Source organism: Anopheles coluzzii, chromosome X (assembly GCF_943734685.1).
Source record: "Anopheles coluzzii chromosome X, AcolN3, whole genome shotgun sequence".
NCBI classification, from domain to species: domain Eukaryota; kingdom Metazoa; phylum Arthropoda; class Insecta; order Diptera; family Culicidae; genus Anopheles; species Anopheles coluzzii.
Window position 1 is genome coordinate 23,205,622 of NC_064669.1, and position 72,089 is coordinate 23,277,710.

General features: G+C 40.7%; 2 protein-coding genes and 1 long non-coding RNA gene across 10 annotated transcripts in view; 1 reads left to right on the top strand and 2 right to left on the bottom strand.

Moving 5' to 3' along the window:
* Window positions 1-6,973: 6,973 nt before the first annotated feature.
* On the bottom strand, window positions 6,974-30,728 carry LOC120960931 (ubiquitin-conjugating enzyme E2 H). 7 transcript variants are annotated; one of them, XM_049607052.1, is made up of 5 exons: window positions 30,598-30,728; window positions 30,409-30,509; window positions 23,031-23,315; window positions 8,313-8,383; window positions 7,749-7,782 (listed from the first exon to the last, which is right to left on the bottom strand). In XM_049607052.1, exons 3-5 carry the CDS (start codon window positions 23,279-23,281, stop codon window positions 7,772-7,774), a joined length of 333 nt encoding a protein of 110 aa, XP_049463009.1. In that variant the 5' UTR covers window positions 23,282-23,315; window positions 30,409-30,509; window positions 30,598-30,728; the 3' UTR covers window positions 7,749-7,771. The 7 variants fall into 7 exon arrangements, 4 of the variants coding, with proteins under 4 accessions (XP_040240364.1, XP_049463003.1, XP_040240365.1 ...); XR_007452090.1 differs by lacking the exon at window positions 23,031-23,315 and having other exon boundaries at window positions 7,743-7,782; XR_007452089.1 differs by lacking the exons at window positions 7,749-7,782; window positions 8,313-8,383 and adding an exon at window positions 19,519-19,537.
* On the top strand, window positions 8,403-10,782 carry LOC125906788 (uncharacterized). 2 transcript variants are annotated; one of them, XR_007452132.1, is made up of 3 exons: window positions 8,403-10,406; window positions 10,496-10,592; window positions 10,671-10,782. It is a non-coding gene; the product is annotated as an uncharacterized LOC125906788 (long non-coding RNA). The 2 variants fall into 2 exon arrangements; XR_007452131.1 differs by having other exon boundaries at window positions 8,405-10,406; window positions 10,490-10,592.
* A 36,661-nt stretch (window positions 30,729-67,389) lies between the features above and the next one.
* LOC120951900 (surfeit locus protein 4 homolog) overlaps window positions 67,390-72,089 on the bottom strand; it is a 38,826-nt gene continuing 34,126 nt past the window's right edge. Inside the window, exon 4 of the mRNA XM_040370905.2 lies at window positions 67,390-69,968. Coding sequence (XP_040226839.1) covers window positions 69,207-69,968 — 762 coding nt within the window. The 3' untranslated portion in view covers window positions 67,390-69,206. The remainder of the gene's footprint in view (window positions 69,969-72,089) is intronic.

Genomic DNA, 72,089 nt, shown 5'->3' on the forward strand with positions numbered 1-72,089 from the left:
TCTCCTAGATGCTACGCTCTGCACACTCACAGTTACCACTTGTGCAACATTCCCTTCCTGTTCCTCATATCCGAGGCCATACTCAGGATGCCTAAATTTCCTTCGATTTTTGTTGCAATGACTAGCTTTGTGGCCTATCCGCCTACACTTAAAACATTCTTTAGTACGATATGGGCAATCACGTTGCCAGTGGTTATCCCCACATGCCCAGCAGGGCTTACTCTGCGTCGTACGCTGATCTAGCTGCGATCTTTTGACTTGTAAGTGTCTTTCCGACTGTACAGCCAACACATTCTCCTGTGCTGGGGACTCGATCATGGCACTATCCTTCTTTAAGTTCACTATCCTGCCGCACTCCGCCGATAACTGCTGCAGCGTAATATCTGCTTTATCTTCTATTCGCGCAAGCAGCCTCGTACGGAAGTCAACATCGTGCTCTGACTTCAAACCGCACACAAACAATAAACACTTAAATTGTTCCTCTGTAAGCTTTCCAAGCTCAAATCCGACGCACGCCTTGTTCAACCTACACGCATATGACATATGGTCTTCATTCTTATTTTTCGCTATTTGCAAGCACTTCAACCTTTTGCTAAGCAACGACTCTCGCGTGTCAAACAACTCGGTCAACCTCTGGACCGTTTCCGCAAACGAAAAATCTCCCGCTTTCCGGGGCAATATAAACGACGTGTACCTGTCGTGCTCGACCGGACCTAACTTCCTCATCAACAGCCTGATTTTCGCGGCTTCATCTATACGCTCCGCATCCTTCCTAAACAGCTCCTCATATCTCGCAAACCACCCACCGAACGTTACACCTCCTTCCTCATCATAACGAAATTCCGTTATATTTCTCGCTAGCGTGTCAATGATCTGCTCGGGGTGTACCGCGGTGTTGTGTACAACGGGGATGGGAATGTGACACTTCACGGCCAAGGTATATGTTTACCTTACAGTGTGGGAACCTTGGGAAGAAAAGGGGGTTCCGGAAGAAGAACTGTCAGAGGGAAAACAAAAAGGGAAGCCTACGAGCTAGGAAGCAATTACGAGGCAGAATAAATAATACAGTGAACTACGATAAATAACTGTTCCTTAATTACAAAGATACAACAGTTTTGGCGACGAGGATGGTTGATCAAGCAAGTAACGCGGGCAACGTGCCATCTACGAGTTCTTCAATTATACCGAACGCAGCTGCCGCTGCTGGTACAGTTCCACCTCCGAATTTTGCTATGGAACCATTTGACAAACGCAAATCAAAATGGATGCGGTGGGTGGATCGACTGGAAACTGCCTTCGACATCTACAGAGTGACCGAAGAGCGGGATAAGAAGAACTACTTGCTACATTACATGGGAACCGAAACTTACGACGTCATTTGCGACAAGGTTGCCCCGGCTGCACCTCGTGATTGTACCTTCCAGCAAATTGTGGATACGCTGAAAGATTATTTCAGCCCGCAACCCTTAGAAATTGCAGAAAACTACAAGTTTAACAGTCGCCGCCAGGGTGACAAGGATGCAGTTACAGCCGATGAGTCGGTAGATGAATATTTGGTAGCGCTACGCAGGTTGGCCGCATCTTGTAACTTCGGTGATTACTTAGAGAAGGCGTTGCGTAACCAGCTGGTTTTCGGGATAAAAAGAGGAGACATTCGCGATCGACTTCTAGAAAAGCGAACGTTGACGTTGCAGGAGGCTCGGGACATTGCAGTCAGCATGGAATTGTCCCGGAAAGGTAGAACCGAGATCGAAGGTTGCTCAGCGAAACAAGAAATGCATGCGGTGTACCAGTCTAAAGGTAAAGGTTGGAAGCCAAATAAGGGTGTGGACAAACCCAGCACGAGTACGGAGAAATCTAATTGCTACCGTTGCGGAGACAAATCACATTTGGCAAATGCATGTAAGTACAAAAACATAATTTGTTCGTTTTGTAAAACAAAGGGACATTTGGCGAAAGTGTGTTTTAAAAAGAAGAAAAATGAAGCACATTCGACAGGCAGCGCGGCGGCTCAAACAAATTACGTGGAACAGCAAGGCAATGACGCAACAATAGAAAGCCCAAACATACGGGATGTGTGTACAGTTGGTTCATCTACACATTGCAAGAAACTGTGGTTAGATATGAAGGTGAACAAAAAGACAATTAAATTCGAAATAGATACAGGTTCACCAGTTACGATCATTAGTGAAGAAGATCAAAAAAGGCTTTTTCCTGACGCACAGCTACGTGCGTGCACAACCAACCTTGTAAGCTATTGTAACACTCCGATCGACGTATGTGGCATACTTGACGTAGATGTACAGTTAGCAAGACATACATTAAAGCTGCCGCTGTATGTAGCGAAAACTACGAAACATCCCTTGGTAGGCCGTGAATGGTTGTCAGAAATACCACTAGACTGGAACAAGGTTGTGGCGGATTCGAAATCGGTTAACAAGATTGAATCGGATTCTATGTGCAGTGTCGCAGATTGCAACGCATTGCTTGAGCGATATCCAAGAGTTTTTGAAGCTTCAATCGGTCGCATCTCCAATGTGCAGGCTAACTTGCGACTAAAGGAAAATGCACGACCAGTTTTCATCAAGGCACGGAAACTGCCATTTAACATGATAAAAGTGGTAGAAAATGAATTGGACAAGTTGGTTCAGGAAGGTGTACTGGTAAAAGTAGATTCAAGTGATTGGGCAACACCAATCGTACCGATAAAGAAATCACAGAATCGGGTGAGAATTTGTGGCGATTATAAACAGACCGTTAATCCGAATCTGATTGTAGACAGACACCCCCTACCGTCAGTAGATGAACTTTTTGCATCACTTGCAGGAGGAAAGAAATTTAGTAAGATTGATCTGGTACAAGCATATTTACAGCTGGAAGTGGCACCGGCAGATCGGGAAATACTGACATTATCTACACATCGTGGTCTGTATCGACCTAATAGATTGATGTATGGCATTGCATCAGCTCCGGCAATCTGGCAAAGACAAATCGAATCAATTTTACAAGGTATTGAAGGAGTCAGTGTCTTTCTAGATGACATCAAAATCACAGGGGAAACCGATGAAATACACCTTTTTAGACTCGAAGAAGTGCTACGTCGACTCAATGAACGGGAAATACGCGTCAACAAAGAAAAGTGTGAATTCTTCGTTGATCAAATAGAGTACTGTGGCTACGTAATTGATGCGAAGGGCATACATAAAATTCAGAAAAAAGTCGACGCCATACAAGAAATGCCGAAACCACGAAACAAGGACGAGGTACGCTCGTTTGTCGGGTTAGTAAATTATTATGGTAGATTCTTGCAGAATCTGAGTACCATACTTTATCCATTGAACAATCTACTCAAAACCGACGTGCCATTTCAATGGAATAAACAATGTGAAGATTCCTTCAAGAAGGTAAAGGAACAAATGCAGTCAGATAATTGCTTAGTACACTACTCTACGGAGCTACCGTTGCTACTGGCCACTGATGCTTCTCCCTACGGGGTCGGAGCAGTACTGAGTCACATTTACCCCGATGGTTCCGAGCGTCCCATACAGTTTGCTTCACAAACATTAAATCGAGTACAGCAGAAATACATGCAAGTTGACAAAGAGGCCTATGCCATCGTCTTTGGTGTTAGGAAATTTTTCCAATACCTTTACGGGCGCACATTCACTTTACTTACGGACAACCAATCTATATCGAAAATATTTGGAGAGCACAAAGGGTTGCCGGTGATGTCTGCATTACGGATGCAACATTACGCTACGTACTTGCAGAGTTTCGATTACAAGATCCGATTTAGGAAGTCTACCGACCATGCAAACGCCGATGCCATGTCACGCATTCCGTTACATATTACTGATCCGGATAACGAGATTGAAGAATCGGATTCGATTGAGCTAAGTCAAATTGAAACGTTACCGTTGACAGCTGTTGAATTAGAGCAAGCGGTTGCTAAAGATCAACAGGTTCAAAAACTGATTCAAGGAATCAAACATGGCCGGGTAGTAGAAGCGAAAGATCGTTTTGGAGTTGATCAGCAAGAATTTGCCATTCAAAAAGGATGTTTGCTACGGGGTATCCGAGTCTATGTGCCAGAAATCTTACGCAGAAAAGTGTTGGACGAATTACATTCAGCACATTTTGGAATTACTCGAACTAAATCGCTTGCAAGAGGTTACTGTTGGTGGCCGGGAATGGACCAGGATATAGAACGAATGGTAGCAAACTGTACTGAATGCCAATTGATTCGAGCGGAACCAGCTAAAATGAAGTTACATTGTTGGGAGACACCAAGTGCTCCATTTCAACGAGTACACGTTGATTTCGCCGGTCCATATAAGGACTTATATTTTTTCATCTTCGTCGATGCTTATAGCAAATGGCCGATGGTAAAGGTTTGCAAATCAATAACGGCAGAACAAACCGTAAACATGTGTCGCGAGTTGTTTAGCACATTCGGAATTCCATCAGTACTGGTAAGCGACCATGGCGTACAATTTACTTCTACGCTGTTCCAACAATTTCTTAAAATGAATGGCGTGGTGCATAAGATGGGTGCACCTTATCACCCTGCTACGAATGGCCAGGCGGAGCGATATGTGCAAACAATTAAGAACAAGCTGAAAGCATTAAAATGCTCCACATCGAAGATCAATCTGGAATTGTGCAACATTTTACTTACCTACCGAAAAACAGTACACCCAGCGACGGGAAAATCACCATCCATGCTTGTTTTCGGGAGGCAAATTCGATCTCGGTTAGACCTATTGATTCCTACGCAAGAGTCATCAAGGAAGGCAGAGATACCAGTACGTAGTTTCCAGATCGGAGCAAGAGTGCGAGTACGAGATTTCCTGTCCCACGATAAATGGAAATTTGGAAAAATTTCTGCGCGAGTTGGAAAGCTGCGATACGAAGTGAAACTAGATGACGGTCGTGTCTGGGAACGTCACATCGATCACATTGCGGAGGTGGGTGCTGATCTACGAGGTACTTCGGCGGTCAACCAGGAGAGCGATTTACGGGAACAAGGCGATACAACGTACTTTGAAGAGGTACTTCCTTCCACTTCGAATGCGAATACGGCGGTTACTACCAGCGACAGTGAGATAACCGTGGAAAATACACCAGGGTCTTCTGATCGAGATGCCGATAGACCTGTAGAACGGAATAACGATCCGGGCATGGAACGGGATCTGACACCAGCGCCTGTCCGACCGATCAACTTGGAAGAGGAGTCGGTCCTACGCCGTTCTACTCGTGCTAGAAAACCTCCCCAAAGATTGAATTTGTAAATGGAACGATTTTTTTTTCAATTACGAAGGGGAGAAGTGTTGTGTACAACGGGGATGGGAATGTGACACTTCACGGCCAAGGTATATGTTTACCTTACAGTGTGGGAACCTTGGGAAGAAAAGGGGGTTCCGGAAGAAGAACTGTCAGAGGGAAAACAAAAAGGGAAGCCTACGAGCTAGGAAGCAATTACGAGGCAGAATAAATAATACAGTGAACTACGATAAATAACTGTTCCTTAATTACAAAGATACAACACGCGGCCATGGACACACCTAAGTTATTTAAACGCTGGCATAATAATTCACTAATCAGCTGCTGCTGCTGTGCCATCTACTGTTGTAGCTACTGTAGCGTTTGCATCATCGTATTATTACTTCCACTCAAATACGGACCTGTACTTTGGTGCTGCGGTGCGGGTGCCGACTGCGATGGCGCTGTTGGAGCTGACAGCAATGGCGCCTGACCACCGTGGAACAGTGGCAATGGCCCGGATTGCGATGGCGGTTGCGCACGTATCTGCAACGGCGCGGCATCTTCACTTCGCTGCATACCACCGAGAATGCGCTGGTCGCCCAAAAGATGCACGTTGGGTTGCAGCATCGCACCGTTCTGCGGAATTAGCCCTCCGCTCGCGCTAGCTAGCCCTAGCGATGAACGACGCATCTCCTCGTCCATGGCACCAGTCTCCTCAGAGGACATCCTTCGCCGCTTGGGTCGCGGAATTTTCACTCGGATAAATAAACGAAACAACAAACAATTAGAAACTCGTCGCCACTTTTGTGGTTCGGACTGGTGCACAATTGACGATATTAAGGACACACGCGGCTCTTCTGTATCAACCACTTATATTCTAATATAAATAACATATATGCTACAAGACCATTTCACTGTTTTCAGTACACTGATGTACACAAAGGTTATTCGTGTAAAAAAATATTCGACCGCATGTCCTCGGCGCGAACCAGTGTGTTTCGAGAAATGTGCCGCAGATTCAGCATTGCATCCGATGAATTCAGGTATCATCAACGTTTTCAGGTATCATCAACGAGTTCAAGCATCATACCGCAATCTTGGCTTTGGCTAAGACAGATTCGGGAAGGGGTCCCGCGGTCTAGAGATAAAGTGTGAAACCCTGTAAGGCCGTTCCACATTGAGCGCGATTGCAAACGCGATTGCATCTGCAAGGCTACCACTGCTGCCAGTTTGTCGCAAAACTGTCCAAGTCGGCGCAATCGAAGCGCAACCGTGTGGTAAAATATAAAACCAACTTTTTTTGTTACGCATAATTTGATGATAAATTAATTGAAACAATTTCATCCTTTTTTTAATTTAACGCATTATTTTTAATTTGATTTTTTTTTATTTTTCACCAAGAATATTTCAATTGCAAATAGTGGTTAAAACTATTGCACCCAAATTGAGCGCAATTGCACCTATCTAAATGGGTGTCGAATCGTGTTTGCAGTCGCAATTGTGCTTTGATCGTGCTCAATTTGAAACGGCTTTTAGTACTGTTCATGAGTGCGTCTTGATGACGGATTGGAGAATATTTCTTTCATAGAAAACAGCTGGAATGTAGTGCGATAAAGCCGGTTAGAAATATACTCTTTTTACTATTTTTAATTAAGTATTTCACACACGTAACTACATTTAAGAACTAATGAACGCTACTATGAAAGAATAGTTTTGAAATTTTATTTCTAATCTTCACAGAAAAATTATTATGATCGAGAAAATAATAACCTTGCTAATATGTAATGTACCTCACATAGCTAACAAGTGACAGATTCCAAAAACATGAATAATAGTTGATTTTTAGGGAAAATTACATTACTAACACTTCTACTAGCTCTGTGTAATGATAGCCGACGTTATAACTCCATATCCTGTGCCTCGTCTTCGCTGAAGTCAGACATGCTGCTTTCACTATCAGAACTTTCTGTTGGATCTTGTTCCCGCAGAGCTTCTTCAGTAGCGTATCTTCTGACATAATCAGCTACTTTCTTGCGATATTCTTCAGGTTTATGCAGGTACATTGCAGCTGCATCACCGTTCAGAGGGTCTACTGGATTAGGATACGTAAGTAGTTGGGGTAAGAACGACTCAAAAATATTGGACAAATCATATAATGCTGTCCAAGCTTGATTGATAACGTCCAGACAAACTGTTCCTGATACTTCGTCAATATTTGGGTGGTAGATTTTGTTGATAAATCCGATGCTTGGTGATTTAAACGGGTAATGTTCCGGTAAATGAACACGTACTTTCCATACACCTCCTTCGTATGGCGTGCCTCGTGGACCAAAAAATTTTACACAAAATTCATTCAAACCACCAAGAATAGTGACTTCGTGTTTACTTTCTATTAATTTGATGACATCTGTGTCCATACGGCGTTTGCCTGCACTTGGAGAAGACATGTTGAGTGACGCAGGGTAATGTTTGGTTTCCAATAACGTTGTTCTATTTAGCACGAATGCTAATATATCCCTGGAAAAAATAGAGAAAACACAAATATATATTAGTAAAATAATGTTAAAATTATTTAAGATAATCTAAAAACACATGTCATGTTTAACGAATGAAACGAATGCCCATATATCCCTGAAAACAATACATGAAGAAAACACGAAGATAAAATACTATATTATTGTTGCTGCTCAAGCTTAAGCTGTCGGGAACGCGGAAATTTAACCACACAGATTATTTAAGCCATGGTCTACGTGTGTACAGGCGGTCCCCGAGATACACGGTACCTCTTATACGCGGATTCGGAGATACGCGGTTTTCCAAATTTGACTTTTTTTTAGCAAATTGTACTGATTTAACATATCCATTGTAAATTGCCGAATAATTTCCGTTTTGATCGAATGTTAAAAACTATTTCAAAAGGTTTAAAACTGTTATATTAGGTCAGAATCATATCAAAATATAGATAAAGTGACTAAAACCACACCCTTCTTGCAAAATTACACGAAAATTATAGATATTTTAACTAGAAATCACGAGATTCGACTTACGCGGAAATTCGAGATACGTAGTATCTTGCGGCCGTTTTCGGTCCCCATTAACCGTGTATCTCGGTGACCGCCTGTAATTAAGTTTAACATAAGGTTATCAACACTCTCATCACTCTTATTTACTCCATTTTCAACTAAATGATGGAAAAAATTATTTTAAAGAAGTGTTAAATCCGTTTGTTTACACTCACTCCGACCGCCGGTAGCTTCGTCCAACTGTCGAACACACAGATACTAGAACAAAAATGTCACGAAACCTTCATCGATTCGAATGGCGAAAACGATACCATTGTTTCTCCCGCTCGACTCGAGTGCTTCCGACGGAATCAAATGTCATTCGAGTAAAATAATAGGCCTGTTTGTCTTTCTGCGTTATACGTATCGATAACGCATGTGGTGTTAGTGTTCCGATCGTGTGCGATACCAATGCTGTTGTGGGCAACCGTGCCGACCCCTGGACTTGTCGTGGCAGTTGCGCTGCCACCGGTCAACGTCCAAGAGAACGACAGGGTGTCACGCACACTGTCGCACACACTAAGCAGCGCAAGGCTTACTGTGTGCCGAGCGCCGCACGATTAGAGTGTGTTAGCGAGCCGATCGAGCAGGAGCTCTCGGCAGGGACGCTAGACTTGTAAATTTTAAAGTGTTTAGTGTTTACTGTGTGTGTCAATTATGTTTTATTTATTATTGTACGTCTCATTAGTGTGGCGCTAAAGTATTAAGTGACCTTAAGACCTTAAGACACAACAAATGCGTAACCTTAACGGCCAAGCTACACGTACCGGACGACATCGGACGATGCCATAAAACGTAGGACCGCAGACAAGAGATTCGCGTTGGGCCGGGCCGTGTCGGATCACAGCGGGCCGATTTTGTATGGGATTTGACAGTTGGCGTTAACGGATTTATTGCATCGTCCGATGTCGTCCGGTACGTGTAGCTTGGCCGTAAGACACAACAAATGAGTACGAAAACGGCGCTGTGTCCCGGTCGGTCGTTCCCCGCCATGCAATTGACAGCGATTTGCGAGGGCGTGCGAGGGCTCGCACGCTATACAAGTTCACAGCCCCAGAGCCCTCGCATTAAAGAGCATGCGAGCCTAGGAAGTTTTTTTCGCCCCTTGTTTTGGCAGTTATAATTATAGCACCCCGAGAGCAGGTATAACAGTGTGACTTTTAGCAAACAGAACACCAAAATTTTGACATATTATTTTGCAAAAATCCACAAAAATTGATTGAAGTGATCTTTTCGACGAACAACACCGCAAATAAAAATATATTAATAAAAAATAAACATTAGCTGGCATCGCGAAAGAATTGGTTTAAAATTAACAGTCGTTAAAAATTGCTAGAATTTGGCATCGCGAACGCATTGACTTCATTTGTTAATTTTAACGACTGGTCCTATGCCGCCGTTAAACAAACGACTGTCAAGAGCGTAAGCGATACAAATCAACAGTCGTTTAATTATACCGCTCGATTTTTTTCTCAGTGTTTGCCTATATGCGATATCGAGCAGTCGTTAACTGTTTTGACGATCGTTTATTTTAACAGTAATTAACAACAAATGAACTCAGTTAAACCAAAATGAACTTTAAACGACTGTTAAAAAGAGTTCATTTATTCACGATGCTGGCTATTGTTTTCAAATACCATAAGATTTCGAGCAGATCCCAAGTAGCAACCGAAGCTTTTTTCTCCCAGTTTCAACCCCCTCATGTCCACAAACTGCCTTCGCTTACTATTCCTATCTCATTTCTACATTCCACAACGTTTGTTGCGTTCTCGCTCATCAGGGTGTTAGTCAATTCTCTCTTGCCACACGAAGAGAATTCTCCTGCACACTTCGTGTGTTGGATTCTACCCATCCCTGATGAACACACGTCATTTTATTCCATCGCACTCATCAGGGTGTTTGCTCTTTTCCATCCAAGCCAAAGAGCGACTTCAGTGTGCTCTGAACCGTGGATGTGAGAGTGTGTGTTTGTGTGCTGCGTGAACTATTTTTCCTGCGTGAAACACTTTCCATACTGCGCCATCCGCGGTGTTCTTTCTGCTTCATCGGAGGACGAATTTTTATCATCTAATTGTTTGGGTAAGTGTCCTTTTCTAAGTGTCTAGTGCTATGTGACATTTATTCTAATTCTAATATTATTCTAATATTTTGCACATTACAAGTTTCAGATGTGTGCTGCTACCGCTAGCTGTTCCTCAAACTACTTAAAAAGTGTGACACTGTGTGCACAGGCGTTCAAGTTTCAATTGATCCTCAAGCACAAAGGTAAGTTTGTCACATCTTTAAATGAAGTTTAATCTTTTTAACAAAGTGTGTCTATTAATTGTGTATTTTCATCAACAGCCTTCATACAACACCGCGGTTGAGGTGCACCAAATCTGATGACATCTTTCCTGAACCAAGCAGGCTGAACACGCGCACCACCACGGGCTCCAGCGCGGTGTGAAGAGGGAAGAAGAAAAGACAGAATTGGAAACAGCCGCACCAGGCTTCCCACCACCGTGTGTGTGTATGTAAGTATGTGAGAACACATGTGTGAATCCTCTTGTGGGAACTGCAAAAAGAAGAAAATAAAGAGTGTGAAGCAGCTAGACTGCCGCAACCAAATCAAAAGAGTGAATTCTCATTTCAACCCGAAAAACTGGGAGAGAGTGATGGCATGCGAGAGAGAATAAAACTAGAAACACGAGAGAGGACACGAAGCGCTTTCGGGTTTTTTTCGCCTTCGCGCAAATTTTGCTTTATGCGCGCGAAAAAGTGAGCCTTGGTCAGCGCGATGGCTCCCATACAAAGGCCTTCGGCTTTGCTATCTGGGATGATACCACTCGCAACCCTCGCAATGTTTAACCGTAGAGTTGGCAACCAGATTTACACACGTAACCCGGCGCTCTAGCACCAAACGAACACGACATCGAACAAGAAAAATGTATGGGATTTGACATGTTTGCCTTGTTTGTTTGTTTGTGTCTGATAGTGCACCACCATATGATTATATGGGTTTGTTCGAGTCGGATGTCGTGTTCGATTGGTGCCAGAGCGCCGCCTAAGTTGGCAACCGGCATACCCGGGTATTCCACTCGTTTTGATGCAAAAAATTAACGATTTTCATAGGTAAACAATGCTTTATATATTTTAATGCTGTAAGCAAGTAGTGCCGACCATATATTCTCTTCTATTTCATTTATTCATTAAGTTTTTTTTCATTTTATTTTAAAAATAACGGTCAAATTGAAATTTGGAATCGCTTGAATTTGACTCGAAAATTGGCACAATACGAAAAGAAGAAGAAGAGAAACGTCATTCTCCATACAGAATGTATGGAATACCCGGGTATGCTGGTTGCCAACTTACGTGGTAAAGTTAAAAAAAATTCAAAATATAATACTTACAGGCTGTTTAAAATTACAACTTATGCACCAAAAAATCATAAATTAAAAGTTGATGGGCTACGGAAAATTTCAGGCCAATAAAAGCAGTGAATAAAAAGTTATTGCAGTTTAAAGTTGAAAAAAAATACCCGGGTATCCGGTTGCCAACTTAAAGGTTAACGGGTCGTTTAAGTTTGTACCCAGCTGCCAAAAGCCGAATATTTTACAATGACCTTTCGCTTTTTGTATCTGTCTCTCGCTTTAATTTGAGTGATTCTCCCTTCGTGAGTATCCACAGCCCCCTCGTGTGGTTATTGTTGTTGGAAGTTGAAACCGAAACCCCTTCGTGTGCTGCCAAAATCAGACGAAGAACGAAATCGAGTGGCACAATCGAAAGATTGCAAAAATGTTGAAAGAATGTGCTGTGACAATAACACACACGCACGCACTTGGCGACACACGAAATCTGGTACGATACCGGACTTTAGTAGAGCAAGTACACACATGCACACATTTGGCCATACCAGCGCTCTGTTCTACACACTTAAAAATATTTCACGAACTCGGTTAAAAATACTGCCGAAATCCGTCAGCTCTTTCGATTCTTGCTGATATGCTGATTCAGAAATAAAATCTGCGAAAAGGGGGAGGGGGCTCTTAAAACGAAGGTTCGTGCCGACTTCCGTTCGGGCTCGCTTCGGCTTCGGATTACTTCGGGTGCTGAATTATTTCGCCAACGCAGTTTGCAAATCAGCTTCTAACACAGCGGATCTCTTAGTGCTGGTGACCGTTGGGAAGTGTTTTTTTACTCGTCAAGTGTGTATACAGGTAAGCGAAACCCTTGTCCTTACAAACCGTTGTTTTTGGAGCTCTCGCATGATAGAGATAGACAGGTGACACCCTAAGAGACATTTGCTTGAAACTGTTTTCCCATATCTGCTCGATTAGTACTCGATACGCTTGAAATTGTGGATTTGTGTATGATCAAGTGTGTTGAAAGCGCCAAGAATGAGCGAGCTCATTTTTCACTAACAGCACTGGGTTTTTGATGAAAAACAAAAGCTAATTTTGTGTGACGTTATTCTGTAAAAATGGATATTATTTAAGTATAAAATGGGAACATGACCAACTGTTACGATAGAAAACATCGTTTCCGAGCGAATCTAGAAGAAAGTAACGAAAAAGCCGAATCACAGTTGATTTTAAAGGACTTTTTCTGAATTCCCTTAAACTGGTGCAGTTTAAGGGAAGTTTAAGGCTCCAGTTTAAGGGGATTTGCTCGAATTCCCGATTATTCGTGCTCGAAAATGTCAATTGGGACATGACCGTCCACAGCCTGTTCAAAACACACGAAGCTCAACCGAAGTCATACAAAAATTGAGAAATGCCTGGACGTGCTGTGGGCACGTCCTCCACGTCCAGATAACGTTTTTGACAGAGATTCTCGTTTATCAAAGTTACCACGTTGTAAATATCTTATTAGTATTTGTATAGGTTATTAGATATAGCGTTAAGTAGTATTGCGTTGATAGTGTTAGATCTAATTAGAAGTATGCGTGAAACACATATGTAATGAATATTTTTGGTAGAATAAACTCAGTCTGTAAGCAACCTCCGAAGAGAAGCGACTCGACTCGATAACTGGCACCCGAATTAAAAGAAAAAAAATAGTAAACGTATAAGCTCCTAGTACTGGAGTGAAGCTACCTATAGCTGTCTTTGTTCAACCAGAGAATACGACATCCAGCCTTAGAGCTGTTGCCTTCCATCTGGTGATTTGCGGTGTTGTAGCGCGAATAGGTGCAATAATTTATTCATCGTGAAAGACCGTTCGATCATTTTTTTTTTGTAATCTACGTCTACCTAGTTAGAATCTAGTTAGAAAAAAGATGGAACAACGCCAAGAAGAAATGAAATTCTTCATATAAATGGGACAGGTCCCTGACATCCTTAAAATGTTGCCGGAATTTGACGGTAACCCGAAACATCTCAACACCTCGGCTGAGGATGTCGACGGAATATACAACTACTATTCCGCATTTGCAAATTGCCCGACGCAATTTGGAATAATAGAACGTACAGTGCGTAGAAAAATAATTGGTGCGGCATCGGACGCTTTACATGCCAGTAATGTAGGATTTGATTGGTCAGCAATCAAAGAAGTGTTGGTGAAGAAGTTCAGTGATCGTCGTGATTTGATGTGTTTCGATTACGAACTTACTACAATTAAGGGTAAGAACTATGAAAATATCGAATTATACTTCGGTAGAGTGAACGAACTTCTTACATTTATTACAAACCACATTCAAAATAATGTTAAGTATAATTCTCCTAACCATGCGTTTTTAGATTATTTTAAAGATAAAGCCGTAGATAGTTTTATAAGGGGATTAAATAGTGGCTTAGGAATATTAGTTAAAACAGCTGCGCCAGATAGCTTGAATAAGGCATATGAACTTTGTGTAGAGCTCGAAAAAATACGAAAAGGTACATCGGCACAAGGTTTCCTACCAACACAAAAGTTCCCTCCGAAACAAAAACCGCACGTACCAATACCGAGCGAAACGCACACGCGTCAAGAGCCGATGGAAGTAGATCGTACCATGCGTACACATTTGCATTATCAAAACCGGCCGGCTCAAGCTTACGCTCACCAAGAGAATGATAGCACGGTAGCTCAGTGTACCCCAACTTTTTTTGGGACAGGCTCCAATACCAACAGCCTGCCAAGGTAAAAAACAGTGGGTTAGTGTTGCCGTTTAAGAAAAGTGCCTACAGACCATGGTTTTATTAAACTCCTAGTCGATAGTGGTGCAAATATAAACATTATTTCGGAGAAGTGGGCAAATGTGATAGGGAGTGAAACAGTTAGAAGTAAAACAAAACAGTTTAAAAGTGTTGCCGGGATAGGAAGTGCTTCGCAAGTAGTTTTTCTTGAAATTTTCTCTCCAGTGCTAGAAACAAAATATAAATTTGTGGTGTACAACTTTCACGACTTTTTTGATGGCATAATTGGGACTGAAATAGTATTTGCACACAATATCAATTTAATTACACGTGCCCGAGAGATCGAACTCACAAAGCCGGACAATAGCAAGTATAAAATACCACTGCATTTCTATTATCCGAAAAAAATGTGGCGTGAGTATAGTAGTGTGACAGTCGATCAGATACTTGACGTAGAATCTAACACACACATCGCACACCTAACAGAAGAAGAGCGAGAATCTCTCGTTACAGTTCTTAACCAACACAGTCATGCTTTTCACGATACAGACTCAAAGCTGACATGTACCACTAATGTCGAATGTCGAATAAGAACCACAGATGATGCGCCGGTGTACCAAAAAAGCTATCCCTACCCCGTCGCTTATAAAAACGAAGTGGAACAGTAAATTTCAAAGATGTTAGTGGACGGTATTATTCGTCCTTCACGATCCGCCTGGAACTCGCCACTTTGGGTCGTTCAAAAAAAAGGAAACAGTGAATGTTCTGACGGAGAGAAAAAGTTACGATTAGTGATCGATTATAGGTGTCTTAATCAGAAAACCATCTCCGAAAAATACCCTATCCCAGACATACAAAATATTCTTGACCAGTTAGGTGGGAATAAATATTTCACTACACTCGACCTTGCTTCTAGTTTCCATCAAACTAAGGTCAATGATCTCGACATAGAAAAAACAGCATTCTCTGCTAATAGCGGAAAGTATGAGTTTTTACGAATGCCATTTGGCTTGAAAAATGCGCCAGCCATTTTCCAACGTGCAATAGACGATGTGTTTCGTGAACACATAGGCAAAATTTGCTATGTCTACATAGACGATCTTGTGGTTTTTGGACGCAATTTAACCGAACATATCCACAACTTAAAAGTAATTTTGTCCACTTTGGAAGAAGCGAATCTTAAAATTCAGCTACGAAAATCAAAATTTCTTTGTCAAAGTGTGGAATATCTCGGTTATATAATTACGTTGGATGGAATAAGACCTAACCAAGCTAAGATATTGACCATAAAAAACTGGCCAAAACCAACTAACACAAAGGAATTAAGAAGTTTTTTAGGCATGGTCGGCTACTATCGACGGTTTATCAAAGGGTATGCTGATCTAACTAAACCCTTGTCTAACCATTTACGAGGAAAAAATAATTCTGATTCTTCACCAATCGAACTTACATCAGAAGAGTTAAAATGTTTCGAAAGTATGAAACAGGTAATATCGGGAAACGATATTCTTACGTATTCAGACTTCGACAAACCCTTTCTGATAACAACTGATGCCTCTAACTACGCCATAGGCGCCGTGCTCAGTCAAGGTGAAGGGGGGAAGTGGGGAAGGATAAACCAATACATTTTGCCTCGCGAACGCTTAACAAAAGAGAAGAAAATTTTTCAGCGACTGAAAAAGAGATGTTAGCAATTTATTGGTCGCTGAAAGTTTTTCGTAACTACATCTACGGTCAAAAGTTTAAAATCATAACAGACCATCAGCCTCTAACATTTTCACTATCGTCAAAAAACGTCAATACCAAACTAAAGCGCTGGAAATCTTACTTAGAGGAACACGACTACGAAATGGTGTATACACCTGGTAAAAATAACGTGGTTGCTGACGCGCTCAGTCGCGTTCAGATATTTAGCCTAACGTCAACTCAGCATTCTGCTGAAGAAGACAGCTCAGACATGATTGAATGTACAGAAGCTCCTCTTAACGCTTTCAAGCTTCAAATAGTGTTAGAGAAGGATGCTAATGAGGATATTCTACTTTCCTATCCTTTTCCCGGGTTCAAAAAAGTAATAATTAGAATGCACAATTTTACAGAACAGTCTCTTACGGATATTATTAGGAAATACTTCATTCCTAATAAATTAACCGGTTTGAATTGTTCAGAAGAAATCCTAGGAAAATTTCAAAATATCTTCAAAGAATATTCAAGCACAAAAATGTATAAGATACGTTTCACGCAAAATATTTTGAAGGATATTACGAACACAGAAGAACAAGAAAACATTATACAAGTTGAACACGAAAGGGTCCATCGAGGCATAGAGGAAAACAAACGTAAAATTTTGAGGAAAATTTATTTTCCCAAAATTACACAAAAAATTAGAAATTTCATTAAAGTTTGCGATGCGTGCAATACATGCAAATATGATAGGCGCCCATTGAAAGTACAATTGCAGGAAACACCTATACCAAACCATCCTTTTGAGATTTTGCACTTGGACATATACCAGATAGACGGGGAAAGCTTTCTTTCAAGTGTTGATAAATTTTCGAAATTTGGAAGAATGATCCCCATTAAATCAAAACAAACGATTCATATTAGAAAAGCTTTCGAACAAACAATTACTTCATATATAATTCCATCTATTGTAGTAACGGATAACGAGAAATCTTTTCTATCAGCAGAAATTCGAGGGATAATGCTAGACCTTAATATAACAGCTTACATCACACCAAGCAATAAATCTGAGGTTAATGGTCAAGTAGAACGCTTCCATTCTACGATTACCGAAATGTATCGCATACAAAAACGTCTGCAACCTAACTACTCAACTAAAAGGCGTATGGCGATAGTAGTAGGAAAATACAACGACACTATACATAGTGTAACTAAGAAAACTCCAAAAGAAATCCTTTTAGGTATTTCTCAAAATCCAGCATCCGTTGAAGAAATTGACGAAGTTAGAAATAGGATTTATGATGAGGTAATTGTACAATTGAAACAAGCTAAAAGCAAGCAACTAAAAACTCATAATAAACTAAGGCAAGTACCTCCGCATTTAGAAGTAAGGCAAGAAATCTTTGTAAAAGATAAAGTCTTCAAGGGGAAAGAAAAGCCCATATTTAAGAGGAATTTCGTGCAAGATGACAAACGTGTCACTGTTCAAAATGAAAATAACTTTAAAATACACAAAACAAATGTCAAAAATTTAATCATCTCCAAATAACTATATACCGATTTTTTTGGCTTTAAAGTTGATTCAGGAGAATCAACACAAGAAGGATGGGGCAGTTACCACGTTGTAAATATCTTATTAGTATTTGTATAGGTTATTAGATATAGCGTTAAGTAGTATTGCGTTGATAGTGTTAGATCTAATTAGAAGTATGCGTGAAACACATATGTAATGGATATTTTTGGTAGAATAAACTCAGTCTGTAAGCAACCTCCGAAGAGAAGCGACTCGACTCGATAACTTCAATGTGGTTGAGAATTTTGCTGCGCTTATCGACAGGTAGAGTGAGTGAGACAGTGTCTTCGGCTTAATTACAGGCGGTCCCCGTGATACACGGTTAATGGGGACCGAAAACGGCCGCAAAATACAGCGTAACTCGAAATTCCGCGTAAGTCGAATCTCGTAATTTTCATCCAAAATATCACTAATCTTCGTGTAATTTTGCAAGTAGGGGTTGGTTTTAGCCAACAAATTAATTTTTTGATATGTTTCTACTAGATTGGACAGTTTTAAAGTTTTTGAAATGGTATTTTACATTCGATCAATACGGATATTATAAGGTATTTCACAATGGATGTGTCAAATCCGTACAATTTGCTCAAATAACTGTCAAATTTGGAAAACCGCGTATCTCCGAATCCGCGTATAAGAGGTACACCTGGCTGGACATAAAAATGGGAAAAAAAATTGTGTGTGTCTTTTGTTGTTGGCTTAATGCATGCGCTAGATGTGTCATCGGCAAGAGTGCGAAGCGTACTGAAGTTGAAATCGCCGATTTTTGTCTTTTATACTCCCATTTTTGGTGCGCTACTAATGGGTGTTTCCGGAGTTACCTTCACAAGTACCGTCACGCAAGCTCGCCAGACTGCCCAGCGTGTGTGAGCATCGTGGAGTCAGCAGAACACGTGCTTGCCCTCGTTTTGCTGAGGAACGTCATGAAATCACCGTGAAGTGCGGAACAACAATCAACGGAACAAACCTGACCCAGGTGATGTTAAAGAATGCTGAAACATGGGAAGTCATAGCAAACGGCATGCGATCAATACTGATGAAGCTGCTGGCCTTATGGAAAGCGGATCAACGACTTGGGCGTTCGTAAATAGTGTTGTGCGTATTGTGAAAGTGTTTAGTGTATCTGTGCACGAATTGAAGTGAGCCTGTAACTCAAGTGAATGCGTACTTTCTGTGCTTTTGTGTGGTATTACGAGTGTCTCCAGGACTGTCATTCTGTCTCGCGAATGTGGTCCATGTTGTAATAGCGAGATGAAATGCTAATGCATAGCCCTTCCCCAAGAAGCATACCGAAAGGTGAACCCATGGGGAAGGGTAGATGGCCCAGGGAGGGGGTTTACTGGGTAAAAATCCTATGTCAACACCCGTGCGACAAGGGGAGTCTTTCGAAGATTCCCCCTCCTTGTAAAACAAAAAAAAACACACACACACACACACACACACACACACACACACACACACACACACACACACACACACACACACACACACACACACACACACACACACACACACACACACACACACACACACACACACACACACATGCACACAAACACATGCACACACACATGCACACAAACACATGCACACAAACACATACAAACCACACATAAAACTGTCCCAACGGGTGCATGCTGCGTTGAAAAAACATGGGTCCTATCATTCTGTCCGATACTGTACCTCCAGAAACATGCCAGAAGCTCATCCGCGATATGGCTACTCGCTGCCAAGCAGTGAAAGACAATAATGGTCAACACATTGACCGTTAGAATGTGTTTTCGCTCTGTGGAACACCACAACACCACCTCCCAACCACCACTTAATCAGCTCTTTTCAGGGCTACCAAAAAAATATGAAAAGAACTGTTTTTCAGTCAAAAAAAAATCGTATTTTTATGTCCACAGGTGTACTGTGTATCTCGGGGACCGCCTGTACTCCATATCTTTCGTTCTTATTGCACAATAAAGGTAGCTCTCCTCGGTTTTACTCGAAGCCAACCGTGGACGTGGGCAGGACGTGGGCGTTAATATGTCACCTGCCATAGAGCCGAAATTTTGATTCCGACCAAGGTGGATTTAAAAATATCAGGTGGTGGACTCTAGTGCATTTTGACTATTCGTCACTTGACGGAAGGTCCCCAGGATTCAAACATTGTTTACATTTATTAAATTTGTTCACATAATTTATCTACTCAATTTTTTCGATTAAATATTCAATAAAAATATATTTTGGAGTTTGCGAGTTCTTATTTAACATTAAAACATGAAATAAGAACGTGAGTTATTTTGTGTTATTCCGTGAATTTATTCTATAATTCATTGTGTTTTCGACATTTTTGATGAAAAATCTAACAAATCATTATTTTTTCCAATTTTCACATTAATTTCTCATTATCTAAGAGCCGCATGGACAATTTACGTGAGATAAGAACTCTTACTCACATGATTTTAAATTTCGTGCATAAACAAACAAATCATCAAATCTTTTGTTAATATATCTCATTTTTTCGATAAAATCAATAGAAACACAAAAATCAAAATAATAACAAAGAAATCTGTTCTATTTGCTTTGTGTGTGGAAACCAATGGTTAACGGTTCTAAAATGACGTAAAGTCCCTTAACTATGGCTACCCCCCAAAGGCCCTTATCCACCACCTGATATTTTTAATCCACCTTGATTCCGACATGGAAGAGCAGAAACCAAAAAAAAAGAAATCCTGTGCGACCGCCTAAGGATCCCCAAGCAGCAAAAAAGATAATGAGTTATTAGATACCATCGATCTCAAAAGATAACCCAGGCAACAAAAGAGACGATAATGGGAAAACGATTCTTTTAACCGTGAAGTGTACAACCGCATACCCAGGTAAGTTTCGCAACTTTCTTCCAAAATAACTTTGGATTAAAAAATTGTATCGACATCAAATTTTTTGTGTTTTCTACCCAAGAGCAAAAAAAAAAATATATCAAAAATGTTAAAATATTTTTTTAAATTATTTAAATTTATATAGGGTAAATTTACCAATAGTGGTGCAATTTGTAGTGGTGCCGATGAGTTTTAATGAATTTAAAGTGTCAGGAAGGACAATTTCTGAATATTTTAACACATACCAATTGGAATATGTTTAATCTTCGCAATCACAACCATTTTTACAATGAAACACATCAAATTTACGAAAAAATACATATTTTTGTGATTGCTTCGTTGTACCTATAATGGTGGTATGGTTCCTATAGTCGTCGTATTGTGTTCCTATAGTGGTGGTAAACAAAGATGCATCAAAAACGGTGTATAATATCAATGAAACTTAGTTTTGAAGCTGTTTTCGTATGAATAGCAAGGATTACTGCCATAATATTGGTTTCTTGCGTAATTTGATCGCAAAAAAATGTATAAATTTGATCAATTAAACTATTGACAAAAGTACTGCATCACACCTGTCGTCAACCTACACCCGGAAGAGTGTGCTTGATTTGAAGTCAATTTTTTATTCAGCCATACAATCGAATTTTGGCCTGTTTTTGGTAAATTATCAACATAAAACTCATTTCTGTTGCTTATTTCAGTGAAAACAGTACGACATGTCAAAAATATCCTCGAAAAAATCTAATACGAACTGTTTTTAATGATTTTATAACTACAACCACTAAAGGAACATGCCTGTTTGGTGTACCTATAATGGCACTATGGTAAAAAACACTTAAAAATGCATAAATATGGTCAAAAGGCAAATAATTTTAGTAAAACAATAACATTTCATAACAGTTAGGTTGAAAAACTAGTAATTGCGTGGTCATTTAGAACGTTAACAGAAAAATGAGTTTCATTATGAAATCCTAAGGATTTTGGAAAAATGTTGACACATTTCACAAAATAATGGATTTTTCGGTCACTAAATAACGGAATGGCCCCATTTAACTTTTAAAACCTTTGTAAAAGGCTAAAGAACATTTCACACTAACGTAAATAACGTAATTACTTGTAATTTGCCGTATGAACCGCTTTTTAGTGCAATACCACCACTATAGGTACATTTACCCTACCCTTTACATGTACAACCGCCTACCCGGGTAGGCGGCCATACATGTTGTATGGAGCAATGATGTTTTTCGTGGTTAAAAGCGTTAAAAGCCTTTAAATTACTTGTTAGATTTGAATGAAAATTGTCTGATAGGATCACAATAACACAGGGTTTCCAATACAGGGTTACAGGGTTTTCCAATTGAGTTTAGACTAGCCGCATACTTTTTTTGAATAGTCGCATTAGATTCTTGACTAGCATCCTCTATTTTTGATTACGAGCAATGGATTATTGACTAGGAGCAATTGATTTCAGCAGGTCCTTGCATGACAGCCTAAAAGCGTCGCGTTTATAACACCCGGTGTGACAGATCGACTTGAATAATAAACTGTGAATATTATTTAATTTCATCCGCTCATTAGTTTAACGTGTTTGTTTTACTACTATATATCGTCCACAAAATAAGATATATTTTATCTGATAGGTTTTTGGTGCTATTGTTTTGATTTTACGAATGCACAATACAACACAAAAGCACTTAACGGCTGAATTGAAATATGCAGTAGTGAACCCACAGGCATAACCTAACCAAAAGCTAGATTAAGCAAGTTTTTCAGAGTGACCTTATGTAGTTCTATCGATTTTCGATCGAATATCGGTTTACAATTGAGCACACTAAAACTCAGTTTTTCTAACCAAAAATCAACTATTTTTCTAAGTATTGACCGTTCAACCATAAAATTGGAATTTAATAAAATTTATGAGTGAATATAAAGTTGTTTAAACTGAAAATTACCGAATTTGATTTAGATTTCCTACCGATAACCTCTAAAAACAATCTGGTCACTCCGCGCCAGCAACCGGTCTGTTGAAATCAATTGCTCGTAGTCAATAATCCATTGCTCGTAATCAAAAATAGAGGATGCTAGTCAAGAATCTAATGCGACTTTTCAAAAAAAGTATGCGACTAGTCTAAACTCAATTGGAAAACCCTGTATAACACATCGTTGTAAAATTAGAATTTTAAAACTCCTATCAATATTTTTTCAATAAAAAATGTGCTGTAACTCCAACACCCCAACCGGCCTTGCCGTATGTTTTGAGAGGATGCTTATGTTTTTTTTCTTTTCTTTCAAATGTTGTATGACAGTGTAACAATATATTGAAATGAACACTGAAATCACCTCTTTTAAAATGATACCAACCATACCATTTTTTGATATTTTTATTTTTTGCACAGGAGTAGAAAACATCTTTTCTGCGGCATTTTTAAAATTTGAAGTCAATATGATTTTTTAATCCAACGTTATTTTGGAATAAAGATGCGAAACTTACCCGGGTAGGCGGTCGTACACATGACGGTTAACAGTCTTGTATACGACCAAAAACTCAACGTAAGGCAGCGCTCTAGCAGCAATCGAACAAGACATCGAACATGAAAAATATATGGGATTTGACATGTTCGATTTGATAAACAACAAATCGAACATGTCAAATCCCATACATTTTTCATGTTCGATGTCTTGTTCGATTGCTGCTAGAGCGCCGGGTAACCATATAACCGCCTTCCCGGGTAGGCCATACATTTTGTATGGAAGAATGATGTTACAAGCAATAAAACTGCAATACAACGTTTGAAAGAAAAGAAAAAGACATAAAAATCCACTCAAAACATGCGGCCTGGCCGGTTATGGTGTTACAACATATTTTTAATTGAAACAAATCTTGATAGTTTTTACAATTCTAATTTTGCTACGATATGTAATCAAACATTATTGTGATTCAATAGATATACGCTTTTAACCACGAAAAACATAATTCTTCCATACAAAATGTATGGCCCACCTGGGTAGGCGGTTGTACGGTTACGTAGAGTTTTTTGGTCGTAGACAATACGGTCAAACTATTATTATCATCAAATAATCGCATAAGGCCCGTGTCTGTGCTCCATCGGATGCGATTTTATCGGAATTATCGGACCTGTCAAAATTTTATATGAGATTTGACAGATAACGTCGGACGTGCGATTTCGTCGTACGACGGAATCAAAAATTTTTATTTCTTCGGACGCCGCATCCGATTTTATCTGTGAAACTAAATGTGTGATGTTTTGTAGGAACAATCTCAACTTAATTTTTAAAATAGTTATTGTTGTATATGGAACACCCTATGTATGAGCGGTGATGATTGTCATCGCTCCTGACGTGACACAACCTGGATGCCGTCCGGATGCACCCCGACCTGGCATCAACTAAAAGAGCTCTAGATCAATCAGCATCGTTGGCTCGTGAACTTCCACTCTTTTATTCTCCTCATTATTACATTTTTTATTCAATAAAGTGAATTCAATACGCAACAGTTATATTATTAAAATCATCCAAATAATCGCAATATTATACGAAAAAGCGTTTGACAGCACGTGCGATAAAATCGCATGCGATGTAGCACAGACACGGGCCTAAGAATCGAAAAAGCGTTTGACAGCACGTGCGATAAAATCGCATGCGACGAATGCGACCTTACGCGAATGTTTATGTTTGACAGTTCATATGTCAAATCAGTACAATTTTCTCCAATAATTGTCAAATGAAAAATAAATTGTCCCCAAAATTTTAAATAACTAACAAGACACAAATAACCTAATTTTCTACATGAATTGAATTAAATTACCAATTAAGTGTAATTGTAATTAAAAATCATTATTAAACAAGAGTATTTTGGCTGCAAAACGTGATATTCAACTTACGCCAAAAACCGAGTTACACGAATGTCTCCTGGATACATTATTTGCGTAACTCGGGGAAGACTGTATACAGTGCTGCAAAATGTCATGAGTATCACGAGATTTTCACCAACGAAAACAATTAACATATCCGTGGTAGCTTGATGCTCATTGCTGATAGTCAGTAAAAGTGCGCCATGACATGCTGAACACGACATGTGAATTCTTGAGTCCAACACGATACTCTGACTGACAAGCTTAGCTTAATGCCGGCGCAAGCATAATCTTGATTTTTTCTTGCTATGAACAGTGCTGTCAAATGCCACTGTTTCAGTCATCAACACTCATGACTGAAACGAAGCTCAAATCAGATCACGTACACAACAGAGATGATCAGCGACGATACTCAAACAGTTGGAAAATCAATCACATGCTTGGTGACATTTAGTTTAGCACCCAGCTTTTGGTCACTCACTTGGTCACGACATTGTTGTCGGCGATAATCACGACATTCTTGTAATATACTTGGCGCGTAGGCTCTAGCAACAAAATGAGCATGCTTTCTCCCTCTATCTGTTTTGATTCTCTGTCGGGTCAAACAGAGCGAAAAAACATGGTCAATTTGTTTCTTGGAATCACTCGCACGCACGACATATCTCCCGTGACCATCGCGATGATCAACGACCGAAAGTGTCGCGACCAAGTGATTCAACACGAGTTGGTTGCACACAATGTCACCAAGCATGCGATGGTCGCACCAACTGTTTGAGGCTCGCCTCTGATCTTCACAGTGACGCTGAGATGATTTTGTTTCAGCCGGAATTTGTCATGTCTATGTCAGTGATATTTTGCAAAATTGATAACAGCAAAAAAAAGTCGTGATATAGTGACTGACCAAGCGATGGTCGCAAACATGTCATGAGCATGTATTAGTCACACCAATCGTTCTGAGTATCACATCTGAGTATCACAATTGAGTATGTGACGCTGATATGGATTTTATTTCAGTCAATTTTTTTATAACATTGATAGCGACATTTTGCAGCACTGACTGTATAGGTATCAATTTTAAGAAAAATTAACTCAAAACATTATTGAAATATGCGAAAAAAAATTAAGTTGCAAGCAAGAACAAAAATTCCGTTATCAACAGCATGGGACCAGGCTCCATATAGTGGGAGCTGCGGATAGCATCTGGTTTACGGAATGAATGGTTAAGATTCCTTCTAAAAAATAACCTTGCAGCCAGTGAGGCGGTTTCTAATGACCGATCGTTGACGACCGATGGTTCATTCTGTGCTATGATTTACCAATGAACCGGATGTTGTTTCATTTATAGCCAAAGTGTTGTCCACAGGGGGTTCATTGAAATATTTTTTGTTCATTTCAGAGTCATTACCCAAGCGAAATTTTTCGGGGATAATGAACATAAACTCATGCCATCTATTTCTATTCATCAGCTCTACTCTCTCACACGCATCGATGAACTTTTACACATCTCTTTGTTCATTGTACTATATTTGAAGGGTTCAAAACTGATAGATAACGATTTATGTTCATGAAGTAGTTATGGTCCAATGATAATGGTATAATATTTGTACCATGGTCGACCTGAGTTCAATTCCATTTTCATTGTTCTCATTAATGAGTTAAAGTTTTCTTTTATTTTTAAAACATCCAGCTTCAATAACTTCAGACGCCTTTACTCATTGTTAGAAATGCGTGTTTAAAAGTCAATCTGTTATTGTTATTGTTTTATTTATTTCTTTTAATTCATTTAGTATCATCATACTAAATAATAATCTAGACTGAAAATCGCAGGCTAGTTTTGTGTGAGGTTTTGTATGGAGTGTTTACATGATTTCAGCCTCCAACTGTCATACTCCATACAAAAAGCTGATTAGAATTGTTAAGGGCCCCATTGATGGGTATAACAAAATAATCGGCCTAAGGAGGAGTGATATGAGTTTATAGTATGCCGATATGTTGTAAAATGCATAACATTAATCTTTTTTTTTTTATTCAGGAGTAACGGTCCAATATAACATTAATCATAGTATCCTACGAATCACTGTGGTTATAAGTTTTTATCTGAAATCAATTCATTCTGTTCCTAATTATACAATATGATGGTTGTTTGCACTACTGCCAATATTTATCAAGTACAGTAGTACAAGTAGTTTTCTCCTAATTCTAAGGAGAATTGTTGCAAACTTCGTGATATTTTCACTGCATTTAGCACACATTTTATTCATATTGCATCTTGATTTTGTATGCCCGAAGCGCATACATGTCACACACCTCATCAGATTAGGTATGCCAAGATCCACTCTTCCCATAAAGTAGCCTATATCAGTTTTTCTGGGCTGCACTGTAGTTAAAAACTTGGTTAGCCTTTGTAAAGGCTTGCCTCCTTTCGCCATTTGTGTTGTTTCGCAAACAAGAAAGGATTGTTGAGTGCTAGGCTTTATTTAGAATTTTTGCTTGTAATCACCATTCCTCGGTTCCTGAAGATTCATTGAAGCTTAAATTTAAATGTTCACATCTTACTTTCCTTTTTTTCTTGAATTTTTATTTGACGGTTGCCCGAAAATGCTGTAGACACATGTATAAGTAATTTTTTAGGTAAAGCTTTATTGCTCCGATTGGTATAATTATCGGTTTTTGTACGAAACTAATACTGGGGCCTTTCACGATTCTAGTTAGTTTTTTGTATGGAGTTTGACAGTTGAAGGCTGAAATCATGTAAACACTCCATACAAAACCACACAAAAAACTAGCCTGCAATTTTCAGTCTATCTTATTCTAGCCTCAAAGCTAGAATTAGATTCGAGTACCTGCTCTAAAAAATGGCAAAACACGGTGTTGTTTACATTTACCCGAAGGTGCATTAAACAGATCACGTGGTGGAATCTAGAATCAAGGTGTATGTAGTCCAGGTGGTCTCATAGTATGTTTTTTATAACCAATTTTGAACATCACTTTTTGACAGGATGGGTTTTGTTCAAACATGCTTTCTTGAGGCTTGACGAATACTCATAACACTCTTAAAATCTTCGTTCAGAAACAGAAGCGATAAAAATTTGCCTTCTGAATTCATACACCTTGGTATAAGCCCACCTGTATATTATACCGACTTAGATAGCTGCTCGAAAACTGCTATACAATGCAAACAACTGACAGGCTGGAATTTCGGCCTACCAACTTAAAACGGAAAGGACCCCACTGTAAGTTTGTCTTCTTTGTTCAACGGTTTGGCTTGGAGACGACGGTGTCAAGGTTAGTCAAGACCAATTCAATTTTCCTGGCGTGGTAAAAGCTGTCAAACACCGTTTGACGAACTAATTCCATTCCAAATTTCCATTCCAAGTCATTGACATATTAAACGAAGATCTCAGTTGTGCCAATCTCGGTTATTTTCAACCGAGACTCGGCAACTTTATTGAAGAGTGTATGTGTCAAACCGAATACTATACAGAAAATATTATTTAAAATATGCTCTTAAGGTCAACATACCTTGTTATCGTGAACACTTTTTGCTTTTTATCAATTCAGCATCTTTTTGAAAACAAATCTATACATTAAGGCCGCTTAACAATCGAAGTGAACGTGAACGTTAAAGCGCCTGGTGAAACGTTGACATTTTATTTTTACATTAAAATCTGGCGAATTCAGTTGCTCTGTCGGCGATAAGTTAAAGCTTTAATCAAAACAAACAATACAGGTGTTCAAACAAGACCCGTTAGGACCCTATCACCCATATGTAGGACTCTGGAGGATCATTTAAACTTGTTTCCAATTAAGTAATGATTTCATAATTCAAAAACTGATTGAACTTATGCAATATAATAATAGATAAATATTATAAAATTATTATTTTATAATGTTTTTCATTAATAAAATGTTAAATATTAATACAAAATATAAAGTAGAGCAATTATCCGCAGTACGCGATACTCGATATACAGTCATAATCCGATATACGCTATCGTACGGGACCGAGCACAATAGCGTATCTCGAGTTTTCGCGTACAGCGGATTCCTATGGAAAAATAGTTTACACTACTGGTTCGAGGGTTGAAAAATATCGCCACAGAATTATACATTATTGTTGTTTGTTGTAAAACAGTTATCTTTTGCACAAATTTAATGCAAAATGCTTTAAGGACATTAAGGAAATCCAAAAGAGCATACAATATTTCAAAGAATTAAAATAATTACATAAAACACATGAAGCTGTCAAATTTAGAGGAATCAGACTGTATGCTTGCGGGAACAGACTGTATGCTCGGAAACAGACTGTATGCTTGCAAAATTCCACAACTCGGTTGCAACACTCCATTATATGATTGCAAACCTCCACATAATCCTTGCAAGATTCCACTACCGGTTTGAAACATTCTCTTAACCGATTGAACTTTTCCTTTATATGACTCGAAACCCTTAATATCCAATAACACATCCTTGGGGGCCATGGCTATCATATATGATAGCCATAAAAAATGTAAACAATAAATAGCCCCCAGGGGAACTTAACGGACAGTTGTTTATTGAACTGAAAACCCTATATCTACTTGCGGTTGCACCAGCCTATCTTTGTATGTTTTCGAATGCAATGTCACAGCTGTTATCGAAAAGTTACTTCCCATCCTCATACACGGATCAGATTTAACCGTAGAGTTGGCAACCAGATTTACACACGTAAGAGCGTTTCTACATACACCGAGAATGCAGCTGAGAAAATAACTGACAGCATGCTTTGACAGCGACTGACAGCATTTTCGGTGAGAGAATTCTCCTCGGCATGCAAAGAACGATGGAGCTGAGAAAAAATTGAATTGGCAGTTTATAGCAATCGATCAATTATAGTTTGCATTTTTGCCGTCTAATAATCGTAGAAATATTATTAAAAAGTAAAAGAAACTTTTTTGATTTCATTTTAGCGATTAAAATGGATTTTTTCAACATCATTTTAAAAGTCTCATCTCGGCGCTTTTCAAAACTTCTACACACATCGGCATGAGAAACCGATTGTCAATTCTCTCACAGCCATCTCTCAGCTGCAGTCTCGGTGTATGTAGAAACGCTCTAAGTTGGCAACCGGCATACCCGGGTATTCCACACGTTTTGATGCAAAAAATTAACGATTTTCATAGGTAAACAATGCTTTCTATATTTTAATGCTGTAAGCAAGTAATGCCAACCATATATTCTCTTCTATTTCATTTATTAATTAAGTTTTTCCAATTTATTATACAAATAACGGTCAAATTGAAATTTGGAATCGCTTGAATTTGACTCGAAAATAAGCACAATACAAAAAAAGGAAGAAGAGAAACGTCATTCTCCATACAAAATGTATGGAATACCCGGGTATGCTGGTTGCCAACTTACGTGGTAAAGTTAAAAAAAATTCAAAATAAAATACTTCCAGGCTGTTTAAAATTACAACTTATGCACCAAAAAATCATAAATTAAAAGTTGATGGGCTACGGCAAATTTCAGATCAATAAAAGCAATGAATCAAAAGTTATGGCAGTTTAAAGTTGAAAAAAATACCCGGGTATCCGGTTGCCAACTTAAAGGTTAAGACATGATCTAAAAGAGGTTTCATACGCTAAATTACGGAATGCATCAAGTGGGATGAATTTTGTTGCTAATATTGGACAGTGACTTGGTAAGCCCTATAATACGACTGAACAAAACAACTCGCTCTCTATGTAATCATCAAACCCTGTAAAGCCAGCTTCTTCGACTACCATAAGCTGCACAGGTACACACTCTGTCATTTTGACTATTAGACGAAAATAGTAGCGTTTTAAAGCAAATAATGCTTTGTCCAACATTCCATTGATAATATCCATTAATTGCTAACATTACTTTCATATTTTCACAGATGAACACTACTTCAATCATTAAAAAGTAAATAAAGGACAATCCGTATTTGTTTTCTAAACTATCCTGCGTTGCATTTGTTGTTATGTTGCTTACCTGAATATGTCTGAATTGTAGGCTGAATGCAAACGACGTCGCCAGGCATTAATCCCAACACAACATGTAAGGCGTCAGTGGCTGTAATTGCCTGTCACAAGCTAAATAAGAAAAACAAAATAGCCAAACAATTGATTTCAAAATAAACTTGCAACATTAGCGAATCGTATTAGAAGTGATAAAACTTACCAGAACAAAACATTACCATTAGTCAAACAATGAAAATGACTTATCTACACAAAACTACCATCAGATTAATTGTAATCGCATAGATTGTTCATCCGTGCCCGGTTGATGAAACTCCACGGTTCATAAAAATTCCTTGACATCAAATAGACAGGGGTTATATAGTCAGAGTATATGGAAAAAAGGTGACCCTATAGGAAAATTACAACGAGTCCAAGGTACATTGAAGAGACCAGGTGGGAAAAAAACCAGAATCTCACCCAGTGTGGCCAGATTATTTTAGCAGATTTCGGTAGAAGCAGCAACATTTTAACTGTAGTTTTCGGTAGGAATTTCAATTTGTATTACCAGTCCGCCAAATTTCATCGCATCTCATGAAGTACAGTCATTATCCGATATACGCTATCGTACGGGACCGAGCGCAATAGCGTATCTCGAGTTTTCGCGTATAGCGGATTCCTATGGAAAAATAGTTTACACTACCGGTTCGAGGGTTGAAAAATATCGCCACAGAGTTTTGCATTGAAGTTTTTTTTGTTATAAAATAGGTATCGTTTGCACAAATTTAATGCAAAATGCATTAAGAACATTAAGGAAATTCAAAAAGAGCATAAAATATTTCAAAAAATTAAAATATTTGCAAAAAACACATGGAGCTGTCAAATTTAGAGGAATCGCGTACTGCGAATTCGCGTATATCGAGTATCGCGTACTGCGGATAATTGCTGTATATGTGTGTTTGTTTACTTCCGAATGGACTCTTTCGTTTCGCTGGTCAGTGCATAGTTTATAGACTAATAATATTGCTGAAGTTGAAGCGCAGTGATGTAAGTGAATGAATTTAATCAATCGAGGAGTTAAAGCAGTCGAGGAGTCAGCATATTGACCTTAACCAACCCTTGACCAAACTTTGCCACAAAGCATTTTTAATAAAGGTGGGTAAGGGTAGGCTAGATAAATACATCCCGTCCGGCAAAATGAGTGTATTTTTTGAGTGATTTGAGTACCGTCCCCCGTTAGCAGTTACTCTTAGAGGAATGAGTTACACCCTCGAGCGAGCCCTCCCCCTCTCCACCCGTAACGCACGGTGCGCTCTGCAGTTCTCAATGTGTTGTGTTCTTTCCAATCATGCTACCAACACATCCAAAGATATTTGTTTCTTTCGTTTCTCGTTTTATTTCATGCATAGACACGATCGCAAACACGCACTTATTCTAACAACAAACACAAACACGGTCATTTTTGGTTACATAAACACTTTATTGAAACATAAATTACACTTTCACAACACATTTAGAATCGTTCATACTCACGAATGGCGTCATACTGTAAAGTACCGGGTCGAGCCGGGCTGCGGGAAACTTGTCGACAATCTGCGTTGCCTCTGTTCAGCAAATTCTTACCTGTCGATGCACGCACTGCATGTGCGTCTGTACACACTGTTCACTTCACACTTTATCAAAACACACCGGCGCACGAGACTTATAACGAAATGCGCATCAACGCACAAACACTGCGCGCGGGACTTAGAACGAAACGCGCACAACCATCTCCGACAAAGCGTTGCGCTGTACTGGTGGTTTTGTACGCGTAGGAGGGGGGACATACGGAGCGATGGTTCGATGCTGTAGTGTAAGCGAGACAACACGATGTGACGAGCAGCTCCAAGTTGAGCTCGCTGAAAGAAGACACACACACACATTCACAGACGGCTCGTCAAAGCACGGTATTTGTATTGGTGTTAGTGAAGCGCGCGTGTAAAACAGAATGCGAACTCTCATCGCAGCGCGTTTCGCCGCCACGCAAACAATGAGACCCCAAATTTTGAGTGCTTCAGGCCGAGGGTTATGAGGAAGCTTGAGGAAGCAAGGAGAAACGCGCTGCGATGAGAGTTCGCATTCTGTTTTACACGCGCGCTTCACTAACACCAATACAAATACCGTGCTTTGACGAGCCGTCTGTGAATGTGTGTGTGTGTCTTCTTTCAGCGAGCTCAACTTGGAGCTGCTCGTCACATCGTGTTGTCTCGCTTACACTACAGCATCGAACCATCGCTCCGTATGTCCCCCCTCCTACGCGTACAAAACCACCAGTACAGCGCAACGCTTTGTCGGAGATGGTTGTGCGCGTTTCGTTCTAAGTCCCGCGCGCAGTGTTTGTGCGTTGATGCGCATTTCGTTATAAGTCTCGTGCGCCGGTGTGTTTTGATAAAGTGTGAAGTGAACAGTGTGTACAGACGCACATGCAGTGCGTGCATCGACAGGTAAGAATTTGCTGAACAGAGGCAACGCAGATTGTCGACAAGTTTCCCGCAGCCTGGCTCGACCCGGTACTTTACAGTATGACGCCATTCGTGAGTATGAACGATTCTAAATGTGTTGTGAAAGTGTAATTTATGTTTCAATAAAGTGTTTATGTAACCAAAAATGACCGTGTTTGTGTTTGTTGTTAGAATAAGTGCGTGTTTGCGATCGTGTCTATGCATGAAATAAAACGAGAAACGAAAGAAACAAATATCTTTGGATGTGTTGGTAGCATGATTGGAAAGAACACAACACATTGAGAACTGCAGAGCGCACCGTGCGTTACGGGTGGAGAGGGGGAGGGCTCGCTCGAGGGTGTAACTCATTCCTCCAAGAGTAACTGCTAACGGGGGATGGTACTCAAATCACTCAAAAAATACACTCATTTTGCCGGATGGGCGTGCTTCCTCAAGCTTCCTCATAACCCTCGGCCTGAATCACTCAAAATTTGGGGTCTCATTGTTTGCGTGGATCGGATCGGAACTGGCAGCTCCGATTGTTCTAAAATTTGGTGGGTTCACGATTGAATCGACCACCACAAACCCACGTGGGTTTGAAGTGGTTTTACAGTGGGTTAAGGACGATTTGGTTATTTGGGTAGTGTTGCGGTAGCAACGGGTAGGTTTGAGGCGATTTTGAAATTGCAACAAATATTTCATTTGCAACGGCTAAGTTTGGATAGAAATTCGAAGCTATTGTAACTTATCGTATGAGAACGAGTTCGCTGGCCTAAATAAACATACAATTTGGGAACGGCCCGTTTCTTGAATTCATCGATAAGCATAAGCCACTCGAACAACGTGTAGGGTAATAAAAATATTTTAGAGCTGGTGCATCCGGTGGGCAGACAGAAATTAGGAGAAAAATGCATGAAGGACGAAAACATGCATATGTGCACGTAACGAATTCTTTCAGTTATCAACCCAAAACGAGGAGGTCATTAAGTTTCAAGTTAGTTTAGGATCAATCTAGAATGCGTGGAACTGAAGTATAAACAAAACACCATACGAAAACATAAAGATTATAAACAAACTGTTGTATGCATTGCCGAAAAGGGCCACGGTACTTTCACACACTGGCACCAATACAATTAAACGACGTGTACGGACACGTTTCAACAACATCAAAAATGTTAGTATATAAGAACCAATTTTGTCAAATAAACGTTAGATCTAATTTAGAAACTGAACGGAAAACGTCTCGATTTTTTTGAACGTTTTGGCCTTTCCTAGGTTTTTGCTTTAGGTCTCATCCGGGTCCCTCTGCCCCCATCCGAAAAGTTATTGAATGAATTGTGCCACTTTCGAAGCATAGGTTCCCACGAACCGCGAACACTAGCCGAAAGTTTAATGTACAATTTATTATGGTAACTCCTTTCGGGCAGAAACCCATCTTTTATATACATTTGTTTTCGGTTGGAACTTAGGACACTGAAGGCCTTTCCTTCGCGTGGCCTGACCCGAGTTCCGCCGTCAACAGGTAGTCACTAGTGATTTCCATATTCATATGGAGTTTACTGCATCAAATCATTTGGGAAATGGTTTTGTGACTTTTCGGTCAGTATTATGAAAAAATCTGTGATTTTCGGTAGGATAAATCCCAAATAACCAAGATACCAAAAACGCCACCAATTTCCTGTACTAAAAATTGTTGGAAGGGAGAAATAGCAGTGTTGGAAAAACAAAGTAGACCATAGCATTTACGACGGGTATAAAAGAAGCAGCTAGCTTCAGTTATGTGGTAGTTTAGTATAATAAACTGTAGAGACACATTCTAAACTCATTAGGTTATGGGCTCTCCACGTCTCTAACTAGTGTGTCGCGGATATAAAAGGGATTCATTGAAGATAATTTTAATGTTCGTGGTCGTGTTCATTCCGGTCGATATTATCGAAGTACTCTGGAAAAACCAACATGGAAGAAGAACGAATGCAACGTGTGTATCTTTTTGATGGAACGAATTTTTCAAATTGGAGTTTTCGTATGGATTTATACCTGGAAGAATTGGGGTTACTCCATTGTATCGAAAAGACTCTGGAAGAAGAAGATTTTTTTCAAGTGAATCCGACGACAGTTATTGAAGCGCTAAATGAAGAAAAACGGCTAAAACGGAAGCAACAAGATGCGAAGTGTAAATCGGTTTTAATTCATAAAATAGCCGATAATCAACTGGAATATGTTCGAGGAAAAACATCTACAAGAGCAATTTGGTTGACGTTAAAGGAAAATTTCGAGAAGAAAGGAGTTTCCGGAGTTTTCTTGCTGAAACAGCTATCTACGATGAAGTTCGATGAAAAGCGAACATTGCAAGAACATATTTTATCATTTGAAAAGCTCGTCAGGGAACTTGAATCGGCTAACATCAAGTTGGATAAGTCGGTATTAGTATTCTTTTTGCTACAATCGATGCCGAAATCATTTGAACATCTGATTACGGTATTGGAAACGTTGCCGGTTGAACAGTGCTCGATGGAATTTGTCGAAGCACGTTTGCTGAATGAAGCCGTTAAACGACAATTCAACGTGGAAACAGTCGAAACCAGCACAGCCTTTTCTGGAAGAGTTGGAAAACCTGGAAATACTGGAAGATTTGTTTTCAAATGTCATGCTTGCGGAAAACCTGGTCATAAGCGTATAAATTGTCCGGAAAATAAAGGAAATGAAAGGCACGTAAAAGCGGAAAATCAGAAGAAGAAAAGTACGGCACGTTATGCGGAAAACCAAGACGACACGGCGTTTATAACTGGTGATGTGAATTTAGATGAAAATTTTCAATGGATACTCGATAGTGGTGCATCGGAACATATGGTAAACAACAAAAAGTATCTGCAGAATATTCGAAAACTGAATTCACCGATTGTTATAAATGTGGCCAAGTCGGGAGTATCACTAACCAGTGATGTAATTGGAGATTTGAAGATATTTGTGAAAACTCAAGACAAGCAGTTGCGATGTACAGTACACGATGTATTGTATGTACCTGAACTTTTTGCGAATTTGTTCTCCGTGAAACGAGTCGTTGAACGAGGAATGGAAGTAAAATTCAGCGAAAATGGTGCAAAAATCATGCGTGGATCTAAGGTTTTGTGCACTGCAAGTCGAAAAGGTCGATTATATGAATTGGATATTTCAATACCAAATATCGAATCTGCCATGGTTACTGATCCTCAAGATTTGCTGACAATATGGCATCGTCGGTATGGTCATATTGGAAATACGGGTCTAGTGAAGCTCATCCAAGCTGAAATGGTTGAAGGAATCGACAACTGTGGAAATGTGAAACCGCACGCAGGAGTCTGTGAATCGTGTATGATAGGAAAACAAACAAGGCTACCATTTGAAACAGTTCCTCGACATCGATCATCGCGACCATTGGAATTGATCCATTCCGATGTTTGTGGACCGTTCACACCAGCTTCCTGGGATGGTAAGAAGATGTTCGTTACCTTTATTGATGATTACACGCATTTTACAGCAGTCTACGTGCTGAAATCAAAGGCGGAAGTTTTCGACGCTTTTGTTAAGTACACAGCGATGGCTACAGCTCACTTTGATCGTCGAATATCCCGAGTAAGATGCGATAATGGCCGTGAATATATCAACTCAAATTTTACACATTTTTGTGAGGAAAAGGGCATTGTAATGGAACCAACCGTTCCATATACACCGCAGCAAAACGGAGTTGCTGAACGCATGAACAGGACGATTATGGAACGTGCACGAGCTATTTTGGACGATTCGAAATTCAAACGATCGATGTGGAATGAAGCGGTTTTGACGGCAGTACATCTGATCAATCGAAGTCCGTCCTCATCTTTAAGTATGAGCAAAACTCCATACGAATTGTGGTTCGGGCACAAGCCAAATGTGTCTCGTTTCAGAATATTCGGAAGCAAGGTATTTTGTCACATACCGAAAGAGAAGTGAACGAAGCTTGATGTCAAGAGTCAAGTAGGATTTCTCGTTGGCTACGGAATCAATGGCTATCGTGTATGGGATCCTGTACATCGGAAGATTATCGTTGCTCGTGATGTTGTAATCGAAGAATTAATGTCGAATCGTCGTTTGGAAGAATCTACTTTTGACCAAGAACGGATGCTACCAGAACAGGTTAGTGAAACAAATCGTAATATTGAATTTACTGTTCGACATCTGGAAGATTTTGGCGATTATTTGACTGTTTGATTATTTAACACATCGACTGAGGGCATTAAAAACGTGAAAAATACAAATATTGAAACTACGAATAGATCGGCTGACATTGTTGGAAATATGGAAGAAACATGTCATGAAAACTCGAATGATACGCCTGATGTTATTGACAACACAGAACATAACGAAGTAGCAGTTCGTCGTAGTGAAAGGCTTCGAAAACCACCTGTGCGCTTTAGTGATTATGAAGCTAATGTCGCATTTGCACTGAACGCGGAAAATTACGTGGAAGATTTACCCGATACGATTGATGCACTTCGGAAGCGTGACGATTGGCCTGAATGGAAACAAGCGATCAATGAGGAGATGCAAGCGCTCGAGAAAAATGAAACATGGGATCTAGTAGAACTTCCTGTTGGCGCGAGAGCAGTTCCTTGTAAATGGGTATTCAAAATCAAATACTCGGAGAATGGTACTGTGAACAGATACAAGGCGCGGCTCGTTGCTAAAGGATGTTCTCAACGTCAAGGATATGACTATCAAGAAACGTATGCTACAGTAGTCCGAATAACAACAGTGAGGACCCTACTAGCAGTAGCAGTGCAGAAGAAGTTCTATCTTCATCAGATGGATGTGCGGACCGCCTTTCTGAACGGAAATCTTTCAGAAACAGTATACATGCTACAACCACCAGGATTTGAGAGGGGGAAGAAGGTATGTAAACTGAACAAATCCTTGTATGGTTTGAAACAGGCGCCGCGGAGCTGGAATGAAATGTTCCACAATTATATGTTGACACTGGAATTTGTACGGTCAGCATATGACAGTTGTTTGTACACTCGGAAATCTGCGAAAGTTGAGATGTATCTAATCCTATACGTCGATGATATAGTTTTGGCATCAAACTCTTTGGAGGAAATTCAACTGGTAAAGGAACAATTAAAAAGGAAATTCGAAATGGACGATATGCAAGAAATAAGCAACTTCCTTGGAATGAAAATTGGTTACGACATGGCTCGAAGTACGTTAAAAATTAATCAATCAAAGTACGTGAAGGACTTGTTAAAAATATTTGGTATGGAAGATTGCAAACCATCGTTAGTACCCCTAGAAACCAATTTGAAGTTAACACACAACCATTACATGGAGGGAACAACACAGCATCCGTACCGTGAACTTGTAGGATGTTTAACCTATTTGATGATTACGTCTCGTCCAGACATTAGTATTGCAGTTAATTATCTTAGTCGCTTTCAGAGTGGTGCAACAGATGAACACTGGACACATCTAAAACGTGTACTAAGGTATTTACAAGGCACAAAGGATTATTTCCTAGAATATCGACATAATCAAGAGGAGCCAATTGTAGGATTTGCTGATGCAGATTGGGGTAGCGACATGGAAAGTCGTCATTCCACAAGTGGCTACATATTTCAAATTTTTGGAAACACTGTTCTATGGACCACAAGAAAGCAAGGAACCATAGCATTGTCATCAACAGAAGCGGAATATGTTGCGTTAAGCCAATCATCCTGCGAAGCAATGTGGTTAGAAAATCTGCTTACCGAATTTGGCGTGCATTTGAATAGTCCGTTAATTATATACGAAGACAACCAGTCGTGTATGTATATTGCCGAAGAGCCTCGCGAACAAAAACGGATGAAACATTTAGACATCAGATACAACTTCATACGAGAATGTATCCAGAACGGAAGAATCCAACTGAAGTATATTCCAAGCGAAAACCAACTTGCGGATATGTTTACGAAAGGGCTTTCTTCAGCAGTTTTTACGAAACATCGATTTGCGATAGGTCTAAGAGGGGGTGTTGGAAAAACAAAGTAGACCATAGCATTTACGACGGGTATAAAAGAAGCAGCTAGCTTCAGTTATGTGGTAGTTTAGTATAATAAACTGTAGAGACACATTCTAAACTCATTAAGCAGGACACTTGCGCAGTCGTATTTAAGTGTGTGTTTATTGTACGAAACACATTGGCGGAATGAATCGCTTACATGTATTTACAGTGTTGGTGAAATGTTTCCCTGCCCAAGTGACAATTCGCTTTGCGTTATATTTGAGGGGTAGGAAATTGCCTAATTTCAACAAAAATCCAGTTGCATCAAACAAAGCCAAAGCACTGTCAGTTTGGTGGGTTAAACCACACGGCCACAGAAGCGGCCACTTCAATGTTGTTAAAGTAAGTTTTTATACACTCAATTTTTTTTATCTTTTTCTCAACATGTTTCACCCCAAAATGTGATGAATTGTGCAAGGGAAGCGATTAAAAGTGTGAGCTTAATTTCGTTTGTTGTAAAACATATTTGTGTATGTTTGTTTACTTGCAAATGGACTCAAATGCAAATCCATTTCTCGGGTCAGTGCACAGTTTATAGATTTATAATATTGCCAAAGATATGCAGTGATGTTAGTGAATGAGTTAAAGTAATCGATGTGTCTAACCCTAACTAACCCACGTGGGTAGTACACATCCGGCAACCCGCGAGTGTCGCAGAATTGTGAAAATTTCACAAAATCTCGATTCATTTTTAGCGCGCAATGTCAGTTTGGAAAAGTTGCCTGTGTTTGTGCCGAACAATATGAATCAATATAGTGTAAGTACACGAAACAAACAATCAAAACACTATCAATAAGTGGACTTTGTTTATTTGCTCTTTTGTTTGATTTTTAGGGTGCAAACATGTCTCAGGAAGACTCTTTCTTCTTTATACAGCAAATACAAATGCGTGAATGCTTATGGAACCGACGTGATATACACTATATAAATAAAATACAACATGCCGACGCAAGGGCTTCAATTGGAGAATTAATGGGAAAAGATCCATTTGAGCTGCGGCAGAAGTGGTAATCTCTGCAAAACTCGTTCCGACACTTCAAGGGTATTTACAAAAGCAGCGAACAAACGGAATCTGGTAAGTATATCATGTGTGATAAAGAAATAGGTTACGTTACTATAGACTACACAAAACAATCGAGCACCTGGAACACCATGCTTGGTAGTACTGTGTATGTATACTTTTTTCAATCGAATTGACGGTTTCATTGCATTTTCTAGCACTTGGCCGATTGCTCTATCGATTTAAGTGTATCACAAACTGTTGTAGATGGGGCGGAACCGTAATGAAGTAAATTGTACAACGGAACTGTTTATTCTCTATCTAAATATATTTGTAGTCCTGTAGTGCTTGTAGTTCGGCTTCTCTTCTTCAAGTGTCGTAGAACGGAAGCGATCGCAGTGTATATAGAATCTAGCTATTCATACCACGGTGTGTATGGGGAATAGCGTATGACAGCTCCAGTGCTGCCAGAAGTGTAGCTCAGATATAACAGCTCTTCCGCGCAAAATAGAATTCGTTGTTGTTATAGGTTGAGCCTTTGCAGAGGCTTGATGGTCCGCAGAGAACGACGCAACCTTTGGTCCACCGGAAAGTCCGCTGACCCTGTGGGTTGATCAATTGCTGCTGTTTCGTTAGAAATCGGTAGTTGGATACCCGTTTCAGGATTAGGAGTAGTCGGGTTTGCAGGGAGGGACATGTCAGTCGATGTATAAGTGTTATCGTAGTTATATGTATTTGTAGGTATGTCTGGAGTGACTGCGATAGTGTTGTCGTAGAAATTTTCACCACCAATCTCTTCGCGGTGCAAAGAAATTTCTTCCTTAGTGGATTCCGATAGCCCTGCCCTCACATTTCGTAGTTGATCTATATGTCTTTTCCAGTGTAGTGTCTAAGTATAGGTATAGCGTAAGCGTATAGCGTAAGCGTATAGTGTAAGCGTTAGAGATAAGTAAATCTATGTATATGTAAGGATAGGAATAAATCGTCAGTCATAAAACAGTACTCGATTAAGCAACACGCAACTCTATAATAGTTGGCGACGAAGATAAAGCTACCGAAAAAGTCAAATTACACAAGTCTAAAGTCATGTCGTTAATCGGTGAAATTGAACCATTTGTCATGGGCGAGAGCATCAGGGAGTACTTGGAACGTATGGATATTTTTCTCCAAGTAAACGAGGTGGAACCATCGAAGAAGACAATTATGTTGCTGACCTTGGGTGGAGCGTCGCTGTATAGCCTCATATCAAAGCTGGTGTTGCCTGAACAGCCAAAAACGCTATAAGAGCAACTGGAATAGAAAGTCAACGTAGTATCGGAACGGTTTAACTTCAGAAACTGTCTGCAAAAAGATCGGTCGGTTGCAGAGTACATCGTTGAACTAAAAGCACTCGCACAATCGTGTAAATTCACGTGCTGTTTAGCACAATGCTTGCGAGATAAACTAGTAGCAGGTGTTCGAGATGAAGGATTACGAAAACGTCTTCTACGAGAGTCGGATTTAACATTCGAGAGTGCAGAAAATATCGCCAGAACGTGGGAAGCTGCAGATGAACAAAAAAAAACGTTTGCAGCGAAGGAGAAACCGAGGGAGATGGCGGTGATAAAGTGTGCACCAAAACGAAGCGTCGGTCTGAAAGTGCACTACTACCGTGGAAGCAGTACACCTATACATCAACAGAGCAGTGCGCATAAGCAGGAGAGCAAGTGTTACAGATATGGAAGAGCGCATAATCCACAGACATGTCCTGCGCGTATGTGGCAGTGTTTCACTTGTAAGAAGTATGGTCATGTGTCGTCGTGCTGCCGAAATACTAACGTGCATAGTTTGCGATCGGAATATAGGGATGTGTCACTAACACGCATATTCGATTCGAACGCGATTAGTAGTCCAGAAGTGTGCGTACTAAAAGTTAATGAGAAAGACGTTGCGTTTGAGATAGACTGTGGTGCGTGTAATAAAGTCATACCGGAGAGTGTGTATAAGGAAAAATTTGCCAATATCGAATTAGAACAAACACATTTGCGTTTTATTACGGCATCGGGTCAACATGTAATACCGTTAGGAAAAATATGTGTAAATGTAACCACAAAGTGTGAAACGGTCAGTCTAGAAATCACAATAATCGCAACTGAAAACAAAGGGAATCCTCTACTAGGTCGTGATGCGTTAGACATATTATTTCCTAATTGGCGAAAAAGTTTTAATTTAAATCAAATTGATACCGATAAATGGCTTGAAGAAATGAAAAAAATATTTCCGAATGTAACAAACGGTGATCATAAAGAAGCGATAGAAGGATTTGATGCGAATTTAGTGGTAAAGCCAAACTATACACCCGTTTTTCACAAAGCGTATTCAGTGCCGTTCGCTCTAATTGAAAAAGTAGATGATGGTATACTTGTACCAACACGTACATCGGCGTGGGCGAGTCCTATAGTGGTGGTAGGAAAAAATGATGGCTCTGTACGCATTTGCTTGGATGGAAAAGCTTCAATAAATAGGTACCTTACGGTTGAACATTACCCATTACCGAGGATTGATGATATTTTGGCAAAAATTGCAAATTGGAAAGTGCAATTTTGCAAATTGTTTTGCAAAATAGATCTAACAGGAGCGTATTTACAAGTTAAGCTATCGGAAAGCTCTCAAAATGTGGGTACGATAAATACACATAAGGGTTTATATAAGTACACTAGAATGCCATTTGGAGAACAATCAGCACCTGCAATATTTCAAGCTATAGTCGATCAAATATTGTTAAATACTAAAGGCATTGCGTATATGGACGACATACTAGTTGGTGGAGAAAACAAAAAACAATGCAAAGAAAATTTATGTGAAGTTTTAAAGAAGTTAGAAATGCATAAAGTGAAGATAAATGATAAAAAGTAGGATTTTTTTAAAACTAAAGTAGAGTACCAAGGCAAAAAATATCAAATCACGGAATAACACCGAATGAGTCGAAAGTAAAAGCGATTATTAAAGCACCAGTACTATCAGATGTAATGCAATTACAAGCGTATCTAGGCATGATAAACTACTACAGCAGGTTTTTGCCAAATCTAGTAACAATACTAAGTCCAATGTATGAACTTCTACGCAAAGAGAAAAAATATGAATGGTCAAAGGAGTGTCAGGAATCATTCGAGAAAACAAAAGCAATGTTAGTTACCAACAACATTTCAGTACCGTTTGATCCAAAAAAACCTGTCATATTAGCAGTGGATGCAAGTCCTTACGGGTTAGGAGCAGTGTTGTTTCATGAAATTGGAGGAGTAGAAAAACCTATATATTTTGCTTCAACAACTCTTTCTCAAGCACAGAGAAATTATGCTCAGGTTCATAAGGAAGCATGAACTGTTATTTTTGGTGTCCAAAAATTTCACAAGTACATTTACGGCATCAAATTTAAACTGGTAACTGATAATACAGGTGTCAAAGAAATATTTAAACCGTCAAGAACAACATCTTCTATAGCAGTAGCTAGGCTGAGCCGATGGGCATTGTTATTAGCGAATTATGAATACGTGATAGAGCATAGACCAGGGAAATGTATGAGTCATGTGGATGGGTTAAGCAGATTACCCTTGGCAGAAGTTTTAGATATAGAAGATGAATTCACACAATTGAATACGATGTCGTCTTCCTCAATTGTAGATATTGAGTTGGTCAAACAATTCCAAGAGTTAGATAGTATTTTGCATAAAGTCTACATAAATGTGAAGTACGGATGGTCCAATAATGTGAATTGGGAATCGAAAGATTATGCTAAAGTTCGCAACAGTTTAGCAATCGAAGATGGAGTGTTGTTTTTCAACGATCGAGTAGTAATACCAGATAAGTTAAAAGATAAAATAGTCAGTCTATTCCATGAAAATCATGATGGGTTAGTAAGAATGAAAATGTCAGCTAGAAAACTCGTATGGTGGATAGAGGATAGAGGATGGAGATTTTGAACAGTACATAAAAGCATGTCAAGTCTGTCAGTGTAGACAAATCGTACCAAAAGAAATAGTCACAACGAAATGGGTACAATGCACGCGTTTGTTTCAGAGAGTGCATATCGATTTTTTTCTTTTTTGAAAATAGTACACTGTTCATAATAGTCGATAGTTTTTCCAAGTTCATGGAGGTTAAAATTATGAGAAGCACTAATGCGGAAAATGTCATAGAGATGCTTGAAATATTTTTTGCATGTTTTGGATTGCCAGAGGAAATAGTGTCAGATAATGGTCCTCCTTTTGGTTCAGAAAAGTTTTTGTCATTCTTAAGAGCAAAAGGTATAAAAGTCAGTAAGTCCCCGCCGTACCACCCACAGTGAAACGGGTTGGCCGAGAGAGCGGTTAGGACAGTAAAAGATAGTCTTAAAAAGTATTTGTTGGATACGAGATTAAAACCATTAATTCTACAAAGGAAGCTGAATCATTTTCTAATCAGTTATAGAAACAGTCCATGTACGGTAACTAAAGTCACACCATCAGAGAGAGTATTTTGTTATGTACCACACACATTAATAGCAAAACTAAATCCTATAAAAGGACATGAAAGACAAGTCTCAACGAAGGAAGAAACATGAAAGTAAGTCCATGTGATAAAAGATCAAGATGAATATGAAGAAGAAGAAGAAGAAGTGTATTATAAAAACCACTTTAAGGAACATATGAGATGGATTCCAGCAATAGTCAAAAAGAAAATAAGTGGTTTAAGATACTTGATTAGTCTGAATGGAGTAATACGTATGGTGCACAAAAACCAAATAAGGAAAAAGGATAATCGAATGAATAAGAATGTAATCATAACACCAACAAATGTAAATATTTCACATAAAAGGAAAAGGAGTGAATCAAGTCCTCCGCCGTTAAGACGATCAAAAAGATTAGAAGGACAACCAAGATTGAAATATCCAAGATAGAAGTAAACTTCGTTTAAGGGGGAGAATGTAGTGTCTAAGTATAGGTATAGCGTAAGCGTATAGCGTAAGCGTATAGTGTAAGCGTTAGAGATAAGTATATCTATGTATATGTAAGGATAGGAATAAATCGTCAGTCATAAAACAGTACTCGATTAAGCAACACGCAACTCTATAATATCCAGGTCCGCCCGTCATTAAGTTTTACTAAATAGTGGAGTTTACCTAGACGTTCCTTAATTGTCCCAAACTCCCACTTGTTTCCGTGAACGTATTCTCGAGCTGCAACTTTTGATCCAGTAGTGAATGCACGTATTTTAGACTGAACTTCATTTGAGTTTGGATCGTTTGATGGTATCATGAGATCCAGCCATGAACGGATCTGACGACCGAACACTAATTTTGAAGGTGAAAATCCGGTGGCTGGGTGAATCATTTTACGGTATGAGAGCAGTATATTGCAAATTTCACTGTGAACTTCCCCTCGATCACATTGTAGCGACATTAGTTTAGATTTCATTGTTTGTATAAATCTTTCAGTCTGTCCATTAGTGGCTAGGTGGTACGGAGCACTAAGTGTATGAGTAATTCCGTTTAGTTTAAGAAATCTTGAAAATTCTGTAGAGGTAAATTGAGGTCACTCACAAAAACAGAAGGTAATCAATTCTTACATACTTACTTATCCGGCGCTACAACCGCTTTGCGGTCTTGGCCTGCCTCGGGAGTGTCCGAAACCGCTCACGGCCTCGCGCCTTCGTCTGCCAGTCCGTTATCCCGGCCCTAATGGCGGACGCCTCCACGCCATCTTGCCACCTCAATTTGGGCCTACCAATTTGGGTATACGCTGTACGACAGTGAGGTCGCCGTACATCTCGTATAGCTCGTCATTATAGCGGCTCCTCCATTGTCCTTCCACACATACGGGGCCAAGTATCCTTCTGAGCATCTTCCTCTCGAACGCGGCTAAGAGGGCTTCGTCAGATTTGGACAGTGTCCATGTCTCAGAGGCGTATGTGAGTACTGGTACTATATAGGTACTATATAGTCCCAGCTTCGTCCGTCGCGACAGGTTCTTTGAGGTGAACTGCTTTTTCAGGATGTAGAATGACCGCTTGGCAGCCAGCATCCTTGCGCGCAACTCAGCTTCCATGCTATTGTCGTTGCTGATCTTTGACCCAAGATAGGTGAATTGTGGGACGACGAAGAAGGTAATCCATAAGTACTGAAAAACTCCCGACACAAACAAATTGTCGTTTCCGTAGTCATGTTTTTCACAACGTAGACCATAGGCCACTCCGAGTTAGCGTCAATGAATATGAGGTAGTAAAGTCCCATGAATGGGCCAGTATAGTCCGCATGAACACGCTGAAACGGTTCCGTAGGTGTTTCCCAACAATGAAAAATAAATTTGGGAGGGTTAGCCTTTGCAGCCTGACAGGAAGCACAATCGTTGACCAGGTTTTCGATGTCTCTGTCTATGCCTTCCCACCAACAATAACTCCGAACAAGTGATTTGATTCGTGTTATACCGAAATGTGTTGAATGGAGTTCTTCAAGCACCTTTCTTCGCAATGCAGGTGGTATGTATACTCGGCTACCACGCATTAAGCAATGTTTATGTAAGTTGAATTCTTCCTGATTCACACCAAATCTATGTTTCCCTTCAACAGAGTTTCCAGTTCTCAGGGCACGTAGCAATTCGCGAACATTTACATCCGCTAGGGTAGCTGCACTCAATTCATCTACAGTCAGTGGGAGCGCTTGTATTGCATTTACCTCGACTACCTCCGGTTCTTCAATTTCCGATTCAAGGTCAGTAGTTGAAACCGTTAGGCGAGACATAGCATCGGCATTGAAATATTCCGACGAACGGCAATGTCGTATCTTTTAATCGAACGCCTGTAGGAATGCCGCGTAATGCTGCATGCGCATTGCGGACATAGTAGGAAGTCCTTTAGATTTAGAAAAGATCTGGCTGATAGGTTTATTGTCTGTTACCAGAATAAATTTGCGACTGTGAAGGTATTGATGAAACTTGCGAATACCAAATCTGATCGAGTAGGCTTCCTTATCGATCTGAGAATATTTTTGTTGCGTTCGAGTAAGGGTCTGAGATGCGTACTGTAATGGCCGTTCAGTTCCATCAGGATACTGATGAATAAGAACTGCCCCAACTCCGTATGGGGACGCGTCAGTAGCTAAAACTACCGGAAGTGACGGGTCATAATGTACTAAAAACCTATCAGATTGCATCTCCCTTTTTACCAATGTAAACGATTTATCACAATCAGCACTCCACACAAATGGAACGTCATCTTTAAGTAAGTTGTTCAGTGGGAGCAAAATAGTACTGAGGTTAGGGAAAAATCTACCATAGTAGTTAATGAGTCCAACAAAAGTCCGCACTTGCTCCTTATTTTTAGGAATAGGCATGTTTTGTATTGCATCAATCTTTTCGCGAAGTTTGTGGATTCCTTGCTTGTCCACCATGTACCCGCAGTACTCAATTCGATCAGAGAAAAAGTCACACTTTGCTCTATTGACACGTAACCCATATTTATCTAATCTGTTAAGTACTTCCTCAAGTCTACGTAAATGCATTTTTGTATCAGGACCAGTAACGCGAATGTCATCAATGATGACAGTAACGCCAGGTATTCCCCGAAAAATTCCTCCATCAGACGTTGAAAAATTGCAGGTGCGGATGCAACTCCATACATGAGTCGAGTGGGACGAAACAAACCTCTATGAGTGCTCAATGTAAGTAAGTCCCTATCCTGTTGTCGAACTTCGAGTTGTAAGAAAGCTTGCGAAAGGTCCAATTTTGAGAATGTCTCCCCTCTCGAAACAGTAGCAAAAAGTTCTTCGACCGTCGGAAGAGGATGTTCATCCACAAGTAAGTTTGGGTTAAGAGTAATTTTGTAATCGCCGCACAAGCGCACTCTGCCTCCAGCTTTCAGCAACAACAGGTTTTGCCCATCCTGAGTGGTTCACTTTTTCCCATATGCCTTCTTTCACGAAATGATCAATTTCCTCATCAACCGTACTGCGTACTGCAAATGCCACTGGCCTAGCTTTTATGTATACTGGTTTTGTATTTTTCCTAACAGTAAATGTAGCTTGTATTCCTTCAATTTTACCTACACGTTCATCAAAGACACGTGAAAATTTTGTAAGTAAATTATTCAATGCATTAGTGGTGGACTGATTTTTGCCACTACAGTAGGAAACTGAATGTGTACCTGTTTGGAATACACGATTGAAATCTAAATTCAAAGCAAGTAGCCAATCACGCCCTAACAACGGATGTCTACTAGATTCTGCGACATGTAGAGGCAATGTGAATTTCTCACCATTTGCAACTACTTTTACCGTTATTTTCCCAAGCACACCTATGTCGTTATCGCAGTAACTCACGAGTCGAATGTTAGTAGGGGAAATGTCAAAACTGTTAAAGTATTTTCGTTTGTCTTGTAGGTTGATTAAGGATGCGGGTGAACCAGTGTCGACCTCGAACGTTTGCTGTTTTTGATTTATCTACAGACTCAACAAAAACTTACCAGCAATACCTTGGATCACGTTCAGGTGTAACACATCCTTCATAATACACGGCTGCTCCTCCAGGTGATGTGTGTCATTCGTCCCCTTATCGTTGGTCTTGGTGAGACACATCCTTTCAAGATGCCCCGTTTTCTTGCAGTATTTGCAGATCGTAGCTTTATGTTTGCATTTGTCTGCGTAGTGGTCAGGATCCCCGCAACGATAGCATCGTTTATTTCCACCATTCTGCTTGTCCGACAGGCGACCGGAACTTAGACTGGAACTGGCTATGCTTGATGACTGGAGACTTTTTTTTAGTTTTGTTTGCTCCATGCTCGATGTACTGAACCTCACTTTTTTGACGTGAGTTATGCATTTCATCGGTTCCACGATGAGACATATCCATTCCGAATGGGATCTCCTTTGCCTTTGTTAAGGTTAAGTCGCGCACTTCCAGCAATCGAGACTGTATCACACGATTCTGGATGCCAAAGACGAACTGGTTCCGGAGGGCCTTGTCCATGTAGTCCCCGAAATTGCATGTTTGGGCGAGCTTCTCCAAATGCATCAGATAATCGCTTAGAGTTTCTTGTTCTAGCTGTTTACGGCTCGCGAACTTGAAATTCTATTTCCAGTATTTCCAAAGGAGTAGGACTGTAATGTTCCTTCAGTAGAGCTACAATCTCGTCGTACGTTTTCGTATATGGCTCAGCATTTTTCAGCTTATTGCACAGCACATCGTATGTAGTGTAGCAGAAAATCGCGTTTATCGGCTTCACGCACGTGATAAATCCGGAATGAAATTTGTAGTCGATTTAACCATCGGTCAAAGTTAGATGTAGCAGGATTGAATGGCTCGAAATTGAACGTAACTGGTACCATAGCACCATTCACTGCAAGCATTCTGCTTCAGTTGATGACAATGCTACCGTCCGCTGCTTTTTAGTGCTCCAAGCAGTAGTTTCCCCATAGACTTTAATTAAGCAACCTGAGGTGGAACGCCTATCCATCACATCTGTTGCCCAATTTGCATCTGCAAATCCAATTATTTCACGACATGTAGGATCGCTTTTCTTGTAAATTAACCCATAGTCAATTGTGCTCTTCAAGTAGCGAAGAATCCTTTTAGCATGTTTCCAATGTTCTTCCCCGGGATTACTCTGGAACTGACTGAAGTAAGAAACCGCAGCACTTATGTCAGGACGAGAAGTTATTGTCAAATAAGTGAAACAGCCGATCATCTCCCGGTACGGCTTGTTTAGGTTTTGATCGATTTCTGACTTTTTCAGCTGTAGGTTCGGTTCCATTGGAGTTCTTTGCAATGATAAGCACGACGTCAACATACAACAACACGTAGACAGGACCAAGTTTGCTTTCTCCTATATATAGACAGCTATCTTCCAAGCATTGACGAAAACCACAACGTGAAATGTGTTCATTGAAACATTCATTCCACATCTTCGATGCTTGCTTTAGACCGTAAATGGATTTGTTGAGTCGACATACTTTATCCCCCTCCTCAAATCCTTTAGGTTAGCGCATGTAAATTTCTTCTTTCAATGTTCCGTTGAGAAAGGCAGATGTTACGTCCATTTGATGAACAGCATAATCAAATTGGTTTGCTATGGCAAGCATTGAGCGTACAGTCGACATTTTTACTACAGGTGCATAAGTTTTCGAAAAGTCGAAACCATATCGCTGTGTGAAACCTTTGGCGACTAAACGTGCCTTTCGTTTTTCCACGGTTCCATCCGGTCCAAATTTGAAACGAAAAACCCATTTACAATCCACTGGTTTGCGTCCGATTGGTAGGTCCACCAATTCCCACGTGTTACTTTCAAGAGCAAGCGATTTTAGATCTTTATCGATAGCTAGTTTCCATTCAGGCCAATCTGCTAGCTTTTTCAACTCATCAATACTGTCTGGAATATTTTCAACCAAATTTTCAGCATTCAATGCATAGGCAAAACACAAATAATCGTCCAATTTTGCAGGAGGCTTACAAACTCGACCACTGCGTCGAGGAAGATCGCTTTCTTCCTCTTCAAGAGGATCTTGGTTTACGTTAAATGAATTATTTTCTGCATCATCTAATGTATCTTCTCCCGTATCGATTTCTACTGGTGAGAACGGCAATGTTTGCTGAAATTCTACGTCACTTTCAGCGAGATCAATGTCAGTTGCAATAACCGATGGTCGTTGAATGGATTCCATTACATTTTCAGCATGATTGGAGGCAGCCAAGGGGGTGTAAGGTCCAAGTAATTGACCATGATGGAGATTGACATTCTGATCTTGGGTATTATTGGCTTCATTGCTCATATGCCGCTGTTTCACTGATATTTCTTCGATAACAACATCTCTGGCGATAAATATTTGCTTACCATCCCATAAGCGATAACCACCACCGCCATAGCCAACAAAGTGACTGGTTTTGCTGCGAGGTTCCAGTTTGCTACGTTTTTCTTTCGGGATGTGGCAATAAGCTTTGCTTCCAAAAATACGAAATCGAGATACATCCGGCTTATGCCCATACCAGAGTTCATACGGCGTTTTATCGGAATTCAGTGCTGCTGTGGGGCTTCGATTCAGGAGATAAACGGCCGTCAGAACCGCCTCGTTCCACATGTTTTTCTTCAGATTCGAGTCAGCTCTCATAGCTCTGGCTTTGTCAAGAATAGTACGGTTGAATCTTTCGCTGACCCCATTTTGCTGGGGAGTATATGGCACAGTAAATTTAATTTGTATGCCCTTCATACGGCAAAATTCCATAAATCTCTGACCCACATACTCTCCTCCGTTGTCACAACGTAAACGGCTAATGGTGCTGTCGAAATGAGCTTCTGCCATGATAATATATGTTTGAAAACAATCTAATACATCGCTTTTCGCGCAGATGAAATAAACTACACAGAAATGTGTGAAATCATCCATAAATGTTACAAAATAACGTTTTCCGTTCCATGAGGTTGGGTTCATATAACCACACACATCGCTATGTATCAATTCAAGCGGTCGGGAACTACGCGGCAGTTTATGCTCCTGGAAAGGTTGGCGCGTCTGTTTACCTTCCATGCAAGGACCGCATATACTACCCAGTCCATCTGTTGTGTTAATAGCTTCAGTGACAATCCTCTGACCATTTCGTCAGAAATGACCTTCATTAAACCATGCTTGCCTATGTGTCCGTATCTTCTATGCCATAGCTGAGCATCATCCATTGCATTCTGCGATACTAGCGCTTTTAAATTATTTGGTTTCATAACCTCAACATCTAATTCATATAGACGGTTTAATCGGCTTCCCGTGCACAATTCATGCCCATCGCGCTTAATAACCGCAACATTTTTCGAAAATATTACTTCCATTCCAAGCTGTCCAACGCGAGGAATCGAAAAGAGATTACACTTCAAATTGGGGACATTTAGAACATCGTCAACAACATAATGCATCTGACGATCGCCGATTTTTTCTAGTATGTCCACTTTTCCTTTACAGTTGCTCTGTATGATTTCACCCTATGTGACCTTAATCATAGTCGGCTCATGCAGTGTTTTGACGTTTCGAAGAAATTCACAAGAATTGATCATATGATCGGAAGCGCCAGAATCTAGGATCCATTTGAAACCATTTCTATCGCATTTCTTTGATAGGTTTTTGGAATCACTACATATGTAGAAATTTGCGACCTAATATTGACGGTTTCTTTAACAACGAACTAGTGATAAATAAAAGACTCGCGTTAATCTCGCTCCTTGCCTTAATCCGGCAAAAGTATATATTTTACTCTAGCGCACACGCGCGTTAAAAAAATCCCGTGCTCTTTCTCCCGATTATTGATCGCAACTGGCCACATCTTCTTGCGGTGCCACTCGCTCTCATTCGCTCAATATTTGGGAGCGGCTTAAACCTGGCTGATCGTGGTGGTCTAGTTCGGCTGTCACAACTGCTTTGGCAACAACATAAGAAAGTGACAGCTGTTTCACTTACATTCGCACTTTCGCTCTTGTTGTCAAACGACCTTCTATTGTTTTGCATCGCAGCAGTTCTTTCTTGCAATAGAGGACAATCAACTCGTCTGTGCCCAAACTTTTTACAATAAAAACACTTCATCTTCGGTTTGGTACCTGTTCCAGCAAACGCCATGGAATTCATGCTGTCTCTCATTTCTTCAATATTCTCACGTTTCATACTTTCTCTTAGAAGACGTGCCTTGACAAAGTCGAGCGTGCATTGCTCCGGTGCCAGCGTTTCCAGAACTGTTACAAGCTGACCATACTAGGCATGGGACAATTGTGCGAGACCTATGCCGCACACTCAGTTCATTATAGTGTGCGGTTGATCGCCGCGCGCAAAAAAGTGAACGGGTAGGTCTTCCGCACGCATACAGAACTAACTGAACTAACTGTTGTCACACACAACGACACAAGAAGATCGATCGCACTTTGCGCGAGAAAGAATGCACATATTGCTAGCGTGGTCAGATTGATCAATCGCACACAGCCGCACAAAAAGAACTCCTGCCGCACACTGACCCCATACTGAGTGAGAAAGAACACTCACAGCCGATGGGTCATTCGCACACAGCCGCACGCATGTTCGGTTGGGTCAGTCGCACACATACCGCACGCGTGTTCAGTTGGGTCAGTCGCACACTACCGCACAAAAAGAACTCTTGTCGCACACTGCCGCACGCACGTTCTGTTAGTTCGGTCGCTCACTGCTGCACGCGTATTCAGTAGGGTCAGTCGCACACTACCGCACAAAAAGAGCTCTTGTCGCACACTGCCGCACGCGCGTTCAGGTAGTTCAGTCGCACACTGCCGCCCTCGTATTCAGTGGGGTCAGTCGCACACTACCGCACAAAAAGAACTCTTGTCGCACACTGTCGCACGCGCGTTCAGTTAGTTCAGTCGCACAAAAAGAACTCTTGTCGCACACTGCCGCACGCGCGTTCAGTTAGTTCAGTCGCACAAAAAGAACTCGTTAAGCGCACAGCAACATAAAAGAGAAAGCTTGTAGATTTTACTCGTTTAGTTCAGCTTTCGTTACAAATCAACTTAAGTATATACAGTCTGTTCTCGAGCTACGTTTTCTAAGTTCTTGTGTGCAATTAGCATAATTGGCTCAAAGGATTCTCAAATGCAAGATAAATTACTGTTTTACCAAAAATTTGAGAGCCTGTTAAAAACCCGAAATTTTCAAATTGTCTAATTCAAATTGTAAAAACCTAGTTACCTAGTTATGCATGAACCGCGTATCTCGGACTGACTGTATTTATAATTAAAAATGCAGCATTAAAAGCAAAATTTTCTGTTCTTGCATTAAAATCTCGATAAAATTAAACATGATATTTTTAAAAATGGTACTTAACTCCAATTGAGCGACTGACCTACCGCACGCGTTCAGTTCATCATACTGAACGAACTACATCGCACGCGTTCACTGAAAAGAATCAAATTGCCCAAGCCTAGACCATACGAGTTCAGCATTGTTTGTAGCAAATAAAATACGATCAAGCTTTCTTGCACCTTTATGCCAGTAGCTTCCAGATCCCGCACTATCCTCTCGAATTCGAGTAGGTGCGCCTGGAGAGAACCGGATTCCAAAAACTTCATCGCTGAAAGCTTTTTCAGAAGATAGAACTGTCCCGAGATGCCCTTTCGGGCAAACGTGTTTTCTGACGCGGGGTTTGCCAAATCTGACTCGGGGTTTGCCAAATCTGACGCGGGGTTTGCTTACCCTTAATGTACTCAAGCTGGGAATCCGCGATGTTTCGCACCAGTACCGATTTACATTTCACGTTCCTCTTCTTTCTATCTTGCAGTTTAATCTCCTTAGCCAGCCGTACTGCATCCGAATTAGTCACCAAAACCTGATATTCTTCTACCTTTTTCGCTTCCTCACGAACACAATCTAAAAGATCCAGCTCCTCCAGAAGCACTTCCATTCGGAAGCTCCAATTGTTGAAGTTCGTACCATCAAAGAAGGTAGATACCTTCTTTTCCTCGTCCATTCTACTTTCTCCGAACAAGCTTAGAACAGCTACAACAAGAAAAATTAATAGCTTATACGTGATTTGGGTTATCCTGGGCCAATAACCTAAAAGCAGAGCGAAGGAAAATGTGATATGCGGAGCAAAGTAAATACACGTGCGTTCGGTTCAGTTAACAAAAGCAAAGAGAAATATATTCTGTCAGATTGACATATTGGTGTATGGTGTCATTTGTTGTGCAGGGTTCTTCGGTGTACAACTACGTCGTTCTATGTTTGTCCGTTAACACATACCACGGTGTGTATGGGGAATAGCGTATGACAGCTCCAGTGCTGCCAGAAGTGTAGCTCAGATATAACACAAACCGTTATGGTAATTCTATTCTAACCTTCCAAGAGGTTAACAGTGTGGAAAAGTGGGACAAAAAGCTTAATTGTATTAGGCGAAAAACTCGTGGCTGCCCCCGTACCGTTGCCCGGCACACGGATTCCTACCGGATGCTTCCTCCAGACGCAGCTTCCCGCCCTTCAGTAGATGATCGGTCTCGCATTCCTCCCTCTCGTCGTCCAGGTCGAACGATTCAAAACTAAAGTTGGGAACGTAGCTGTACTTGGAGCATATATTATGACGTCTCCTAGGCATTAAAGGATAAGGAAAGGATGCACACCATTACGCATAATGTATTAAAATGATAGAAACAATGTTTTAATGAAATAAGCAATTTCTATTCAGCTTCGTAGATGATGTTTAAAACTAATATTATTATTTTATTTTATTTTAGCTGCGCAACCCAATAGGAAAAAATGGTTTGCATATGATGCAATGAGTTTCATGTCGGTGACCAACGAATGTGGAACTACAGTTGTCCCCCGAGATACGACTGTATTTGGGACCGAAAAAATGGCCCAAAGCAAGGCGTAAGTCGAAATAGTCGTATGTCGAATATCTGTCAAAGTTAAGTTTAAAATCGAAGTTGAAGAGGCGAAATCTATGATATCGTGATTTTTATTTCAAATAATGTTTGATAATGTATTAATTTTACACCGAAAGTCATTTACGCGATATAAATATCAAAGATCGGCTAGTTGTAGAATCTTTGGAAATGTGTTTGTAACGGTTTTCAGTACAGAAATTCAAAAAAAATACATCAATTTCTTCTCACTGACAACTTTTCACTGTCAAAATCAAAATCGTCGTATCTGCGAATCGTCGTAACTCGAGGGGGTCGTAACTCGGGGGACGCCTGTACAGTAGATACGTTGGTATGTGTGGGATCCTAGAGTAAGAAAGAGAAAGAATGTCATGTATGATGGTTGAAGGCAGTTGGAGTTGAGCAGCAAATAAAGAAGGTTGTGTTCTGGTAACGAACGAGGTGTGCGTGTGTGTGTACTCTGTACTGGTAGGATATCACATTGGCGATCCTGCCATGATAAAATTGAAGAAGGGGGGAAAAGTAGATTTTGCCAAGGACCGAGTGTAAAAGTATTATAAGAGAATTGCTGGAAAACAGAAACCTGAATGGGGTTCGGCCCATGATCAAAAAAAAAATTGTCGTCGAAATGTTGTGTAGAAAGAGGTTGTAAGTGTTGAGTCGGGTACGGCCCATGGCCAACGTGGTAAAAGATATGAGAGATGAGCCGGGTTCGGCTCACGGCCAATATGAAGAAGTTTTACAGGGTTTCACACTTTATCTCAAGACCGCGGGACCCCTTCCCGAATATGTCTTAGCCAAAGCCAAGATTGCGGTATGATGCTTGAAATCGTTGATGATACCTGAAAACGTTGATGATACACTGGTGGACATAGAAATAGGAGCTTTTTTCTGTGACCGAAAGACATAGTTCTAGTCAGAAATATTTGGTAGCCCTGAAAAGGACTGTTTTAGTGGTTGTTGGGAGGTTCCACAGAGTGTGTTCGGTGTTCCACAGAGCGCCCAAGTAGCCTTAAGAAACTTTATTTGATTATTAACAGTATTTTAAAGCCTTTAAAAATCAAATAGAGTTTCTTAAGAGAATGTGACATTTGTCAGCGTTACAGCATAACGACGTATTCCGTTACCCTGTTTTTTTTTTTTTTTCATTCGGGCCAATATAACACACAGTGTTTTTCAAATGTTATCTACACCAGTTTCATTGTTTCAATATTCGGATTTTTTTTCATTCTTATTTATGTAATAACGTGCATTTATAATCACAACAAAATATTTGTTTGTTTAACGGTACGAAAAATATCTTTTTCTTTTTTTCCTTCACTTGAATCTACGGTGCTAATAAAAAAAATAATAATAAAAAAATAAAATTTCATATTTGTAAATATTATATGCAATGAGTTTGATGAAGGATATGCTAATTAGATAAATCTTCATAAAAAATATTTTTTGTTTAAAACAATATACTCTTGATGATGATAATTTTTGAGACATACTGTACATGGTCACGTACATGGCGCCTCCATTTCTTATGTCAAAAAGTTCGTGAAGCTTCGTGTGTATTGTGTGTAGATGGCAACAAAACCAAGCGTCTGCGACAATTTCTATCAGCTATCGTTTAATTTGTGTATCATCATGCTTTTACAACAGGTCAGTGTATCGATGTTACCAATCTCTTCACATGAGCTACATAAGTTTTATATTTCGCAGCATTTTCGATTCGGATAGCGTTCGGACATCATGTTTTCCGTCCACGGCTGCAGCTAACCTCCATGCTAAATTGATGGAAGAAACCCATGGAATGAATGAAACATATGTGATACAGTGACAATATGCAGTGGCAAAATGATTAAATACCGAATAAAAGCATTTGTGTTGCATTTATGCATTTATTCCATGAAATAATAACACCCATTGTTGTAACTTAACGAAGATCTAGAAAATTCGTATAGAAAGAGAAACAGCAATATAGAGTTAACACGACATCACAGCACCGAAACCAAAACACCAGCACCGAAACAATGCAACACCATTCATAGCGAAGTATGCTATGATCAACAAAGTAATCATCGGAACCAGAACCAGCATCAACATCGTATCAACATCTGGCCAAATCAAACCTCTAATAAATAACCGTAGCATAAACATAATAACCATAGCATAAACAATGAAAAGTAGGGAACCGAACAATATATAACATGAAATCAGGAAATATTAGCCAGTTCTAACCAACATCTTGAACTAAGAATATGGGCGCGACGAATTGAAAAAATAAAATTATTTTTTTAATACAATTCTAACGCATGTGTTCTTAACTATAGCCATCCCTGTCGATATTTTCGTTAATTTTGATCTTTTTCGTTGAAAATACCGGCTAAATTTTAAATTTTAACGAAACATGGACGAAGCCAGGAAAGCGTTACGCAGTGTTTTAAGCCCTGGAATTACTGCTGTATGGAAAGCTAAAAGTAATACTTTTAGGCATACTTTTAACGGTTTCTTAACAGGATTGTGCTACTTGGGCCATCCCTGTCGATATTTTCGTTAATTTTGATCTTTTTCGTTGAAAATACCGGTAAAATTTTAAATTTTAACGAAACATTGACGAAGCCAGGAAAGCGTTACGCAGTGTTTTAAGCCCTGGAATTACTGCTGTATGGAAAGCTGAAAGTAATACTTTTAGGCATACTTTCAACGGTTTCTTAACAGGATTGTGCTACTTGGGTAGTTACCCTACTGCGAAAATTGCGTATGACTTGAGCTGTCAATTCTGTTATAAAATCTGACCGATAGGCGAGATAATCGCGGTTCATTTATGGAACTATCAGGCTGGAAATAGACGAACCGAGATCATCGCGGTGCCGCGAAAATCGCGTATGACTTGAGCTGTCACACAAATCCGCCAGAAAAAATAAAAATAATCGGTTCGCGCTACCGCGAAAATCTCAGCAATACCGAAGTTGAGTATCTCTGCGAAACAGCAGGCGCGATTGGAGGCGCGGAAGATTTGACAGCCCTATTGTTATACAACTGTTATAAACAAGGCGCGAATTTCGCGGTACCGCGACGATCTCGGTTCGTCTATTTCCAGCCTCACAGGTCTGGCAAAGATTGAATGTGCCAAGAAGAAATATTTTTTATCAATTTGTGAATCAAGTTATTTGTTTTACATAGTTTTTGTAAAATAAAATATAAAATACGTTTCTTTTCACGTTTTTTCAAACAAATTCACCAGAAAAAGTTAAAACAATCGGTTCGAGCTACCGCTAAAATCTCAGGAATACCGAAGTTGGGTATCTCTGCAAAACAGCAGGCGCGATCGGAGGCGCGGAAGATTTGACAGCCCTACTGTTATACAACTGTTATTAACAAGGCGCGAATTTCGCGGTACCGCGACGATCTCGGTTTCCAGCCTTAATGTTCAAATAGACATAGAGCGACAACGTCGCGCGCGACGACATAGCTCAAAACATCACTCTGTGTAGATCAAAGTAGCCCATTTGACTCAGTCAACCAACTTGTTTTATATTTGAAAACACACAAGAATAGGTTAAAATGTGTTCAAATATATTTTTTTGCGTTTGGCATTAATCTGGTTTATAAATAAACTAAATATTTCGATTATTTCGGATGAAGCAAAAATGTCCGCGAGACGAGTAGCTCTGTTTGCAAAATTGAGCTACTTTTTTGTTGCGCGCGACGTTGCCGCTGTATGTCTATTTGAACGGTTACCGTGAAATTTTGAGCTATTTTTCGTCGTGCGCGACGTTGTCGCTCTATGTCTATTTGAACGGTCAGCCACCCAATCGACAATTTCAAATATTTTTGACGTCGTGTGTACGTCGTGTGGTCGTCGCAGTTAAGTCAATATACGACGAAGCGAATTTATTTTTAAACGAAAAACGCCACAATTATGGCATGTTTTCTGGAGTATTTCGCTCGTGGTTTTTGTCTAGGACAATGACCATAAAAAAGGTGGTTCAAAAAGTCGATACTCTCTCTCCCCCTTACTCTTTCCCTGTGGGTACCGTACGATCCATCTTGCTATTCTCACATGGTAGCGGAAGTGATCACTTGTCTGCTGCCTTCTTTAACCGTTCACCCGGAGCGTATTCGCTTTGAGTGACGTCGCTTCCCCACCTCCTTCATTCCCACGCTTCTCTCCCAACAGTTATTTGCGAATGCTTGACCTTTCCTTGTGTGCTTGACTTGGTTATTGTTTTTCTCCCTCCCGTTTTTTCTTGGCTGCTTGATGCATTGCGCGTTGGATAGAGCCGTCGTTCGAATCTGGATTTGATCAGCGTGCAAGTTGTCGTGTGGATTAGTGATGGGTAAAGTTGGCAAAATTCCGGAGTCGACTCCGATCCGACTCCGATAAATTCGGAATCGACTCCGGAAGGTAGGTCCGTGCTGCAATATGCGGAGTCGTTCGGAATCGTCCGGAGTCGTACGGAGTCGCCCGGAGTCGCCCGGAGTCGGAGTCATTCGGAGTCGTTCGGAGTCGTCCGGAGTCGTCCGGAGTCGCCCGGAGTCGGAGTCGTCCGGAGTCGTTCGGAGTCGTTCGGAGTCGTCGGAGTCGTTCGGAGTCGTCCGGAGTCGCTCGGAGTCGGAGTCGTTCGGAGTCGTTCGGAGTCATTCGGAGTCGTCCGGAGTCGTCCGGAGTCGCCCGGAGTCGGAGTCGTTCGGAGTCGTTCGAAGTCGTTCGGAGTCGTTCGGAGTCGTCCGGAGTCGTTCGGAGTCGGAGTCGTTCGGAGTCGTTCGGAGTCGTCGACTCCGGACGACTCCGGTCGACTCCGGACGACTCCGAACGACTCCGACTCCGGGAGGATCTAGTGGTTCCATTTTGCCGGAGTTGAAATCGAACTAACAATAGTCGGAGTCGGATCGGAGCCGTGGGTGCGCTCCATACAGCACATCACTAGTGTGGATGTATGAATAGATTTACCGTTGAAGCTATTTACCGGATCGATTGGTTGCATACTGCGTACGGGGTTTATATTGTTTGTTAGTGCAGTTAGTTGCACTTGTGAAAAATAATAATAATAATAATCAATCAAAGGACGATCATCAATGCACTTTATTTTGACCGATCGCGTCGAGTGCTGAAGATGGACTGATTTTCGATTTCATACGCTCGTGATACCAAACTTCTCTGGTTTGTCGCTTAACATAGGAAATTCTAAGAAAGGCCGATTGGCCACCAGAAGCACCCACGTGCCTTAGCGCAGACAATTGTCCTTTGTTTCACCCACTTGCGAGCAGGCTTCACACTGTGTATATTGTGTCATTGTTTTACAAAAGAAATACAAAGTTCTTAGTATTGTTTTCGCTTCGCTCACACCATATGACGCCCCTAGTTCCTAGCGTCGTATTCTTTTGCTTCAACATACTCCCCCCCAGTTGAATTATTGAATTCAACAGAATTGTTTTCGGTTACAGGCAAAATACAGATTTTTGATATTCCGCGCTTGTACAACCCATCTTTCGTTTTGACGGTGACTACACTTGTGTTCCCATCACTTCCCGGAAAAATCTCAACTATTCTACCGTAACACCATTTCAGGGGTGGTAAACCATCGTCTTTCACGAGTTCTATTGTTCCGACGGAGATGTTGTTGCGTTGGCGGGTCCACTTTGTCCGTGGTTGTAGACCGGACAAATACTCTGTACTCCATCGTTTCCACAGCCTTCGAAGATATTCTTGTACTTCCTGCCATTGATTCAGCTGGTTGATCGGAACCGCATCCAGGGATGGTTCGGCCAAGGCAGAAAGCGGACGATGGATAAGGAAATGTCCCGGCGTCAACACGTCAAGATCAGCTGGATCGGTTGATAGTTGAGTCAAAGGTCGAGAATTCATGCAACTCTCTATCTGCGTTAGCAGCGTTGTGAGCTGCTCGTAGGTCAGCAACGCGTTTCCCATCGTAGGCCTCAAATGATTTTTGAAGGATTTGACAGCCGCCTCCCATAGGCCGCCAAAATTCGGAGAACGAGGGGGGTTGAAGTTAAATTCAATGCTTTCATCACTACACTTCCGAGTCATGTCGCCTTGCCATGCCTGGCCCTTGAATTGCTGAGCTAGCACAGCCAATTCTTTCGATGCTCCTACAAAATTCTTAGCGTTGTCACATTCTATTAATGCAGGCTTACCTCTGCGCGCGATGAATCTGCGTAGGGCCGCAATAAAGGCGTCTGTGGTCAAGTCTGTAACAAGATCGATGTGCACCGCTTTCACAACCATACATACAAAAATGACCCCCTTCAGCGGCTGTGATTTTCTATGGAGATAGCGGTATGCTATCGGACCACATAGATCCACTCCCATGCGGACGAATGGTAAGGCTGGAGACACGCGTTCCGACGGTAAGTCGCCCATGATTTGTTGAAGCGATGTTGGTCGACAGCGGAAACATTGCAAACATGAGTGCACTGTCTTTCGGGCTAAATTTCTGACTCGCAAAGGCCAAAACCTTTCGCGCAGGCTCGTGGTCAGAAATTGAGGGCTGGCATGCAACATTTTCAGATGAACGAACATTGCAATCATGTCGGTGAGGGGATGGTTGGATGTAAGTATCATAGGATGTCGTCGATCGTTAGGTACTTCTGCATGACGTAGCCTGCCACCTACTCGCAGTATGCCGGCTTCGATGTATGGGTTTAACGCCTTCAGTTTGGAATGGTTTGCAACGAAACCATTTTTTTTCAAGACTTTTAAAATCTTCCGCAAATGATTCATGTTGTGCTAGACGGACGAGACACTTGATTGAATCGTTTAGACCTTCAGTGGTCAGATGCGTAAATCGTCGTTGATCACGATTTTTGAATTTTCCATTGTGCGCAAATCCGAGTATCCATGCTACTAGTCTTTTCAAATCGTCAAAAGACGAACGCAGTTTAAAAATGAAGTTCGGTTTAATGAGCTGCCAACGTAACTCTTTCTTCGAGATCTTCCTTCGGTAGTTCAACCTTACTTGCAACCTTTGTAGGGAAAATCAGAAGGTTCTTCATTTAGCCAATTCGGTCCGTTCCACCATAAGGTAGCATGCTGTAGCTATGCTGGATCCATTCCGCAAGAAATAATATCCGCTGGATTGTCTATACCTGGTACGTGATTCAATTTTCCGTTTGCAGTGAGGTGTTGTATTTCCGATACACGGTTTGCAACGAAAGTTTTCCAACTCGATGGGTTTGCTGCCAACCAGTGTAGGACAATACTTGAATCCGACCAAAAATATGGTTCTATTTCAATTTTCAAAGCACCGGAAACCTTATCATACAGATGTGCCAAGAGTAAAGCGGCTGATAACTCTAAACGAGGTAAACAAACGCAAAGTTGCCAGAGGAGCTACTTTAGATTTAGCCTTTAGTAAATTCACTGTAACTGTATCATCGCTGGATACAGATCTGATGTAAATACAAACGCCGTACGCCTTTTCAGACGCATCGCAAAACCCGTGTAGCTGTATTTGTTTTACAGGTGTGTGAGAAAGAACCCAACTTTGGATACTTATTTTATTAAGTTCTGCAAGATTTTTACGAAAATCTCTCCACTGTTTCTGTAGTGGTGGGTTGAGAGGTTCATCCCATGACGTTTCATTGCGCCAAAGCTCTTGAAGATACATTTTTGCTGCCACTATCACAGGACCGACCAATCCTAAAGGATCGAAAAGTTTTGCCGAGTCTGATACAGCAATGCGTTTTGTAACTGGATTGTCGTGGTTGCTGTACTCAGGTGTTTTGAAGAGAAAATTGTCGGTTGTTGGTTGCCATTTCAGGCCCAATGTTTTGATGCATGATGTTGGCGAATCAAGATCGTAAACAGTTCGACCATCCCGAAGATCAGCGGGATTTTTTTTAGTAGTTCGGAGCAGTTAGATGTCCATTTAGATTTTATTTCAAGACCAGCAGATTGAAGTAAATTCAATAATTGGTCACTGAGTTTCTGCCCTTCCTCTACACTATTGACTCCTGTTAGCGTGTCGTCCAAGTAAAAGTCGTTAGCTAAAACCTTTGTTGCCTCTGGGTACGTATTTGTTTCTACTTTTGCTAGATGTTGTAGAGTTTTAGTGGCGAGGTATGGTGCGCAAGAAGTACCATAAGTGACTGTGCTCAATTCAAATGTACAAACTGCATCGGTTGGTTTATTGCGCCATAGAATTCGTTGCAAGGGACGGTCTTCGTCAGCTACCAAAATTTGTCTGTTCATTTATTCAATGTCCGCCACGAGTACAAATTTTGGCATACAAAATCTCAGCAAGATAGACATAAGATCGTCTTGAAGGATTGGGCCTAGCATCAAACAATCGTTTAATGAGACTCTACTGCTGGAAGAGCATGACGCATCAAACACCACCCGAAGCTTGGTGGTAGTTTTATCGGGACGAAGCACACAATGAAGCGGCATGTAATAACTTGGGCTAACTTGTCCAGTGGTTTTTTTCTGTTATTGGTACCATGTGGTTAAGGTTTATATATTCTGAAACAAACTGTGAATATTCTGCTTTAAGTTGTGGTCTGATTTCTAAACGTCTTTCTAATGCTAGGAATCTGCGCAAAGCAATATATTTGGACTCGCCCAGCTGGGCAATTTCGTCGTCGCGTGTTGGTAGAGAAACCACAAACCGACCTGCGATGTTACGTTTTGTTGTTGCATCAAAATATTGTTCACATTTGCTTTCTTCCACTGATAGTTTCCTGTTAGTCTGGCATGCTTCAAGTTCCCAAAATTGTCTAAGCTATGCGTCGAGGTTGCTGCTCACATGAGCCACTACTGATGTTTGCTCACTTGGTTGGCAAACGGTTGCTTACTTGGTTGGAAGAGCTTCCCGCTATGACCCATCCTAGCACAGTTTTTTGTACTGCCAATGCACCTGACTGCATTTTCCAAAGGCCCTCTTCCAAGATTAGATAATACAAGTCCATGCCGATTATCATGTCGATTGGTCCGGGTTCATGGAAGTTAGGGTCTGCTAGTTCGATGTTTAGAGGTAAGGTTAGCTTTGTTAGATCGACTGCACTTACCGGGAGATTTCTTGTGACTTGGCTGAGCACATGAAAATTGGATGTCGTTCTAAAAGCACTGCAATTTGACTTGATGCTCACCATGACCGATGAGTAAGACATGATTTTCGACTCACCAATACCGCTAATCGAGTATACTTCCTTGATGCGAGGGAGTCGAAGACGTTGTACTAGTCGTTCTGTCACAATGTTCAATTGTGATGCTGAGTCGAGCAGAGCTCGCGCCCAATACTGCGTTCTGTTGCAGTCACATACCTTGCCCACCCGACAGACAAAGAGAGCGAAATTTACAGGCGAGGGGCATGTAGAAACAGGGGGAAGGGGTTCGGTGGAAGTAATATTGTCCGCTATAGTCGAGCGGAAGCGATTTTTTTTCCGAATTGAGAGTAAGCGTGCGCAGCGCTCTCTCGCTTGCCTTCAAATTACACGGGGCGCTCTCGCGATACAAAACAGCTGATCAGCTGATACCCCCTCCCTCCCGTTTTTTTCCTCTCGCGCTGCGCTGGATGCGCGCATCAGCTGTTCTTGCTCTCTCGCGTTTCTTTCGGTTTGCGCTGCACTGTTGCCGCACTTGCGCGCTGCGCTGAACACCCCCTCCCCCTCGTTTCTTTCGTTGCGCGTTGAGCGCTGTGCGCTTTCGTTCACTTTAATTTGCTGCGTAATAAAATCGCATGCATCGAAATAAAACTTAAACACATCAAACTCGTTTTATATTTTAACACTTTATTGAAACTTAAGGCACAGTTCCACACATCGCTAACCACAATCTTGCCACAAAACCACACATATTTTATATTATAAATAATAAAAAAAATCGTCACTTCAAGCACCTACCTTACGTTTTACGTGTATGTTGAAAACTGCAAAAAAAGCATTGAAATAAAGCAGCATGATTTACATATTCATGTTGAATTATGAAAGATTAACGCTGCTTTATTTCAATGCGCACAACACTTCAACATTTGAAAATACGACCGAGGCCGTAATAATGTGAATTGAAATAAATAACACTTCAACACTTCACTTCAAATTACATCGAGCGCCCGGAACTTAGGCTAAAACGCGTGCGGCCTCACACTACGAAGGCTTGAACTGTACTGACGATTTTGTGTGGTAGCAAGAAAGGGAACGCACGAGGAACACTCGCTGCACTAGTGTGAGCGAGACACCGACACCAGCAAGCCGCTGCGAGAAAACCAAACTGAGCGCGCAGGCTGAAAGTGAACGCACACATTCACACATGTGTGATTGTGTGAGTGCGAAAACTGTGTAGAAAGCAAAACACGCTCTCGCCGCCGCGTAATTCCGCGTATTTCCAACCGTCTCCCCCTTTCTACATGCCCCTCGCCTGAAAGACGCACACTTTTACATTCTCTTTGCTAGTAGGGCACGGCCGTTTGAAGCAAGACAGTTGAAGATACCTGATTTGAAGCTGGTGGCACATTCACAAAACAGTGATTTAACGAAGCTGGAGTTTCTGGATTAGACGAAGCAGGAGTGGATGGACCGGGTTGGCATTCGGGTATCGTTTGCTGTGGCACTACTTCCTGAACTGGCATGGCATTCGATTGTTCGTGTAACATGGTGTGGTGCTTCTTGTGGCAAATACGGCATGTACCTGATGGACCGTCCTTAACCGTATGACCCAATGATAAACAATTGAAACACAGTTTCTTGTTCTTCACTAAATCTTTTCGATCATTCACTGCCATGTTTCGGAACATAACGCACTTGCAAGGAGAATGTTTCACGTCACGACAAAAAAACACACTTTTCCTCTGCACCTAAGGACACTGTCGAATACGCTGCTGTGTTCTTCTGGACCGGTTTGCGTCGAAACTGTGATGAGGCTTTGTCCGATGGATCGAATTTCACTGATTCCACAGATTGTAACATTCTACAATGATCTCGGAGAAACTTCACTAACTCGTCGTAAGTAGTGTGGTGATTTCTGCTCTCCGAATTCTGCATTTATTGGTTTTGCTGCTTTCTTGTTCAGATCAATCACAAGACTGACGATCCCCGTTTCCTTTTTTCCGTGCTTTCTCGCCCCTTTTTCGTTTTCGCTCTTGCTTGATTTATTTTCCTTTGTTACTATTATCTTGCATTATCGGTACTCAAATTGAACGTTAACTTAGATGATTTTGACGAATCCTACCGCTTTACTCCCTTATTTCTTTTTTTTCAAATTTTTAATGTATTTTCCTCTTTTTTTATTATTCCTGTGTCCTATTCCTGATCTCTACACTCCACAGATGATCTGAATCACCGGCAAGCAAATACTTCGTCTTCGTCGCATTGATTCTCGATTCAATTCTTCCTGCTTCGCGTTTGATTCGGAAGTACGCCTGACACACCTTCGCTGACATAGTCAAGAAAATGGAGAGAACGGTAGAGGATCGTGCCACGGATGTCGTAGTCTAGCCCCGCGCCACGATTGGCACCTTCCAGGGCGATGTTGAAGAGCAGTTAGGAGAATCCGTCACCTTGCCTCAGACCCCTGTGAGATTCGAACGATTCCGACGTCAAGTTCGATACTCTCACCTTGTACTGCACCTCATTCATGGTGGCCTCTAACAGCCGAATCAACTTCCCATGGAAGTGGTACCGATGCATGATTTTCCATAGCTTATTCCGGTCTATGGGGTCGAAGGCCGCCATCAAATCGATGAACAGGTGGTGCTTCTGGTGGGTCTGGTGCTCTCAGTGATTCAAGAGGAACAGAACGTGGTTATTAAATTAAGCAGAGTCTTCGGCGGAATCTGCTAATGGGGAGAAACACAAGTGTGATTGCGCAGGATACTGCTTTCGGAATTTCTGGTTTATGAAATAAAACTGTAAACTAAATGTGTGTCTTACTCTGTTTTTATATTCTCGTTTTTTGGTCACTTGATTTCTTCGCTATCTATGGTTTTATCTGTCAAAAAACACGCGGCCTCTCTCCAGTGATAAGTTCGCGCTCTTGTTCGTGAGTTTGCACCGCACACCTCAAATCCATATAACGCGTATGCTCATACCGCGCTCTGACTGCTGTGTTGTTATCACACAGTCTGCTGTGTGATAACCCTAGCGTTAACACAAGTGATCTACATGTCTGAAACTAGTGAACTATCTCACAGTTTTTAATAACCTTTATTTATGACCAATTCTTGAACAGTGATGGCACAATATCTTTTTACAATTATTTTATGTTTACGACTAGGATTGGTATATTTTCATTATGCGGTTACTAACCTTCCTGTTATGAGGTTTGTTCATCAAAATATTAAGTAAATGCCCTGGTGTTTGCTTGTCATTTAGTGTTCTTCTATTTGGCGTAACGTCCTACGCAGACATGCCGACCTATCAAGGCTTTCAAGACTTTATTCAATATCACGTAGCCGGAAAGCCATTCCTTACTACGGGGAGACGGTCCATTCCGGACTTAACCCATTACGGACGTGTTTTATTGAGTCGTTCGAGTTAACGAATGTACCACGGGACCGCCCCCTTAGTGTTATTGTTGCGAAATCGTTTTGCAGCCGTTCTGGTTGCGAAGCGCGTTTCATACTACCGTCGCGATATGTTTTTATACACTTTATAAATCGGTGTGAGTCAATCGCAAGACTGCGGAACGATACGTGAAAACGTTGGCGATACCGGCATTTGAGGATTTGTATCGCAAGACTACGGCACACCTTTTCGGGCACACTATCGCACCCCAGGACATATAACTTGATAGCCTAAATGTAGTCTTCTGGATCTCAGCAGTCGGTGAAGCCCATAGTATACACGATCCCTCTGCACAATGCAACTCGAGATTTTGCTGCTGCTGTCTTTGTCCGAAATAACGTCCATCCCAAGATGACCGCAGGAAATGTGAGATCGCACATTGATTCGCCCACTGGTCTATGCCTGGTCTATGGAATGGTCTATGGTCACGTGCAATGTTGTTAATTGTCGAAATTTTTTTATGACATTCGCAGTAAGCCGCTGTGAGATCATTTTTCGTTCATGATTGTCACGGTTACCATGACACGACTTTCCAAGAGCGACAATCATTTGTGTAATAACAGTCAGCGCTTTTGCGATGACATGATTGCAAAAAAAAGTAGAATGAATGTCATTTAACATTTTTAAATTGAAGCTAGAACCGCTTAATCGTGCATTTGCCGATATTTATAAATGATGTTCACTAACAAGAGTATAGAAATTCGCGCGAAAACACGAAAAAAGGACCCTAGTTTACGTGACGTACAGAAAAATTAATAAGTCAAATGATTGTACCAAAAAATATCATCGTGTCAAATGGCATTTTCCGTGGTTGTCGAATGAAAACGTGAATCTAGAATGCAATGTTTTTAAACGTATATATTTTTTTTAATTTTGAATCGATGATTATCACCGTTCGCAATACTGATCACGCGTCTTGGGCGCTCTAGGCGTGTTTGAGTGACGCGATAAAAAGTACTTATAATCCATGTAGGATGTAAGTCTTAAAATTGTATGCCAAATGACTGAACATTTTGCCTGGATAGGGCTGTTACGGACGATAAAAATAAACTCGCTATAATAAATCACTGGTTTTTACAATGACGTAAATTTCTCAAGTACTCCATGTCTGGCTAAAAACACATTCATAAATTTGAAATGATATTGAAACTTTGTTCTTTTTTGCTGGTTTGTCACGGTATATATTTATTTGTAATTGCTATTGCTGTTTTCATAGAACATACATCGTATTATTGGAATGATTAACATAGCTAGAAAGATTTTTTTCCATTTACTCGTTCCTATTCATACCAGAAAAACTTGTTGTGCAATATAAAACTTGGTTTTGTCTCAATCTGCCTGTTTGCAAAAAATGAATGTAATTGATTTTTAATTAAATTTTAACGACTGTTTTGATTTTGTATTAAGCCTGTTCACCATTTTTTCTTGTGCTCATCCATAGAAACACCGCCTGGCCCTAGTGATACAATCATTAATAAGCCACCAATAACAGAGAGCGTCTGAAAGAAGTCATATTTAAGAAAATCGCGAAGAGGTTTGTATGATGGTATAGTCCACCAAGCATTGTGGTATAAGTTCAGAATAGTAAGCAGGGCAACTAAAATAAGAGATGAGAGCTTTGTTTTATATCCAATTGTTACTAACACCATCAATATGGATCCTACAATATCTTGCAGTATTTGCATGAAACTGAGTTCGAAGCGGATCAAAGTGATAAACATGAATGCAAGAAGAATTCGCCCCGCTAACTGCATGAAACTCTTAGGTTTGTTTTCCCCGAGCGATGGAATACCTGCGAAAAGTGACCGAGCTTCACCTCGTGACTCCGCTAGAACGAGTAAGAGTGCACCAATTAAGGCGAGATTACGCAACAGGAACTGTATATCCCATAGAACAGAATAAGCGATTGTTTGTAGGATGACAATGGCAAACAGAATCCAGCAGGCAATGCTGACCTTCAGTTGTCCTAGAACCATAACGCATCCTCCTAACTGTCCTAATAGATTAATAAGAACAAAAGTTGTGGCCAAAAATTTTCCACATCCCCAGTTCATATCCATGTATTCGCGCTGCTCGTTCCATTGCACCCACATCCGGATACCATCCTCAAGGAATGTTGCTATCAGGCATAACCGGGCGACATGTGGGAGGACATGTTTGCCTTTTCTAATTACCTGCAAAAATAATTAAATAACAAAATTTATTAAAAAAAGAACTTTGAAATGAGTAAAACCATACTAAAACTATCAAATTATTTATTCTGAAAAACAGTTCTTTCTATACATCCTGGTTTTAATATGTCTTACTGTTCATTAAAAAATGTGCCAAATGATATAAAGAATTATGAAACACTTAAGTTTACAATTTACTTACACATCACCTGAATCGTTTGAAGTGTTTCTAAAGGTTTGGCAAACAAACAGCGTTGAATATTACATTTTTCGATCGATACTGATGATTGTTTGATTTAAGATACAGGGTTTCACACTTTATCTCTAGACTGCGGGACCCCTTCCCGAATCTGTCTTAGCCAAAGCCAAGACTGCGGTATGATGCTTGAAAACGTTGATGATACCTGAAAACGGTAGTTTGAACTGTTCAAATACTCTTTTCTGATAAAAACACGAAAAGAATAATGAGGTGTGTCCAGTACACTGATGCACACAAAGGTTATCCGTATAAAAAAATATTCGACCCCATGTCCTCGGCGCGAAACAGTGTGTTCGAGAAATGTACCGCAGATTCAGCATTGCATCCGATGAATTCAGGTATCATCAACGTTTTCAAGCATCATACGGCAGTCTTGGCATTGACTAAGACAGATTCGGGAAGGGGTCCTGCGGTCTTGAGATAAAGTGTGAAACCCTGTAACAGTTTTTTTCTGAAACGAATGTGTGAGTAAATGGTAGCCTATTGTGTCTTAAAAATGACGCATTGATTGCAATCACTAACCAATATAATCGGAGAACAAATGGCAAGTTTGAATTTTTCACTTTTATCATCTGGAATCTAAGCTACCCGTAAAATAATGTTTCATTAGTTGATTCGCATCCGCAGCACCTTTTTCAAGCATGCACGCCGCCTTAGCTACATCTGAAGATACCCTAGGGGTGTTTCAATGCCCAAATCAACTACGTTCTGATAGACAGAAGGCACTTCTCGGATGTTATCGATGTCAAAATATATTGAAGCGCATACGTCGACTCGGACTATTTCCTGATCATGATAACGCTGGTCCAGAAATTCTCCGGGTTAAACTACCAACGGAGTCACCCTACCCCAAGACTCAACCTGGACCGGTTGAAGTGTGCTAAGCTAATGTGCCGGAGGGGTACGCGACAGCGCTCGGAAAAGCACTTCCAGCCGCCAACAACATCGCGGCGATGCTCTTTGCAGACCACTGGCGTATGGTGAAACGAAGCATCAGCACTACAGCCGAATCAAAGATTGGCCGCTTATCTCGTGGAGAGAAAAAGGAATGGTTCGACGAAAAGTGCAGAGGCGCACTATCCGAGCAGAATGCAGCACTCGCCCGCACGTGAAACCCAACAGAACGCGGAAAACTACAAACGATTGAGGAAACAGCAAACCCCGTGCCTCCAAGCCAAGCAGCGCCGTTTTGCAGAGTCGGACGAACAGCTGTTGGAGCGGCCCGCTTGTTTCCCAGTCGGGAAACACCCGCTTGTTTTACAGAAGTTTGAAGGAGGAACTGAGCGAGTTTACTCCTATATGCCATCAAGCAGCTTAAGAGCAATGCGTCTGCTGGCAGCGATGGTCTGGCGGCCGAGCTCTTCAAGATGGGACCGGGGAGGCTTAACGTCGAAATGCAACAACTGATCGTGAGAAACTGAGAGTAGGAAAAACTACCGGAGAATTGGAAGCTGGTTATCATTCATCCAGTCTCAAAAAAAGCGTTATTTTTTTCTCTACGGCAAACCAGAGAGGCGTATGGACCGACACGAAAGTTTTACCAAGTGATAGCAGATGGGTGGGTCGCGGTGGGCTCAATACTTTGATGAATTACAGCAATTATCCGCAGTACGCGATACTCGATATACGCGAATTCGCAGTACGCGATTCCTCTACGTTTGACAGCTCCATGTGTTTTTGCAAATACTTTAATCCTTTGAACTATTTTATGCTCTTTTTGAATTTCTGTGATGTTCTTAATGCATTTTGCATTAAATTTTTGAAGAAGATACCTGTTTTATAACAAAAACCTTAAATGCTAAACTCTGTGGCGATATTTTTCAACCCTCGAACCGGTAGTGTAAACTATTTTTCCATAGGAATCC

What these genes read in the sequence shown, in the direction of transcription:
- LOC120960931 (XM_040384430.2), bottom strand. Translation starts at nt 7,712, where the DNA reads ATGTCTTCTCCAAGTGCAGGCAAACGCCGTATGGACACAGATGTCATC.